The 63,741-nt window shown below is 40.7% G+C and overlaps 6 protein-coding genes across 6 annotated transcripts; all 6 read right to left on the bottom strand.

Moving 5' to 3' along the window:
- Positions 1 to 6,595: 6,595 nt before the first annotated feature.
- HBB (hemoglobin, beta) lies at positions 6,596 to 8,064 on the bottom strand. Its single transcript, NM_001097648.1, has 3 exons — positions 7,979 to 8,064; positions 7,628 to 7,850; positions 6,596 to 6,724 (listed from the first exon to the last, which is right to left on the bottom strand). Exons 1-3 carry the CDS (start codon positions 8,062 to 8,064, stop codon positions 6,596 to 6,598), a joined length of 438 nt encoding a protein of 145 aa, NP_001091117.1.
- A 13,339-nt stretch (positions 8,065 to 21,403) lies between these two features.
- On the bottom strand, positions 21,404 to 21,927 carry LOC114118426 (hemoglobin subunit beta-1/2-like). Its single transcript, XM_027979450.1, is given in 4 exon segments — positions 21,404 to 21,710; positions 21,840 to 21,872; positions 21,874 to 21,893; positions 21,895 to 21,927. Coding segments are annotated over 4 exon segments (330 nt in total). The 3' UTR covers positions 21,404 to 21,466.
- A 4,075-nt stretch (positions 21,928 to 26,002) lies between these two features.
- On the bottom strand, positions 26,003 to 27,349 carry LOC114118425 (hemoglobin subunit epsilon-2-like). Its single transcript, XM_027979449.2, has 3 exons — positions 27,209 to 27,349; positions 26,870 to 27,083; positions 26,003 to 26,080 (listed from the first exon to the last, which is right to left on the bottom strand). The coding sequence occupies exons 1-3, from the start codon at positions 27,298 to 27,300 to the stop codon at positions 26,003 to 26,005; spliced, it is 384 nt and encodes a 127-aa protein (XP_027835250.1). The 5' UTR covers positions 27,301 to 27,349.
- Positions 27,350 to 34,352: 7,003 nt separating this feature from the next.
- LOC101105685 (hemoglobin subunit epsilon-1-like) lies at positions 34,353 to 36,840 on the bottom strand. Its single transcript, XM_027979448.3, has 3 exons — positions 36,694 to 36,840; positions 36,355 to 36,577; positions 34,353 to 35,309 (listed from the first exon to the last, which is right to left on the bottom strand). Exons 1-3 carry the CDS (start codon positions 36,783 to 36,785, stop codon positions 35,181 to 35,183), a joined length of 444 nt encoding a protein of 147 aa, XP_027835249.1. The 5' UTR covers positions 36,786 to 36,840; the 3' UTR covers positions 34,353 to 35,180.
- A 16,012-nt stretch (positions 36,841 to 52,852) lies between these two features.
- LOC100134870 (beta-C globin) lies at positions 52,853 to 54,416 on the bottom strand. Its single transcript, NM_001113425.2, has 3 exons — positions 54,302 to 54,416; positions 53,947 to 54,169; positions 52,853 to 53,103 (listed from the first exon to the last, which is right to left on the bottom strand). Exons 1-3 carry the CDS (start codon positions 54,376 to 54,378, stop codon positions 52,975 to 52,977), a joined length of 429 nt encoding a protein of 142 aa, NP_001106896.1. The 5' UTR covers positions 54,379 to 54,416; the 3' UTR covers positions 52,853 to 52,974.
- Positions 54,417 to 61,708: 7,292 nt separating this feature from the next.
- Positions 61,709 to 63,020, bottom strand: LOC101102928 (hemoglobin subunit beta-like). The gene is given in 4 exon segments (XM_015100854.3): positions 61,709 to 61,964; positions 62,581 to 62,803; positions 62,928 to 62,992; positions 62,994 to 63,020. Coding segments are annotated over 4 exon segments (465 nt in total). The 3' UTR covers positions 61,709 to 61,814.
- Between the last annotated feature and the right edge of the window lie 721 nt (positions 63,021 to 63,741).

The following is a 63,741-nucleotide window of genomic DNA, read 5'->3' as shown; positions in this document are numbered from 1 at the left end:
TACTATTACCTAATGCAGTCTATGGGAGAAGGCAACGGCACCCCACTCCAGCACTCTTGCCTGGAAAATCCCATGGAAGGAGGAGCCTGGTGGGCCGCAATCCATGGGGTCGCTAAGAGTTGGACACGACTGAGTGACTTCACTTTCACTTTTCACTTTCATGCATTGGAGAAGGAAATGGCAACCCACTCCAGTGTTCTTGCCTGGAGAATCCCAGGGATGGGGGAGCCTGGTGGGCTGCCGTCTATGGGGTTGCACAGAGTCGGACACGACTGAGGTGACTTAGCAGCAGCAACAGCAATGTAGTCTATGAACTAAGACATAGCATGCCATTGAAAAAGAAATCTACACATATCTGAAACAGGATAGATTTGAAGTTAAGTAACTAAGCAGGGCTTAAATGGAAGCAGTGTTGCTTATATTTAGATCCTACCCATTAATAAGATCATCTACTATGAGAAATTATGAGAAACTAGGATCCTTTGTATTATATGGTCTAGTGAGAGCAGTTAGGAATTGCTCCTCTCCCAAGCCCCTTTCCATGCCATGCCATGCTATGCCACTTTAGTCATGTCTAACTCTCTGCGACTCTATGTATTGTAGCCTGCCAGGCTCCTCTGTCCATGGGATTCTCCAAGCAAGAATACTGGAGCGAGTGCCATGCCCTCCTCCAGGGGATCTTCCGACCCAGGGATCAAACCTGTACCTCTTAAGTCTCCTGCATTGGCAGGAGGGTTCTTTACCACTAGCACCACAGGGGAAGGCCCAACCCCCTTTCAAACTTTGCTCATTCTAGCCCCAGAAAGACTCTTTCTGAAACCAAATTTCCACAGACCCTATCTTACTGAGTCTGAGGTATCTCTGAGGGAAAGGAAAGCTTCTTAGATCCCTAGACCAACAAGCTACTGTAGTCCTGCTTTCTACTCTAGCCCATTCAGGCATTAGTGCCACCAATTATTTCCTGTACCTGTTTCATTTAGTCCTTTTCCTTTCCCTTTCCTTTATTCTTCTCCTTTTTCCTCCTCTTACCTCTCTCCTTCTCCTTCTTCTCTTCTATCTTATTCTTCTCCTCCCTCTCCTATTTCTTCTGTGTTCACATGCTTTCTGGGGCTTGGAAGGGGGTGGGACATTTATTTTATTTTGGTGTGTTTTTAATTAACAGAGATAGACAGATCCAGTGGTTTTCTTCTTCTGTGTACCCTGGCTGGAGATAGCTCAGTGGATCAGAAAGTGTGAACATAGATAAGGGTTCAGGAGTACACAGAGCTGTGGCAAAGGAGAGTACTAGCTAAAGACAATGAAAGCCAGGGTGCTTCTTCAAAGACTCTGTCCTTAGTCTCCAGGCAAGTAGATAAGTGAAAGAGATTATGAGTTTGTGCTTGGGGGTCTTGCATGGTTAACTGTTCAGAAATGCCTGGTCAATATGCCCTGTGTAAAATGTGTGTGTGTGTGTGTGTGTGTGTGTTTGTGTTTATAAATAAGGTTACAGTGGCTAGATAAAAGGCAAGGCTTTGAAAGCCATATGAATAAATTTCACTCTAATTTTAATTGCAATTAAAAATAAACTTAGTTTAAAAAGTTATGAAAACTAATTTAAATACAAAAACAGACACAACATCACCTGAAAGAAAAAGAATGCTTCTCAGGCCAGAAACTCTGAACTATAATCTTTGGAATTTTCCAATGTGTAAAAAGTGTGTTAATCGTTAGAGAATTGAACAATAAGGGAAGTATAGGAAAAAGAAGGTTGCTCTGTTGGCTTAGAATCTAGAGACATTGAACCTCACATAATATTTATGTTCAGGCCATATCTATCTTTCTCATGAAGAGGACGAATAAGCCATGTCTGAACTTACTGTCAAGATGCTTTCTTGGCATGACTGAATCCAGCTACCTGCCTTGTAAGTTTGCTTCCTCTACTTTTACTTGATTGATATAAGGAAAGCATGTATTACTCACGAAGACATGAAAATTCAAGTTATAAATCCCAATATAAATTAATAAATAAGTACATTGATATATATTTTTCGGCTTGCGTGCCTTTTATTTTGACCAAAATACGTCTTCAAGAGTCAATCTCAACCTACGAACAAATGGGCCACATTCTGAAACTAACTAATTTGATCAAGGCCCTGTTTGCTGAGGTCTAAATAGTGCTGATTGGCATTACCTCTTTTGACATTACTCCACTAATGTTTTTGTATGCGTGTAGTGGTGGGTGCTTAGGTATGTGTTCACACATGCTAAGTTGCTTCAGTCGTGTCTGACTCTTTGCAACCTGGACTGTAACCTGCCAGCTCCTCTGTCCATGAGCTTCTCCAGACAAGAATACTGGAGTGGGTTGCCATGACCCCCTCCAGGGGATCTTCCCAACCCAAGGACCGAACCTGTGTCTCCTGCATTGGCAGATGTGTTCTTTACTACTAGGGCCAACAGGGAAGCCCGTTTAAATGTATAGGTGCCAACAAGCATGCATGCGCACTAAGTCACTTCAGTCTCATCCTACTCTATGGCCCTATGGACTGTAGCTGGCCAGGCTCCTCTGTCCATGGGATTCTCCAGGCAAGAATACTGGAATGAGTTGCCATGCCTTCCTCCAGGGGATCTTCCTGACCCAGGGATTGAACCTCGGTCTCCTGTGACTTCTGCATTGCAGGTGGATCCTTTACTACTGAGCCGCAGAGGAAATCTGTAGGTGCCAATATAAATATTAGCAATTGTTATTGTATGAAATTTGGCTTTATTATGAGTGATGCAGGAAAATAGCAGAGAACTTTGGACAAAGATATTACCATACACAATTTGCGTTTTTACCAGTGTGCTTTGACTACCATATTGGGAAGACACTGTCAGGAGCAGCGGTAGAATGATCAGTTAGGAGTCAACAGTAAGCATTCAGGTGGAGATTACATTGCCTTACACAAGGGAGGTGGTAGCAAGGAGTTAACCTGTAAATAAATGTTTAACACCAAGTGGATTCTCTAACAGGATGTGGAATTTGTGAGCTGTTGGTGTGTGTATGAGCATGCATGAATGCACATGCTCTTGTATGTGCTAATTTCTGAACGTGGGTATCTGTGTGGAAGGATGTGAAAGCCAGACAAAAAGAGTCTTTATGTTGAGTTTGGTCAATTCCCTTATTCATCACACTAACTGCCTCAGAATTCTTGCTTTTAAATGAGGATAGTGGTACTTCCCTGGTGGTCCTGTGATTAGAAAAACACCTGTCAGTGTAGGGGATACAAGTTTAATCCCTGATAAGTCCAGAAAGATTCCATGTCACTGAGCAATTAAACCCGTTGGTCACAACTGCTGAGCCTGAGCACCGCAGCTGCTGAAGTCTGTGTACCCTAGAGTCCATGCTCCACAGCCAGAGAAATCACAGTGAGAGGCCTAAGCACCACAACTGGAAAGTAGCCCTTGCTTGCTGCTACTAGAGAAAGCCTATATGCATCAATGAAGGACTAGGGCAGCCAAAATTAAATAGATAAAATAAAATGTTGATGGTAGATGGGTAGGTAGGAAAATCAGAAAATATCTCTGGAGCATGTTCACACATCCAAATTTTAGCCAAAGTGACATGAACAGTGACAGCACTTCGTGGCTGCTGATCAGAGGCCTAGAAGGTAAGACATTTTCCCCTGAGAGCAGCAGCACCAAGATGGGCCTGAGATGGTTCCTAAAGTCGGGCGTTCCCTGGTGTCATCCCCAGTCAGATCTGCCCAGCATGTCACAGGCCCTTTGTCAGCTGATGTCGGGGGTGCCCTAAAATCATTAATGATGTTTTCCTCTTCCTGTTTCATGCCCCCCTCTTTCATCCTCATATCTCAGTCCATAACCAGAGAACCCTGCAAAGAGGATGTACATTATGTGGAATTTTAAAAACGTAAGACCTAGGATTTGCCTGGTGTACAGTAGATAAGAATTTGTCTGCCAGAGGAAGGGACATGGGTTTGACCCTGGTCTGGGAATATTCCACATGCTGCAAAGCAACTAAACCTGAGCTCCCTGGCTACTGAGGCTGCACCAGACTACTGGGGCCCACACACTGCTACTACTGAAGCCCACGCACCCGCGAGCATGTGCTCCACCAAGACGAGACACTGCAATGAGAAGTCCACACACAATGAAGAGCACAGTTTCATCTCTGATTTGACCCCCTAAAACCTTTGACCTAAAAATGAGAGACTTTTCTTTAACTTGTTGATTCTAGATGTCCATGGCAATTCAACTTTCTTTTAAACATGGATGCTGCTAACATGGTTCCCTTGTTGTTAAGATCCATTAAAGAGAAGGCTCCAAAATTCCCTACTCTTCAATGTTGCCATTTCAGCCTGAGACCTTTTGCATTTAGGAAGAGATGTTAAATGAGTCAACTTACTCTTTACAAATTCTCACCTGACATTAACTTTTGTTAAATGTCAAAGTAGAGAACTGTGTTGAGACCTTTTTTTTCATTACCCTACAACATTTAAAGACGACATTATTTACACATTATATATACAAATTGACAAGGGTAGCTGATTCTTCACAACACAAGGTCAGAGTAGTAATTTTTTTCAGTCTTGGCTGTCTGATTTCAAAATGATGTCCTAAACTGTTAAACCACTCTACTTTACTTTTTGATTAGAAGTGCAAACATCTCGTGAGTAATGTCTAAATGGTATATTCTTGTTTGTGAATTTTTAACTTTAAGAATGCATCCACAGTGTACACCAAAATATATTATCTATTCTATTCTATCTCAGGCAGTTTTTTTTTTCCATTGTCTTTCCTGTTTACCTGAATTTCTCAGAATACACAAACACATTATTCATCAGTGATTTGGCCTATGCTATCCTCCTTTTCTTTTCTGACTTTTGTCTTCTTGTCTTTTGGACAATTGTCTATACTACTTATCTTTACCACCCCTTTCATACCAAGGGCTTCATCATCTGATCTCATAAAAACCTTGAACACACTCATTTACAGTCACTTGTTAGATGTGTTAGTTTCAGAATCTCCCCAGCTAGATTCAGAACTGGGAAAGGAATAAGTCAAAGCTTGCATATTTAACTTATATGCAGAGTACATCATGAGAAATACAGGGCTGGATGAAGCATAAGCTGGAATCAAGATTGCCAGGAGAAATATCAATAACCTCAGATATGCAGATGACATACCCCTTATGGCAGAAAGCAAAGAGGAACTAAAGAGCCTCTTCATGAAAGTGAAAGAAGAGAATGAAAAAGCTGGCTTAAAACTCAACAGTCAAAAGATGAAGACCATGGCATCCGGTCCCGTCACCTGATTGCAAAGAGATGGGGAAGCAATGGAAATAGTGACGGACTTTATTTTCCTGGGCCCCAAAGTCACTGAAGATGGTGACTGCAGCCATGAAGTTAAAAGACGCTTGCTCCTTGGAAGAAAAGCTATGACCAACATAGACAGTTTATTAAAAGGCGGAGACATTGCTTAGCCAACAAAGTTCCATCTAGTCAAAGCTATGATTCTTCCAGTAGCCATGTACATATGTGAGAGTTGTATCATAAAGAAAGCTGACTGCCAAAGAATTGATACTATTGAACTGTGATGTTGGAGAAGACTATCAAGAGTCCCTTGGAGTGCAAGGAGATCAAACCAGTCAAACCTGAAGGATATCAGTCCTGAATAGTCATTGGAAGAACTGATGTTGAAGCTGAAGCTTCAGTACTTTGGCCACCTGATGTGAAGAACTGACTCATTTTAAAAGACCTTGATGCTGGGAAAGATTGAAGGCAGGAGAAGGGGACAACAGAGGATGAAATGGTTGAATGGCATCACCAACTTGATGGACATGAATTTGAGCAAGCTCCAGGAGTTGGTGATGGACAGGGAAGCCTGGCATGCTGCAGTCCATGGGATTGCAAAATATCATACACAACTGAGCCACTGAAGTGAACTGAACTGAGATTCAGAATTAGGATGCAAGAGGGAACAAGGATTACTCAAAATTCATATGTCATTGTCAGACTCCAGCACAGAAGGTTCTGTCCTTCTTGTAGATCTTCATAAGATGATAGAGGAAAGTAGGATAAAAAGAGGTAGGGGAGGAAGAGCAATGGGGACAGTAAAACGCTTAAAGAAAATCTTAAAACAGTGGTGTCTTTAGGCAGAAGAACTTAATGGATCTAAGTGATGTTCTGGATAATTAGAGAGAAGACATTTATAAGAAAGGCTAAATAACATAATTTATTTAAATAAAATATACCAACGATCTAACTACCAAATCAAGCTGCAACTTGAATTCTTTAAGGCAGAGTAAGACTAAGGAGCAGAGCATATTTTCCAATAACATCAGCTGTTTACAACCATCTTGTCATTGGGTCCAAGATACTGATATATTTTCTCAAAGTTCCAACTTAGCCCTTTATTTCTTTATGTCTTCAGTGCTTTGCCCTCCCAAGTGCCCATCTGAGTAAGAGACAGTGAAATAATTTAAATACACCAGTGCAATGAGAATAAGTGTCTTTATTAAGCAGAGGCCAGGTGCTCAAAATGCTTCATAATTTTTCCATATTCAATTTTTGGTCTCTGAGAACGAAAAAACCTTTCCCTGGAAATCAGGAAGGGGAGCTTAGTGATATCTGTGGGCCAGGGCATTGGCAACACCAGCCACCACCTTCTGAAACTCAGCCTGCAGCACCGGGGTGAATTCACTGCCATGGTGGCGAGCCAGCACAACCACCAGCACGTTGCCCAGGAGCTGTGTGGAAAGACATTAAGCAAGGGCAGGGTTAGTGCAGGTTAGTAAAGTGAAAGTTGCTCAGTCATGTCTGACTCTTTGCAACCCTATGGACTATACAGTCCACGGATTTCTCCAGGCCAGAATACTGGAGAGGGTAGCCTTTCCCTTCTCCAGGGGATCTTCCCAACCCATGGATAGAAGAACCCAGGTCTCCCACACTGCAGGCAGATTCTTTACCAGCTGAGCCACAAGGGAAGCACAAGAATACTGGAGTGGGTAGCCTATCCCTTCTCCAGCCATTCTTCCTGACCCAGGAATCGAACTGGGATCTCCTGCATTGCAGGCAGACTCTTTACCAACTGAGCTATGAGAGAATTCCAAGGTTAGATTCAGGGTATTTCAGTCTCATCCCAAGCTGTGACCGTAGGATATAAGCACAAGGATGACTGAAGTGAAGATGTTACTACTGATGTGTATCTACCTATATCTTCCTGAATATATATTTAGAAATGTTTCTCTCTTTCTAACTTAATCCAGAATTTGTTATCATTTTAATTATTTTGAATCATTTTAAAAAGCAATAGAACATTTATTCCTTGAAAGAAACAGATAAGGGGAAAATATTAGATACGATTTTTAAAGTTGATAAAATAATTTTTTTTTCAAATTAAACTCTCAAAATAAAAAGTATAATTAAAAAGAGGACATTGCAGACAACAGAGAACAAGAATGAATCAGAGGAAATGATGGTTGTGAGCAAAGAGGTTAAAAGAGTCTAAACGGTTCTGAGGAGTCCTTAGCACTCTAACCAGAATACCTCTTCTCCATTCTAAACTGTGTCCTGTCATTCAGCCTTCTCCCCATAACATGAGCTTGACCATAAAAAGAACAAGGAAAACACTGAGGACTCCACAAACTCACCCTGAAGTTCTCAGGATCCACGTGCAGCTTATCACAGTGCAGCTCACTCAGCTGAGCAAAGGTGCCCTTGAGGTCGTCAAGATGCTGCACGCCGTTACTAAAGGAGTCTAGCACCTTCTTGCCATGGGCCTTCACCTTAGCGTTGTTCATAACAGCATCAGCAGAGGACAAGTCCCCAAAGTGCTCAAAGAACCTCTGAGTCCAGGGGTAGACAACCAGCAGCCTAAGGGATGAAAACAGCACATGGTCAGAGGAAGTCAGCAGCTTTCAGAATCTCAGGGACGGCTCTGTCCTCACATGCCTAGGTGCCATTCACTCTCCTTAAACCTGTCTTGTAAGTGGGATACCTACCTGCCCAGGGCTTCAGCACCAACTTCATCCACTTTCACCTTGCCCCAGAAGCCGGTGACGGCAGCCTTCTCCTCAGCAGTCAGCATGGTGTCTGTTTGTGTAGCTGCTAGTGAACACAGTTGTGTCAGAAGCAAGTGTAAGCGGCAGCTGGCCCGGCTCTTCCTTTTATGCCCAGCCCTGCCTCCTGCCCTCCCTGCTTCTGTGAGCAGATTGGCTCGTGCCAAGTTGTGGTTCCACAGGGTGAGGCTTGAATGGTGATAGCCATACCTCTACTCTGTCTTCCTGGCACTGACTTGAGACCGTCAGCCCTCTTTCTGGGCATCTCAAGGTCTCAGTCATTCCAGCAATACACATTGCTACTAAAATCATCTTCCTTAGCAAGTTTGCTTGTAGAGATTTTAGAGTCACAACGAGGTAACCTCTTGGAACCCACCTCCTCAATTTTCTTATTACATAAATGAAGAATCCGGGCTCCAGAAAATGGAAAGGATTTTTCTACTATGATTCAACTTAAGACTATGTGGATGGATCATCTCCTGTGCCTTCAGAATATGCAAAAGAATTACAAGTACAGCCCGGATAAAACCTCTGCCCCTGTTCTAAATACGCATCTCTTTTGTTTGCTTGTTTGGGATTAATCGTTCTGGTATGAAAACAAATATTCATTTGCTTATCTACTCATTCAATTTTTTTAAATTTAATTTATGACCAAATAAATAATGATAGAAAAATAGAATAAGTATGGATTAAGAGATCCTGTGAAATACTTACTCCATTAATCTGTATGTGAAAACATAGAGACCTCTCCATGTAGTAAGAAATACAAATAAGTGAAAAATCAATCATAACCCCAAGGTTTCAATAACCCTGAGAGAGGTAATGTGTTCAAAGACTAGTAGAGGCATATAACTTGTTTCCTCATGGACTGACCTGGGAAAGTGTCTGGAAGAACAGAGAAGCTTCTCCATGATTTAAAAGGAGGGATAAAATTGTGGAAAGACATTCCAGCTTGAAGCAGATTATCTGTTTTCTTCCTCTAAGCCTCTAAGAATACTGTGTTCCTAAGAATTACTTCTATTTTATTCATCCATAATTTTGTTTTCTCTATATACTTTATACATTCTTTCACTAAAATTTATTCTTCATTACCTACAGCTTCTCATATATCTTCTCTCTTTGCCTCTCCTCTCACCCATATAATAAATCTTGTTACCTTCTTAGGCAAGAAAAAACTTCTGAGGTATAGAGGTCTGTTTCTTACTACCAGAAGATTCAATGAAAACAGCAAAAGCAACAAGCATTTCTGAGCTCAGCAGAACTTCAGAGTTCCCTGAGGTTCTCCTACTTTCTACCATCTCTACTTTCTGCATCTTCCCTTCTTATTCAATTTCTACTTCCTTTCAGTAAGGATAGGAGCATATATATTTACTTTCCATGATCTCTCTCCTTAGAACCTTCTCCTGATTCCGACAACTTGATGTCTAGAATCACCTCTCTCTCACCTTTGCCATCACTATCGAAATATGTTCAAAAAAATCTCTCTTGCTTTCAGCTCTATGTCTCTGTAACTCCAACTAATATATTTTTAGGGGAACTAGAAGGAAAGGACTTCTGCATTTCTAGTTGTTACAAAGAAATTCATAAACATCCAGCTTTCGTTACTCCATCCTCCAAAATATTTTTTCCGTCATTGCTAGGTAAATGAAGATTCCTCACCCCTTTGACCTGGCCCATTCCCATTCAAGCACTTGTACAAATTCATTCTGATATTTTCAGACATGTAGAAAAGTCTTGGCTCTTGCCTGGCTGTCTGGAAGTTAGGGCAGAATTATATGCCCACAAAAGATTATAGAGGTAAAAAATATAGAATTTAAACATTTTCAATTTATATACACTCTTTTCTGCAACCCTCAAACAAAGAGGCTCTAACTATTGGTCTATATTTAGAAAAAAATTTCCACATGTTGACTTCTGGGAAAAGAAGTCTTTCAAATATTTTCAATGTTAAAAACAAAAAGCTACATTTGGTTTGACCTTTAGGTTTTGCATTTCAATTTATTAAATTGAAATCTCCATTAGCTTTATCATTGTTTTATATTTGTACTATTTTAAACACCCTAATTCACACCTCTGATATCAGAGGTCAGGCATATGTGAGTGAGTGAAAGGACTTCTTCTGGGAAACTTTGGACATCTCTCTTTAGGATGTTTGTGTTATGGAAAACTCACAGAACTTACTAAATAATAATATAATTTATTCCTATATTTCCTTGTAAAGGAGCCAAATTGTCAGGGCTACAATTTTGCTGTCTTGACTGACAGAAATTAGCATGTACTTAAAGACTTCCTGTATCTCTTTTTTTTTTAATCTTCAGAGATAATTTCCCTAATTCATTTGCTCTGAATTAATTATTTTTAAATATTTTATCTATAATATTATATTAGTTTGAGGTGCACAGCATAGGGATTCAGTATTTTTAAGGACTGTGCACCATTTACAGAGAAGGCAGTGGCACCACACTCCAGTACTCTTGCCTGGAAAATCCCATGGATGGAGGAGCCTGGTGGGCTGCAGTCCATGGGGTCACGAAGAGTCCAACATGACTGAAGCGACTGAGCAGCAGCAGCAATACGCATTTAAAGTTGCAATAAATTATTGACTATGTTTTCTGTTCTGTACAATATATCCTTGTTGCTAATCTACTTTATACACAGTAGTTTGTATTTCTTAATCCCCTACCACTATCGTGACCCTCCCCTCTCCCCATGGGTAAATACTAGTTTGTTCTCTATACCTGTGAGTTTGTTTCTGCTTTGTTATATTAATTTGTTTATTTTGCTTTTTGTGTTCCATGTAAAAGTTGCAACATACAAGATTTTGTCTTTCTTTGTCTGATATTTCACCAAGCATAATATCCTACAGGTTCATCCAAGTTGTTGCAACTGGAAAAATTTCATTCTTTTTTATACCTGAGTAATATGTAATACTCCAGTATACATATGTGTGTGTGTATGTATAAATATATACAAATTCTACTGTGTCTTCTTTTTTATGTCTTCCTTTGCCATGCATGGTCTATGAGTCCCACTTTTGTACTGATTGCTGCTGCAGCCACCATCATGCAAGTCTCAGAGCAAGAGTTGTTGCTGTCTTTCACACTTGCTACTTGGTATGATTAAAGAGTGAAATGGGTTTTTCCTTCTAATTCTGCAGGGACAAGTCTGAAAGTTTTTATTAGACATCAAAAGTTCAGGCAAAAATAAGGAAGAGTGAACAGTTATATAAATGGGGTTATGTTCAGAGCCTAAAGTGCAAATCCAGGCCACCACTAAAAAGTTTTGGAATGCTTCTTAGGCCCACTATCATCTTCACCATCGTGAGCTTTCTTGGACTCTGTGAAGGGATCCACAGCATGTCTGCTCTACTTCGATTAAAGCCCTGTTGAGCATACATACACATGCACAAACTCACACAAGTCCACAGAGAGAGAGACATTTTTTCTTTCTTTTCCTTTATTGCAGTCTGGCAAGGTGACCTAATTCCTAATGTTCTATACCAGGATGAGCCTATTCTGAGTATAATTAAGAGGATGAATATTGACTTTCTTCAGGAGAATCATGACATTTCATTCAGAGATGTGTGGTTTCATCATTTGGTTCAAAAATTTCCATTCAGCTAGAATTCTTTTGTACGTGCTCTGCTGTTCAATTTTTAATTACCCAAGTAGAATATTTCAGCGATCTAATCTATATTTTCTGGGTAAAGTAGATATTTTCTTCAGTTATTTTCCATTAGCATTTATTACAAGATAAAGCAGTTATTTACTCTTTTTCCCCAGATGTGCAATATCTTAATTACCTCAGTTTTAGCACTGTTTCAAAAATAAAGTAAAATAAAATAAAACAACAACAAATAATGCTTTGTGAAGAGCAGAACTCATAGATGTCATAAACAGAATAGTTTAGGAATGTTGTAGTCTAATTCATGTTTAAAAAGGTCAAATTTCTTTCTAAAAACAGTAAAATCAATAGAGCCATAATTTTGATAAAATATACCCTAATTATTACAGACCAGTTAGTGTCTGCTTATCAATTCCACATTAATATTTCCCCCACTGGGCTCAGATTTTAATTCTTTCAGAATTAGCTTTTATTTACCTCAAAAGCGGGCTATGGTCTTGATTTATCAAGAACAAAGATGCAGTCTTATCTCAAGTAAAATTTGAAAGTGTATGTCTGGAAAGGCAGAATCATGGCTTCAGACTGGGCACCCTTGACAGATACATAAGTCATTAATTCCCAAAGCCAACTTTCAGAGTACTTCTCTGAGGCTTAAGAGATAGAAAATCTAGAATAGCATCCTAAATTCCCATGACATTTAATTGGCTGATTTTAAAATGATTATGAAAATCTATGTACAAAATTACTTACTTCTCGCTCTCTCCCCTCTCCTCTTCTTCCCTCCCTTTCTCTCTCTCTGACTCTCTGTGTCTCCCTCTCTGCCTCTGTTCTTCTCTCCTTGCCTCTGGTCTCTTTCCATCTTTCTTTCTTCCACACATACCCCATTTGCATTAACACATACTGAACGTGATCAATAAAGCAACATGATAGGGAGGAACTAGAAGTAACTATTGGGTAAATTATCAAATAAAATAAAATATTCAGGAATTAATTTTACTCTTAGACTTTTACAGAAGCTCCACTTTAACAAAGAATGACTTCCCTTGACCTCCTCACTCCCAACGTGGAGACACCAACACCAGCAATACAGCAACTGTTTGAACTTGATCCAAGTCCCACCCCAATGATGTTCTCCTGAATTCTCCAGTATTGAGATTTGCAGTCCCAACTTCTTGTCTAGACTGATTGGCCAGTTCCAAAGGTGAAGGAACAAAAGAGAGTACAGTAAGTTCTTCAGATATTCATAAAACTTTTATGAACATGTAGAAGGAGAAGGGTACTTTGTTTTCTCATTTGAGATTGTGAAACTCACAGTCTCCCCATACACTCTTTCAAATCTTTTGAAAATCTCTTTGTCTCCTAATGTCTAATTTTATGATGACGTTTCTGTGCTCAAGAATGTGAAAGGAAACTTTCCAACATTTTCCTGAGATGTCTCTGTTTCCATGATGTGACCCTGTGGTTTGTAAACCTAGTGTTGGGGTGTAAAGGATTCTCTGTGCCTACTATGTATAATGACATGGGGAAAAAAACAAGTAAATATTTAAAAGCTCATCTGCCTTCAGATAATTCAAAATATATTTGTGAAAAAGTGAACTGTAATGTATTGTCTATAACCTGGTAGTAAGATAAAGTTATTCTAAAAATACATTTTATAGAAGGAAGCAACATGTTCTGTTTCGGGTAGTCAAGCCTAAGTTTAATCAACAGGAGCATGAAATGGATTTAAAGAAATGCATGCAAGTTAGAAGGTTCTAGAAGTCTTCCAATTTTACATATGACAAAAATAATTTCACAAGGGATAGTTAGGGAGTTTGGGATGGACATATACACACTGCTATCTTTAAAATGGATAACCAACAAGGTCTTACTGTATAGCACAGGGAAGTCTGATCAATGATATGTGCCAGCCTGGATGGGAGGGAGTTTGGGGGAGAATGGAAAAAAAAAAAAAAAATATATATATATATATATATACACACACACACACATATATATGGTTTAGTCACTTTGCTGTGCACTTATACTATCACAACAGTTTTAATTGGATATATTCCAATATAAAATTAAAAGTTAAAAATTTTCTAAAGATATTGTACTACCTATAATCAGAAAGCAAACATCTAATCAGTGATTTACTTTCCTGTGTGCTTCTTCATTGTATATTGTAGCACTAACATCAAAGAAACACTGTGTGATAGCCTATTTTTAAGATCATCCTCTACTCCCAAGAGTTTTGACACAAGAAATGATTGTTCATCCATTGATTATTTCATTTAATAAGTGTACACTTACTGTCTATGGTGGATTTGATGTATAAGACATGGTAATCATGTAGGATAGTACAAAAGACAGAAGCCCTTATACAGCACACAGGGTGAGTATGCTAGAAGAAATGTGAAATTTTGGAGTGGGAGGGTTTGGAAGGATTTCTTTAGGCAATACTGGAAATTTCACTGATGCCAGTGTCGAAAGATTCAAGCAAGTGTTATGTGAGCACTGAGCTTTACCTGAAATGGGAGGTTGGGGTTAATTTTGGAGGATTTGGGGGGCAAATGGGAGAGGGAGATTATGCATTAGATTGGGAACAGCTGATGTAATGTATCACCATTGCCTACAATGTGCACGCAAGGGAAGTATGGAAAAAGGAAACGTTAATAAAGGTTTCTTGAGCAATCATTATGTCTCTGATTGAGCACATTATTTCTTGAGTAATTAGTGGATATGGATCAGAATTAGCCTGAAGTTTCTGTCTAGGTTTTCCATGAGCCCCTGTAATGCCATTATCCTGTGTATATTTCAAGCCTTCTTAATAGTTCTTATGCTTTGAGGCAGACGCTTCATCCATTATTGACTATGTGAGGTACCTTCCTTTTCTCATTCCCCTTGTTCTCTCTGTATTAGACACAAAGGCTCCCTATCTATAGACCCTTAGGGACTTCCCCATATCCTTAGAGGGGGAAAAAAAAATTAGTAAACTGAATCAGGAAATTGAGCTGAAACTTCTTTATTAGGCAGAAGCCATACCATTGAAGGTGGATATTATTTCCCCAAGTTCAGAAGATAAATTCTGGGGAAATACTGGGACTTTCCCAACAGTCTAGTGTTTACGGCTTAGTGTAATGCAGGGGGTGAGGGTTCTATTTCTGTTCAGAGAGCTAAGATCCGACATGCCTTGTGGCCTGAAAACAGGAACATAAGAAACAACAGAAGCACTATCGCAACTGAAAAATGACTTAAAAAGTTAAATTGTAAAAAATAGAAGAATCTAGGGAAATAAAGTCTTCCAATTGCAGAGTCAATTCTTAGGCAGACTGATAAGGAATCCAGGGTGCTCAAGGGGTCTGGAGCTCTCAAGGAGGAGAAAAGGACAAATTTTTTTTCTAGATTGCTTTGTCTTAGTCACGTAAGACATTTTTTCTTAAACTCTGAGTTGTTATGACAACAATCTTTAAGACTAACTCTCTTTAAACCCAGAGCTCTTTAAGCCCATGCATAACCTAGGTGGTTAAAGCAAGGGTAAAGGACTTCCTTGGTGGCTCAGACAGTAAAGAATCTATCTGCAATGCAGGAAACCTGGCTTCGATGCCTGGGTTGGGAAGATCCCCTGGAGGAGGGAGTGGCAACCCACTCCAGTATTCTTGCCTGGAGAATCCCATGGACAAAGAAACCTGATGGACTCCATGGGGTTGCCAAGAGTGGGACACTGACTGAGCAACTAACACAGACACAAAGAGGCCTATTTACTAGATGAAGGACAAAGAAGGAAGTGGCATCAAGTCCTGTTTCCGAGCCTATTCTTAATGATGGTGCCACTGCAGGATACATTCATGGTTTAGGTATTCTCCTTTGTGCTGGATGTAGTATCAGTGGCCAAGTCTCTTAGAGAAAGACTGATTGATCTTTACCAAACCTCTTATGTAACTCAAGTGATTAGATCTTACTTTCCAAACAAGAAGAGCATGAGAAGCCAACAGAAACCTAGAAGACTTAAGTCCTTTTAAAACATACTGCTTTCCTACCTCCCATCGTTTGTCTTGTTTAAAAAAGTAGAGGGTCCCTTTCAATAGTCCATTTTCCTCCATTTTAGTTACACCAGAGACAGAGGCCTTACATGGACTTGTTTGCTCCTAAGATTTGCTTGGAGAAATGAGTGGAGCTGCTTTTTTTACAGCTGGAATTTGGGAACCAGACAGTGCAGTGTTCAGGACCTGCAGATCAGTATAGGGTTATCTATGCTGTTTTGCCATAGTAATGCCGTTCATAAACATTTTAATCCTTATTTTTACCTCATCAAAGTGTTAAGAAATTTCTGTTTGGCAACAAACTTCCTAATTTTAAAGTTAGGCTCAAAATATACTTTAATTGCTGAAAAAGTCAGTCCAAGGAATAAGGCTGACCTTCTACCATGGCTTACCTGGTAGCTCAGATGCTAAAGTGTCTGCCTGCAGTGTGGGAGACCCAGGTTTGATCCCTGGGTGGGGAAAATCCCCTGGAGAAGGAAATGGCAACCCACTCCAGTACTCTTGCCTGGAAAATTCCATGGAGAGAAGAGCCTTGTAAACTACAGTCCATGGGGTCACAAAGAGTCGGACATGACTGAGTGACTTCACTTCACAAAACAATTCATCTTTCTCAAGGGTATGTTTTTCCTTAACTTTGTACTAATGATTATATAATAACAAGCATCTTGCTTGAGAACCTCGTTCTCCTTCTTAAGATCCTTCTGATTAATCCTGTTATCTTAAAATGTATGGTGTGAGAGAGGGTTTGATAAGACCTTTCTATTGTTAGTAACCAGTGGAAAAAGTGTATAAGGTCTTGATAAGACTAGCTAGTAGGGCACTCTCCAGTTCCCCTTCTGATGTCTATTTCAAAAGCTCTCTCTGTCCCTTTTTCACTGTAATAAAATTTCTGTCACGCAAAAGCTCTGAGTGATCAAGCCTCTTTTCTGGCCCCAGATTGAAATTGTCTCCTCTGGAGGTCACAAATCTGACACTGTTCACTGTTCACTTCAGTTCAGTCCCTCAGTCATGTCCAACTCTTTGCGACCCCATGAATTGCAGCACACCAGGCCTCCCTGTCCATCACCAACAACCCGGAGTTCACTTAGACTCACGCCCATCGAGTCAGTGATACCATCCAGCCATCTCATCCTCCGTCATCCACTTCTCCTCCTGCCCCCAATCCCTCCCAGCATCAGAGTCTTTTCCAATGAGTCAACTCTTCGCATGAGGTGGCCAAAGTACTGAAGTTTCAGCTTTAGCATCATTCCTTCCAAAGAAATCCCAGGGCTGATCTTCAGAATGGACTGGTTGGATCTCCTTGCAGTCCAAGGGACTCTCAAGAGTCTTCACCAACACCACAGTTCAAAAGCATCAATTCTTTGCCGCTCAGCTTTCTTCACAGTCCAACTCTCACATCCATACATGACTGCTGAAAAAACCATAGCCTTGACTAGACGGACCTTAGTCAGCAAAGTAATGTCTCTGCTTTTGAATATGCTATCTAGGTTGGTCATAACTTTTCTTCCAAGGAGTAAGCATCTTTTAATTTCATGGCTGCAGTCACCATCTGCAGTGATTTTGGAGCCCCCCAAAATAAAGTCTGACACTGTTTCCACTGTTTCCCCATCTATTTCCCATGAAGTAATGGGACCAGATGCCATGATCTTCGTTTTCTGAATGTTGAGCTTTAAGGCAACTTTTTCACTCTCCTCTTTCACTTTCATCAAGAGGTTTTTAGTTCCTCTTCACTTTCTGCCATAAGGGTGGCATCGTCTGCATATCTGAGGTTATTGATATTTCTCCCAGCAATCTTGATTCCAGCTTGTGTTTCTTCCAGTCCAGCGTTTCTCATGATGTACTCTGCATAGAAGCTAAATAAGCAGGGTCACAATATATAGCCTTGACGTACTCCTTTCCCTATTTGGAACCATTCTGTTGTTCCATGTCCAGTTCTAACGGTTGCTTCCTGACCTGCATACAGATTTCTCAAGAGGCAGGTCAGGTGGTCTGTATTCCCATCTCTTTCAGAATTTTCCACAGTTTATTGTGAACCACACAGTCAAAGGCTTTGGCATAGTCAATAAAGCAGAAATAGATGTTTTTTCTGGAACTCTCTTGCTTTTTCCATGATCCAGCAGATGTTGGCGATTTGATCTCTGGTTCCTCTGCCTTTTCTAAAACCAGCTTGAATATCAGGGAGTTCACGGCTCATGTATTGCTGAAGCCTGGTTTGGAGAATTTTGAGCATTACTTTACTAGCATGTGAGATGAGTGCAATTGTGCGGCAGTTTGAGCATTCTTTGACATTGCCTTTCTTTGGGATTGGAATGAAAACTGACCTTTTCCAGTCTTGTGGTCACTGCTGAGTTTTCCAAATTTGCTGGCATATTGAGTGCAGCACTTTCACAGCATCATCTTTCAGGATTTGAAATAGCTCAACTGGAATTCCATCACTTCCACTAGCTTTATTCATAGTGATGCTTTCTAAGGCCCACTTGACTTCATATTCCAGGATGTCTGGCTCTAGATGAATAATCACACCATCATGATTATCCAGGTCATGAAGATCTTTTGTGTACCGTTCTTCTGTGTATTCTTGCCACCTTTTCTTAATATTTTCTGCTTCTGTTAGGTCCATACAATTTCTGTCCTTTATCGAGCCCATCTTTGCATGAAATGTTCCCTTGGTATCTCTAATTTTCTTGAAGAGATCTCTAGTCTTTCCCATTCTGTTCTTTTCCTCTATTTCTTTGCATTGATCACTGAAGAAGGCTTTCTTATCTCTCCTTGCTATTCTTTGGAACTCTGCATTCAGATGCTTATGTCTTTCCTTTTCTCCTTTGCTTTTTACTTCTCTTCTTTTCACAGCTATTTGTAAGGCCTCCCCAGACAGCCATTTTGCTTTTTTGCATTTCTTTTCCATGGGGATGGTCTTGATCCCTGTCTCCTGTACAATGTCACGAACCTCATTCCATAGTTCATCAGGCACTCTATCTATCTGATCTAGGCCCTTAAATCTATTTCTCACTTCCACTGTATAATCATAAGGGATTTAATTGAGGTCATACCTGAATGGTCTAGCAGTTGTCCCGACTTTCTTCAATTTCAGTCTGAATTTGGCAATAAGGAGGTCATGATCTGAGCCACAGTCAGCTCCTGGTCTTGTTTTTGTTGACTGTATAGAGCTTCTCCATCTTTGGATGCAAAGAATATAATCAATCTGATTTTGGTGTTGACCATCTGGTGATGTCCATGTGTAGAGTCTTCTCTTGTGTTGTTGGAAAAGGGTGTTTGCTATGATGAGTGCATTTTCTTGGCAAAACTCTATTAGTCTTTGCCCTGCTTCATTCCACATTCCAAGGCCAAATTTGCCTGTTACTCCAGGTGTTTCTTGACTTCCTACTTTTGCATTCCAGTCCCCTTTAATGAAAAGGACATCTTTTTGGGTGTTAGTTCTAAAAGGTCTTGTTGGTCTTCATAGAACCATTCAACTTCAGCTTCTTCAGTGTTACTGGTTCAGGCATAGATTTGGATTACTGTGATGTTGAATGATTTGGCTTGGAAATGAACAGAGATCATTCTGTTATTTTTGAGATTGCATCCAAGTACTGCATTTCAGACTCTTGTTGACCGTGATGGCTACTCCATTTCCTCTGAGGAATTCCTGCCCACAGTAGTAGATATAATGGTCATCTGAGTTAAATTCACCCATTCCAGTCCATTTTAGTTCGCTGATTCCTAGAATGTTGACGTTCATTCTTGGATCTCTTGTTTGACCACTTCCAATTTGCCTTGATACATGGACCTGACATTCCAGGTTCCTATGCAATACTGCTCTTTATAGCATCGGACCATTCTTCTATCACCAGTCACATCCACAGCTGGGTATTGTTTTTGCTTTGGCTCCATCCCTTCATTCTTTCTGGAGTTATTTCTCCACTGATCTCCAGTAGCATATTGGGCACCTACTGACCTGGGGAGTTCCTCTTTCAGCATCCTATCATTTTGCCTTTTCCTACTGTTCATGGGTTCTCAAGGCAAGAATACTGAAGTGGTTTGCCATTCCCTTCTCCAGTGGACCGCATTCTGTCAGACCTCTCCACCATGACCCGCCCATCTTGAGTTGCCCCACGGGCATGGCTTAGTTTCATTGAGTTAGACAAGGCTGTGGTCCTAGTGTGATTAGATTGACTAGTTTTCTGTGAGTATGGTTTCAGTGTGTCTGCCCTCTGATGCCCTCTTGCAACACTTACCATCTTACTTGGGTTTCTCTTACCTTGGGTGTGAGGTATCTCTTCATTGCTGCTCCAGCAAAGCGCAGCCACTGCTCCTTACCTTGGATGAGGGGTATCTCCACACCACCGCCCTTCCTGACCTTCAACCTGTGATAGCTCCTCTAGGCCCTCCTGCACCTGTGCAGCCACAGCTCCTTGGACATTGGGTTGCTCCTTCCTGCCGCTGCCTCTGGCCTTGGGCGCAGGGTTGCTCCTTCCAGCCGCCACCCAGGCCTTGGACGCAGAGTGGCTCCTCTCGGCCGTCGCCCCTGACCTCGGACATGGGGTAGCTCCTCTCCGCTGTGCTTAGTGCGGCAGTTGCGGTTTCCGCCTGTGCTTAGCGCGTTGGTCGTGGCAGCCTCACTGTAAGCTATCACAGTGTTCATCCACTCAAGGAATTCAAATAGGGCTCTGTAATAACCTCAGTTCAGTTCGGTTCAGTTCAGTCGCTCAGTAGCGTCCGACTCTTTGCGACCCCATGAATCACAGCACACTAGGCCTCCCTGTCCATCACCAACTCCCAGAGGTCACTCAAATTCCCGTCCATTGAGTCAGTGATGCTATCCAGCCATCTCATTCTCTGTAGTCCCCTTCTCCTCCTGCCTCCAATCCCTCTCAGCATCAGAGTCTTTTCCATAGAGTCAACGCTTTGAATGAGGTGGCCAAGTACTGGAGTTTCAGCTTTAGCATCATTCCTTCCAAAGAAACCCTAGGGCTGATCTCCTTCAGAATGGACTGGTTGAATCTCCTTGCAGTCCAAGGGACTCTCAAGAGTCTTCTCCAACACCACAGTTCAAACACATCAATTCTTCGGCACTCAGCCTTCTTCACAGTCCAACTCACACATCCATACATGACTACTGGAAAAACCATAGCCTTGACTAGACGGACCTTAGTTGGCAAAGTAATATCTGTGCTTTTGACTCTACCAGTATTTTGCCAAGGAGCTGTGTGGAAGGAATAAAAAAAAACAAGGACATAGTTAGCAGAGGCACCCAATTTGGACTAAAGAGTATTTCAGTCTCATCCCAAGTTGTGCCGCTAGAATATAAGTAGAAAGATGGCTGAAGTGTAGGTGTTACTACTGATATGAAGCCACCTATATCAGCCTGAACTTGTTCTTAGAAATGTTTCTGCCTTTCTGCCTTAGTCTGTTATCATTTATTATTCTTTTGAACCATTTCAAGAAGCAATGCATCATTTTGTCTTCCTTGCTTTGAAAGGAAGAGGTAAGGGGAAAGAATGAGATAATATTTTAAGTGACTTAAAATATAAAAGTGTTTTTAAACACTCAAAATGTTTAAATAAAAAGAAGATATTGTAAAGAACAAACAGAAAAAAAACAAGATTGGGTAAGAGGAAATGATGGCTGGGAACAAAGAAGGTAAAGGAAATGAAATGGTCCTGAGGAATCCATAGTGATGTAACCAGAATACCTCTTCTGCATTCTGAACTGTATCCTGCTGCTTAACTCTCTCCCCATGATAGAAACTTGACCACAAAAAAAAGAAAAAAGATGGAGAATATTAAGGGTCCCGTAGACTCACTCTCATGTTTTCAGGACTGACATGCAGCTTCTTATAGTGCAACTCACTCAGCAAAGCAAAAACTCCCTTGAGATGGTCAACATGCTTCAGGCCTTCAGTAAGGAAGACTAGCACCTTCTTATCATAGGCCTTCACCTTAGCATTGCTCATAACAGCATCAGCAGAGGGCAAGTTCCCAAAGGACTCAAAGAACCTCTGAGTACAGGGGTAGACAACCAGCAGCCTAGGGGGTGAAAACAGCATAAGGAAGGAGGGAATCAGTGCCTGCCAGAGTCTCAGGCAATGGCTCTGTCACCACACACCCAGCTGACATTCACTGTCTGTCAGCCTGCCTTGTAAACTGAATACCTGCCTGCCTAAGATTTCAATACCAACTTCAGCCACTCTTGTTCCACAGGGCAGTGACAAGTATCTTTCTCCTCAAGAGTCAGATACACCATGATGTGTGTTGCAAGTTGTGTCAAAAACAGGTGTAAGCAGCAGGGGCCCTGGTCTTCCTTGTGAGTCCCACCCAGCACCTTGCCCTCTCTGCTTCTGAGAGTAGATTAGTCCAGGGCATAACACAAGTTCATTGGCTTGGGGGATGTAAGATGCACTCCTCTTCCTCAGTGCCCTTCATCTGTGATTGGCAGATCCAGTGTGTCTAGACTCAGAAACTCTGCTCTCCCTGTTCTTGTTTCTTAGCTTCATTTCCTTCATCCTTCCATTGCCTCTACAAATATATTCCCAGTTTCATTTATGCATAAATATTTTAGTCTAATTTTGAGTAATGCATCTTACAGTTTAAGCCTATGAATCACAGTTTATCTATGAATTTAAAAAGTTGAATTAATAGGTCAGAAAATGAAGACCTAGAAAGGATATATTTTATCAAGTTCACTTTGCATGGAGCTTCACCTTGTTTCTGGAAATATTTGTAAGAAGTTGAAATGGATAAATATTTTGTCATAGATTTAACTTGCTTTTTTTCTCCTTGTATAAATACTTTGGGCCACAAAAATCTTTTTTCACTTATCCCTTCATCGAACTAAGTCTCCATAAAGTTAATGAAAAATAATAAACATTGCCTTTCTAGCAGCTATTGAGCTAGGTTTATGGAACATGGATGATAATGTAAACAATTTAATTAGAAATAAAGAAAAATATCTGATACTTTGATATAACTGTAGAGAAAATGCAGAGGAATTGTAAACAAGATTCATCTTATTCAGCTTTATAGAGTCTGACAGGATTTCTGGGAAAACACCAAGTGCAGAAATTTCCACCTCTGCATCCCCAGGAAAAAAGTGAAAATGGACCCAGCAATGAAGATTCAAGTCAAATTTCATTATTTTCAATTCAAAATAATACTACAATGATTTACAAATATACACCCACCAACATACCTGGAAAGAAGGAAGGAAGGAAGAAAAGAAGAAGAAAGAGAGGAAAGAAGAAGGATGGATGGAAGAAGAGTCTAGGAGAAGGGAAAATAATGTAACAAAAGGGAAGGAAGAGGGAAAAGAATATAAAGAAGAGGAGAGCTTGACAATTCCAACATTTTGCAAACCTGTAGTTAAAGAAAATGTTCATACTTTGGTAATGATAATATAAAACAGTATAATTGATTTGAAAATATTTGTTGGTGTCTACTGAAGCAGAGGGGCTTCCCTGGTAGCTCAGCTAGCTGGTAAAGAATCTGCTTGCAGTGCAGGAGATCTCACTTCATTTCCTGGTTCAGGAAGATCCTCTGGAGGAGGGATAGGCTACCCACTTCAGTATTCTTGGGCGTCCGTGTTGGCTCAACTGGTAAAGAATCTGTCTACATGTGGGAGACCTGCATTCAATCCCTGGGTTGGTAAGATCCCCTGAAGAAGGGAAAGGCTACCCACTCCAGTATTCTGGCCTGGAGAATTCCATGGACTGTGTAGTTCATGGGGTCGCAAAGAGTAGGACATGACTGAGTGAGTTTCACTTTCACTTACTGAAGCAGAAGATGTGCAACACCTATGACCTGGCAATTGAGAAGCATGTTTGTGTGCATCCAAAGATGTGTATAGGAATGCTTATAGCATCCATATGCACCAGAATCTCAATTCAGTAGCAATTTTAATGTTCCTAATTTAGTGGAGCAGATAAATTTTGGTACAGTAAAATGATGAAATATTTACAGCAATGGTAAGAGTCTGCATCACATGCTGTAATACAAATTCATTGTATAACATAATGCTGTTTAAAAATTGCCAGGGACAATAATTCAAATTACGTGATTTATATATAGAAAGATATGCAGTGTGACTGTGATTCAGATGACAGGGAAATGTTATGTGATAGGAAGATGCTATGAATGGTTTTTATGCTATGTTACAGATTTTTTTTCCCTTAACCTGAAAGTCAAGTAGAACTATTGAGAAATCCAAGGAATGGAGTAACATGACTGATTTGTAGTTTTCAAAAATTATTGTGCCTTATATGAATATAGGAATAGAATAAGTGAGAGACATATAGAATGATACTGCAGTAGGAAGGAAAATATAATTGTCATCTCTGTTTCCAGTCTTGAGCAACTGATGATGTCATAATCTTTAAGATGTTATGGGGCTTCCCTGGTGGCTCAGATACGAAAGAATCTTCCTACAATATGAGAGACAGAGGTTCGATCCCTGGGCCAGGAAGAACTGGAGAAGGGAATAGCAACTCACTCCAATATTCCTGCTTGGGGAACTCCAACAGAAGAAACACCATCTCTGTTTTCAGACTTCAGCGATTAATGATGTCATAGTCATTAAGATGGGGAACATGAAAAGAAGGCTCAGTTAGCCGAAATACATTAGAAAATGATCAGGAGTTCAGTTAGGGACATACTATATTTGAGTCACCTTTGAGCAATCCAACATGGGATATTAAATAGTTAGATACCTAGATATGAAGCTCAGAAACAATGGAATCAATTCAAGAATATACAATGAAACAGGGCACAGAAAACTAGATCATAGAATATCATATAAACTACTACCACTACCTTGGCAAAATGACAGACAACACACTTTATAAACATCTCTTCGGAACCTCAGAAGTGAGGGTGGTAGGGATCATTTGTGAGGCAGAGATAGAGATAATTATCCCAATTCACAAACGAGGAAATTAATTCTAAAAAAATATTAACTAAATGTTTCAAGGCAATGGAGCAATACTTTGACCTTGTCTGTTAATTCCAAGGCTTTGGCTTTTCACTTTATGCCTGTGGCTTGAGTACAGAAATTTGAAAAGATTTTTACAAGGGTGGCTATGCCCATTACCAGCTCCAAGCAAGAGACATCTAGGTTTTTTTCCCTCTTCTGTCAAGAAATTTCCTCTGCTCATTCACCAGATAGGGAACATGGCTGTCATCCATGACTTCCCCACTCTCATTTCACTGTGTTTCAAGTCTTCAGGTATCATTGCCACAATAGTCCGATATTTGATTTTTCAGTCTTCCTTCCCTTGCTTCTATCAAGTTGGGTCCTTTACCTATAGCTTTATTATAATCATAGCCAATTCCTAAGCCCAGACTCTGCCTTGCCTGGTCTATACACACACATGGATCAATTTCCCTACAATATCCTATTCATTATGTCACTCTCCTGTTCAAGAAACTTCACTGGTTCTTTTTGCATGCAACAATAGCTTTATTTCCTGATTTCTCTGGTCTCTCTAGCAAATTTTCTAATCTTATACTACCACTGCTTTTAAAGGGCCAGTTCATCTTCTGTCAATTAGACCTGACAGGATGAATTGTGAATTCATCATTTTTCCTAATAAATGGCCTTTATCTCTTGCAAAGGTTTAATAGAACTAGCAATGTGTTCCAGGACACTGAGCTCCCAAGTAATACAGCATTAGTACCATTGAGGATGCAAGGAAACAACTGAGAGCACAGTCCTTGACTGGGTGCCTAAAAAGTACCATCTTCATTGCACTTACAACTACAACATATATGACTTTTGCATTAAATAAAAGTAGTCCAGAAAAAGCTCCATCTGCATTTATACAAATAACAGGCTATACAGGTCCCCTACTTTGTGTCCTAACAGCTCACTATTAACAATCATTTTGCATCTCTCTAGAGTAACTCCATGTCTTTCCTCTTTCTAATGACCTTGTTCATCTCAGGAGTTTACATTCCCCTCCTAAGATTAACTACCCACTGAAGTCACTCTTATAGAATCATATTAGGGTTCTTGCTATAACCTCCCCAAACTCTCAATCTCCAATATTACCAGTTCAAATAGGAATCCTTTTTTTTTTTTTTTTTTGCTGAATCAACTTATAAAATATAAAAACAAAGAGAAAATACAAGGACATTCATTATAGACCATGACTTTTATTTCATTTGTATTATATTGGAGTTTTATGTCTGCAGAAATCTCTCTCCCTCTGTCTTCAGGAGATGAACTTCTGGGACACTGGGCCCTCGGATAGGCACCAGCATGGTAGGCCAGGCAGCTAGTGGTACTTGTGGGCCAGAGCACTAGCCACAGCATTTGTCAGGTTTTGCTAGGCAGCCTGCATCTGCGGGGTAAATTCCTTGCTGAAGTGGGTTGCCAAGACAATCAATATCATGTTGCCTAGGAGCTGGGAATGAAAAGAAGACAGTACTTAATGAAGAGAAGGTCTCAGGCTGCCCTTCCAAGCAAATAGATGCCACCTCCGGTTCCTTTTTCGTAAGAGGGTGAGCAGCTTTCATGGCCATGTTCCCACAAAAGTGCACCATTAGAGACCTGGCATTGGCTTCAGTGACTCCCAGCCTGAACCCCCACTCTGTTACATCCTTCTCCCATTTTCTCTGTCAACGTCCAAGCCCGAGCATTGCTATGGATTGCTTCTCTCCATTACTTTAAAAGTAAAATTATAGTGCTGAAAGTGGACTAGATATGTATATTGTTCTTCTGATATTACATACATTCAGATTGTTTGGACATCCATTTGACAAAGAATCCAGCACCTTGTACACAAAAACATTTCATCATTGCTAGAGATGAGAGAAGAAGGCACAAATTGTGAAAAGTTGCTCTTATTTTGCCCTGTTTAGTCCTCATTCAAAACTCAAAAATCATAAAGAAATATATTCATCGATTTCCATAGAAAATTTCAGTTATCAAAGACAAGATATTCTTCTGCATGGCTCAGTTTGTATTCTCCAGGCCAAAACACATAGCTCAAGTTTGGTTAGTGTTCTTCACAACAGTTTTTCTTTTCATCAGAATTATCAGATGACCAGTGACCTCCACTAGTCATAGAGTAATTACTTGGTCTTACCTTTGACCTCTGGAACAACCTATTAAGATCAAGCCTTTCTCTGAAATATTACCTCCAAAAAATACTTCAATAGCATAAGACTTGAGTCAGTGTTCTCATAGCCACAGCACAGAAACCTGGATGAAAGAACAAAGCACAGAGATGCCCAGAACTCACCCTGAGGTTCTCGGGATCCATGTGCTTAATGGCATTTCCAAAGGAGTTCAGCACCTTCCTGCTATGGGCCTTGACCTTGGGGTTGCCCATTATGGCAGACTCGGTGCATAAGTTACCAAAACTGTCACAGAACCTCTGGATCCATGGGCAGAAGATCGGGAGCCTATGGGATGATTATAGTCACAGAACAGATGAGAAGTCAGAGTATGTAAGAAACCTAACCAGTCCCTCTTTTCTGGAACACTTTCTGCATTTCTACACCTTGTCTTACCTGTGTCCAGTGCTCGCCTTGCCAGGCTCTCACCGCCGACCACCTCCACATTCACTTTGGCCCACAGACTAGCAACAGCAGCCTTCTCCTCGGTAGTAAAATGCACCATGGTGTCTGGAAGCTTACTGGTGATCCTAATGGGCCAGAAGCAAGTCTGTGCCGCTGCTTCACTGCATGGCCTTTTATTCCTCATCTGCTGTCCTAAGGCCCTTCCTTCCCCCAATAAAACGAGACTATTGGTCAAAGGTAGGTGGTCACTGCCAGGGGTGGGACTTGGGCAAGGGAGGGTCAGCAAGATGGACATTTGTGTCTCTGATAGTGTTGGTGGCTCTATCAGGGATACTCTGCTGTCGTCCCCCCTACCCTCCACTGTGCAATTCATATCTCAAGGTCCCCGCCTCCCTTCCTGAAGTGCCCCGTTGGCTGACCATGAAGCATAGCTGGACTTAGGAAGAGCAACATCTGGGACTCTGTTGGGCATTGTGTCAGGTGTTCACAAGACACTGTCCTGCTGTTTGGCCAGCGTATATTAATAGGAGAAGCCGCAGCTCTTCCTGGGCCACCAGTGCTTCTAAAGCGTATATGGGGCTCATGCTTTTATAGTTCTCATAACCAAGTAAAAATGGTCCTAATCCAGCATCAACTTAGAAACAAGATAGGCAAGAACTCTGTAAAATGTAGAGAAGATTTGAACATCACCCTTTGTTACTGAGTTCTGTCAGTAATATGTGTACTTGCCTGAATAATTATTTTCACTCTGATTATATGGAAAGTGTCTCTGGCCAAGACATGCATCTATGCATTCATATCAGAGGATACACTATTGAATGTTGGGGAATAGGTGCTTCTCTGTTTAATGAAAAGAGTATAAGAATTTCTCCTGGCAATGGCTCTGGATGAACTGAGTTGTCTCATGTACTTGGTCCACACTCCTGACTGTGACTTTTCTTCATATCTAATCAGTCAGAGGCAACCTTCAATGAGTACTCCACATACCACTGCCACTGTGATCTGTGATACTTTGTTTTCATGCATCCAAATAAGCATTTATAAGACTGGAAAAGACACATTTCTAGTGGGAGAGGGAATGATTCATTTTATCTCAGAATTTGTTGCTCCCACATTTGACCTCCAGAAAGTTGGTTTGTTTCTCCCTGAGATCACTCTTACAAATATATGTACATATAATAAAAATAATTTTCATGTGTATTTACAGAGGGACTCTAAAATTTAGAGTTCAACCAAATGTGTTTATATTAATAGCCTAATTTCTACTATTAGAAAATAAATCCTTTCTGTCTATTTGATATATGAGACACTTTTATCGATTCAACCTGAAAAGACTTAAATGTAAAATGTGGATAAAAATTTCTGTTTCGGGAAGCTGGTTTACCATGACAGAGTGAATAATCTGTGAGCACTGATTTATGTGAGCACTTCGGTACAGAGATATAAAGAAAATAGTTTGGATTGCTGTCAAAAGGATTTGCTTCAAGAAAAGAGGCCAGAGAAATAAAAGAAAGGAGAGGAAACTATGACCACGTCAGGAATCTCTCTCACACTCAGCTGGGGTCTGTCTGGCCTGCAGGGTTGGCTCTGGGTACTTTTTATCTCTAGCCCTGATGTCCATCTTCAGCGGAGTATGTGCCCTCTGCAAGGCCCCAGACTCAGGGGCATCTGCAGCTCTGAATATTGGGGAATAACTGCCCATCTTTTCAGCAAAGCAGGCAATGATTTGGAAGTTACCTCTCATTCCTGATTTTCTCTCACACTTTTTAGACAGTCCCTCTCTCTGAGTGGTTTACAAAGGTCTCTCTTCCTTGAAATGCTGTAGCCAGCCTGCTCATGTGTGTCTCCATAAGTGCAATGCAACAATCAATTTAACATTCCCTCCCTGGTGGTCTAGTGGCTAAGATTCCCGACAACAAATGCAGGGGCACCAGGTTCCATCCCTGGTCAGGGAACTAGATCCTACATGCCACATATTAAGTTCCTACATGCTGCAAAGTCGAAGATCCTGCCTGCCACAGCTAAGACCTGGCACAGCCAAATAAATAAATACAAATAAACATTAAAAAAAAAAAAAAGCCTTCCTAGGCAGCTCTCTTCACTTTAACCAGACAGTTCTTTAATAAAGCCCGTGTGCAGTTCTTTGAAGTTGACTTTGAAAAGAGGTATCCACTGCTCTGACCTCCAACCCCTCTCATCCGAATCTCTCTTCACAAGGGCTGAGACAAGCCAGCTGCTTTTAGAAACTGTGTTCTTAGAATGGAATGACATCCTTACTTGGACATTGCCATCTTAAGACCTGGGCTAATTTTCCTGTAAAGAATCTCCACTTTGGTACTCTACCTCCATTCAGAACCTTTGTCTTCACTTAAGTCTTTTTCGAGACCCACTTAATCATCTGATCCTGAGGCGTTCTTGTTCCCTGATACCCTTCCCCTCCCACGTGAACGTTCCTATATCTTTAACTGGAAAAACTCACGAGTATGTATTTCTCCCAAGTGTATGTCCCAACCACATCCCTTTGGTGTTCTGTTTTTAATTTTCCTGCAGAAATTTCTACTTCATGCAAAAACTGAATGGTGAGGCCCCCCAACCTCCTCCCAAATACAGTTCAACATAGAATCCCTAAAGTTTTCACATATTTGAAAGCACGTGAGAAAACCTTCCCTAGGACAATTATCCTGAAAAGACCTCTTAGCAGAGTGTTACTGCTACTGCTACTCTTCTTGTTGTTGCTGTTATTATTATTATTAATTCAATAAAGCTTTTCCTTGGTGACACTCTACTACTGGGCAGGGCCCTCAGTGATACTTGTGGGCCAGCGTGTTCACCAGTCCAGTCACTATTATCTTCCAGGCAGCTTGCACTAGGGGGGTTAATTCTGTATCTGAATGGTTTGCTAGACAATCACTAGCACAATTTCCAGGATCTGTGGAGGTGAGAGAGATCAAATATGTGCACAGTAAGCAGAGAGCTCCAGACTGACCTCTCTGCTCCCATTTTGAACTGAGTGGTATCAACTTCCCACAAAGCCTGGGGCCTTGCCTTGTCTCTGAGCACAGCTAGTTTGTTCCCCTTGCTAGACTAGGACTTAACCATGATTTCCACCCTTCTATCTTCCTAGCACCATCAACGTCATATTTTGTGGTTTTAAAAATAAACACTCAGTTTTATTATTGTACTCACTCCAGCCCACATGTTCCAGCTGTTTTCCTCCCTCAGAGACACTTCACCCCACTTCTGGATTTATAGGGTGTAAACTTGAAATAGCTGTCTGGAAACAATTTTGTATAAATGCTCAGCCAATGTATGAATGCGCTGTATACTTAGTCAGTCATGTCTGATTGCATGGACTGCAGTCTGCCAGGCTCCTCCCTCCATGGGGATTCTCCAGGCAAGAATACTGAAGTGGGTTGCCAGGCCGTCCTTCAGGAGAGCTTCCCAACCCAGGGATGGAACCCAGGTCTCCCACATTAAGGGCGGATTTTTTACCATCCTAGCCACCAGGGAAGCCATAATGTATGAATAGCCTTAGCAATATATTCGGAGAAGGCAATGGCAACCCACTCCAGTACTCGTGCTACTCTTGCCTGGAAAATCCCGTGGATGGAGAAGCCTGGTAGGCTGCAGTCCATGGGGTCGCTAAGAGTCGGACACGACTGAGTAACTTCACTTTCACTTTTCACTTTCATGCATTGGAGAAGGAAATGGCAACCCACTCCAGCGTTCTTGCCTGGAGAATCCCAGGGATGGGGGAGCCTGGTGGGCTGTCGTCTATGGGGTCACACAGAGTTGGGCACGACTGAATCAACTTAGCAGCAGCAGCAGCAGCAATATACTTGTGAACTCTAGATACTTTCCTTATACAGAGCCAGCATATGCTGCATAGACATTTCTCCTTGGCAATGTTTTTTTCTGCCTCCAGGAGAGGAAAAGCGAAAAATAACAAAGGCACAGTTCCTTTCATACAATTATACTTTCCAGTAGACACTTTCCCCATCCCTATATAGGCTTCTTCTAAAAGTAAACTAAGTCCAAACAAACGCCTCTAGCCTTCTGAAAGCAGTCTTTAACCCTAATGCATTACCTCTTTGTCTTAGTTCAGTCTTCTGGAATTTCTTTCCTTTCAACCTAAATACTTCCAAATGTTTCACCTCCCACAGCTGTCCTTGCTTCCTTACCATCCCTCTGTTTTTGGACTCATCTCTTCTCTTTCCTCTAGACCTGTCTTGCTGATTTCTCAAATTCAGGCTTTGAATTTTCCATTTCCTCACCAAATAATATTTTATTTCCACCAAAGCTCATTCAGTTTCAATAACGATAACTATCCTTATAGCTAAATTTTTAAAAAAGCATTATTATTAGGAACAAAAGATCACATATATTTATGAATACATATATATATATAATGCAGATAGATAAAGTTTATAGTAACATAATACTACTGCTAAAAGATAGACGTTATAGATAGTCAATTATTTTTAGAGAAAGAGATAAAGAGAGCTTATGTTACAAGTAGTGAACTAAAGATGTGGGATATATTAATATATTTAATTCTTTAAAAAATAAACTTAGATAAACACGATCAGTAAATGAGGGATTAAGGTATTAAGTGACGCATCTCAAATTGTAGAGCTAGCAGGATGCTCAAATTCAAACCGACGCAGCAGATTCTAAGGTCTTAGAGCTGGCTCCCATTAGTACAAATGACAACACCGGGGAAAGGCCAGGCAAGGGTCCTTGACTGTACTCTGAGAAACACATTCCATCTCAGGACAGCTGATCAACCATTATGTTTCTTACATCAAATAAAATTAACTATAATGTTTTTTCAAGCTTTCATTCCCATGGGTCCTCAAATGTACATTCAATAACTACTTTGTATTATAATTGTTCTATGTGGTAGAGATTTAAGATAGCAAAGAAGAATCTAATTTTGGGGTAGAAGATACAGAAAATGAAGAAGTAAACCCATCAACAAATAATTTCAGCTATTATAATTTGTTATGAAGGAAATTAATATCTGGACATAATGAGAGAGGGACACAATTCCATCAGGAATAAGTCACTCTAAGAAGATCATAGTTGAGGCAGCCCAGGATGAAAAGAAGGAATCTGTCAGTGGAGAGTATTGGTATAGAGGTCCTGAAAGTTGGGATAGTGGATCCAAATCTCTAAGGAAGGTAAAACAAACATCTGGTATGCTAGAGATATGAGTGATGGGCTGTTTGATATGAAAATAGTAAAAGTGAGAAAGGCAGAAAATACCATTGTAGAGAAAGCATAAACCTAATAATTTAGAACTTCTCCTCAGTGATGAGGAATAAGAAGTCATTATAGGATTTTAAACCTGGTAATGACAATATCTAAACCCTCTGACTCTTACTTAGATTAATAATCCCAGATAATTGTGTTATCACATTATTTTTCTCAGCTGACTTTTATGGTCTATCAACAATTAGACATATTTTCATCTATTAAAGATTTGAGCCCTCTAGACCTGAATATATGCATATACATGTGTGTGTAAATTATGTTTTTGTTTTCAGTTCAATTGTCCTGAACTGGCAAAATCTAGATCTAAACCTAGATCACTAAGGGTTGAAGAATGTATCTTCTGTTTGATCCTTCACCGTCACCATCCCTGACCCCTTGATATTCAGAGTAAGAATAATAGTTGAGAGGCAAGAAGGATGAAAAAGAGATCGATTGATTTTAAAAAGTACATTGCTCTCAATCGTTGACTGACTGTATGAGAAGATTTCATGTCACAGAGAGCCTTTCTTTACTTTATTTAGGGGCATATTAAGAGGCAATGGGTAACTTTCTTGGTGGTCCCCTGGATAGGAATTCATCTTACAATGAAGGGAACATTAATTCAATCTCTAGTTGGGCAACTAGGATGCCAAATGCTGTGGGGCAAATAAACTCGGAGATGTAACTATTGAGCTCAAATGATGCAACAAAGATCTCCCATCCATTACTAAGATCCAATGCAGTCAAATAAATAAATAGGCAAGGGAGCACAGACAGACCAGTGTGTTGACAGTCTGCAACAATAGAATCACTGGTCTTTTACCACCATTGTGAACACAAAGGGTCATATTAGAAGGTAATTCACAAGACATATTGACTCATTTGAAAAGACCCTGATGCTGGGAAAGATTGAAGGTAGGAGGAGAAGATACTGCCAGAGGATGATATGGATGGATGGCATCACTGATTCAACGGACATGAGTTTGAGTAAACTCTGAGAGTTGGTGATGGACAGGGAGGCCTGACCTGCTGCAGTCCATGGGGCCACAAAGAGTTGGACATGACTGAGCGAATGAACTGAACTGAACTGATTGTAATTAATATATGGAAGTAATGAAATGAATGCCTCATAGAGTTAAATTTGCCAATCCTCAAGAGTACAGTTTGACTCAAAGCCTGGAGCTCATGATTCTGTGAGCAATGTGGCAGTGACATATTCAAGAATAATTAAGTTAGAGCTTCTCTTCTTGTTAGAGCCAGGCTGTGAGTTTTCTCATCACTCTTCTTTCTCATCCACCCCAGTCAATCAGAAAATATGTCCTCTTCACTCTCCCTTTCCTCATCCTTCACTTTTTGCAGACCTCCTTGATCTTCTTCCAGGGCTTCTCCAGAAGTCAGCGGTAAAGAATCTGCCTGCCAAGCAGGACATGCAAGTTCCATCACTGGGTCAGGAAGATCCCCTGGAGAGGAAATGGCAACGAGTTCCAGCATTCTTGCCAGGAAAATCCCACAGATAGAAGAGCCTGGTGAGCTATAGTCCATACAGTCACAAAAAGTCAGACACAAATAAGCATACTGCTCTTCTTGGATTGAGTCCATTATGTCTATTCTCCTCAATTAGCATTCACGTCTAATCTCTGCAATTTTCTATTCATTTTGTGAATTAAGCAGATTACTTGCTCCCTCCAAATCCTACTCCTTGAGTCATTTAAAGTTCTAAGAATACTTATCATTTACTCTTATTACTATCAAAGTAATAACTTTTATTTTTATGTTCAAAGACTTATATTATCTAGTCTTTCCTAATCATCTATCTATGTCTTACTCTCTCTTCCACTTTCAGAGAGCCATTTTCACGCATGTTGCCAAGCTCTGGCTGGCTAATTTTAGACTATGAGACCTAGTTAGTATCTTATCTCCTACATGAAGTCTTGGTCATCCCCCTGTTCATCCGAATTCATATTCTGTTCTAACTCTAATTTTACTTTACTACACATTACATTCAATCAGAATATGATGCAGAATGATTTCAAGTGTCTTAGCCTTGGCTTTGTAAGGAGACAGTGAAATCCTTTAGAAAAGGGTAAGCTATTTTTAGTTCATGGAGATTTTTTGAAAATTCTCAGCCACCCTTCAACTGATCTTATCTCCAATTCAGTCTCATAAGATATATGATAACTTAGTTGACTCAAAATGTACATTAGAGCAAATTGAAAGAATAACCCAAGTCTAGATAATGAATCCTTACAAAGCTTTTATTTTTTTCTGAAAACTCTCTGGCATGTACCATAAATCTATCTTGTTTTCTCTCAGACACCACTTACTACATCTGCCTTCCTGCTACAGTAAGTTTTTGCCACACTGCCCTGTGGCAGTCAGTCCCCAACCACAGAATAAACATTTCCAACCACAGAAAACTTCTTTCTCCACCTTGACTTTCTCTCAAGCATCCTGAACCCTACCAGAATGTTGTCTTCCACTAATGAATTTCCCAATGCTTCTCAAAGGACTGTTACTTCTTCCTATGTTTCTCCCCATCTTTCAGCTAATGAACCATTTCTCCTTTAGCATAAGATGAAGTGAAGGAGAAGATACAATGTTCATTTTTGATCCCTGAATAGAATGTATTTTATTAAACAGAAGCTGGGCTCTCAAGGCCAAACCCCAGTCCCTGTGGGCAGAAGGAAAGCACTGGGGTCACAAATGGTGAATTGAAAAGAGGATTCAGTGGCATTTGTGGGCCAGAGCAGTGGCAACACCAGACACCAGCTTCTGCCAGGCAGCGTGCACGTCAGGGGTGCATTCTCTGCCAGAGTGAGTAGCCAGAACAATGACAATCACATTGCCCAGGAGCTATTGGATGAGAGACAGAATGACAATTAAGTATGCCAAGTAGAAGTTTCCTAAAAGAGTTACAGAAAATAATGACTTAGCACCTATACCCACTCCCAAGGCCACATCTTAAACTGTTCCATGTGTTGTACCTATACAATAAACTCAGATGAGCTTGTCCTTCCATTTAATTTAAATTCTAAGAGCCCTCCATTCAACATTTGTCTATCTATATCCTCTGCCTCTATCCTATTGCACTATTTTTATTTGCCTCTCTCCCTCTCTCTAATTTTTATATTCATAGGTTTCAGGGTTGCATGGGTTCCTAGAATGAGTTTAGTAAAGCTTCCAACAAATGCAGCAATAAGCCTCCACTTAGTCATTATATGGATGGGTAATTTAGTAGAGAATTAATCTATTTTTCTTTGGGATGAATGGTCTAAAAATTATTCTCCCAAATGTCTTCCTAAACTTCAGTCATCAGGAATCACATAGATATTTCTCCTTCCTTGAGATTGGACTTCATCTATCAAAAGTCAGATTTTATTTCTCCTTGAACAAATGTGCTATTCTTTGATATTCTCTGGGGTAAATACATCCAGTTCTGACAGAAGTTCCAGAAAATTTTTAAGAAAACTTAAGCCTCTTCACTGCGACATTAATGATAAAGAACCTGCCTGCCAATGCAGAAGATGTAAGAGATACAGAGTTGATCCCTGAGTCAGGAAGATCCCCTAGAAAAAGAAATGGCAACACATTCCTGTATTCTTGCCTGGAGAATTCCATGAACAGAGGAGCCTGGTGGGTTACAGCCATGGGGTCACAAAGAATCTGACACCTGAAGCGACTTAGCATGCATGCACAGTAAGGCTGCCCATAGCTCTTTATGTCACTAGCCCTGAATCAAGGTGGGCTCGGTATGCCCACTGGAAGTCTGTCCTTTTAACACCTAGTTTGATCTACAATTTCTGAGATCTTTACTAGTCTTTCCAATAAAACACTCAACTTCCATTATTATTCCAAGGTACAAAGCAAAAGGGAATGCATGAACACTTCCTGAACTCACCCTGAAGTTCTCAGGATCCATGTGCAACTTGTCACAGTGCAGCTCACTCAGCTTAGGGAAGGCATCTTTCAGGTTGTTCAAGTTTTTAATAGCTTCTCTGGATGAGGTCAGCACCTCCTTGCCATGAGCCTTGGCCTTGGGGTTTCCCATTATGGCAGAGGCAGAGGACAGGTTGCCAAAGCTGTCAAAGAACCTCTGGGTCCAGGGGTAGACGACCAGGAGCCTATGAGATGGAAACACAGTAGATGGAAAATCAGGGACTTGAAATTTTTGAAGAATTTGCTGGTCAATTTGCCAGGCTCATATTCACCATCCTCCCTCATGAAGTCCACTTCCTACCTGCCCAGAGCCTCGCCTCCAGCCTCTTCTACATTGACTTTGCCCCACAGGCCAGTGATAGCAGCCTTCTCCTCGGCAGTAAAATGCACCATGATGTCAAGTCGTGGAGCTTACAGCTGATCACAGAAGCATCAGAAGCAAGTCTGTGCTGCTGCTGGATGCTGTGGCCTTTTATTCTTTACTGCTGAACTTCTGCTCCCTGCTCGCCCTTGTTCTTTGAAGTCATTGGTCAAGGTTAGGCTGTGTCCCTCAGGGGTGGAGTCAGGTCAGCTGACGGTCAGCAAGAAAGATGTATATTGAGTGTATGATAACGTGCTGGTTCCTGAGACATCCTTCCTTTGTTAGATCCTCCTCTATCCTAAATACTGTTTTCCACTCATTCCCCATTTTTCCCCTCAGCTCTTCCCATGTCATCCTCCACAATGGCATCCATCTCTCCCATTCTCCTCCCAGAATGATCCATGGAGTGTAGCTAAGCATCAGACTAGGAAGGAGTTCTATTCAAACCATTTTAGTATTGGTTAAGGATGGTGAGATGGTGACAAGGACAAAAATATGCTCAAGATAAAAAATACTATTGTAGACAAGAAACTCAATCAGTTCTAGCTCTCTTGAGGAGTGAATTATAGCCAAGCTCTGGATTTTAGTTTTCCAAGGAAGAAAAACAAACAAACAAACAAAATACACATTTATGGTTACTTCATGAAGCTGAATGGAAATGCAAGGGATCTACAATAGAACTAAGAGCTCAATCCCAAATTAAAATACCCATAGGTTGTTTCATAGAAAGAACAGGCAGAATAAGCTCGCATCCTGTGCTTCCAGGGAACTCTGTCCATTTCTCTGTGACAATAAGGGAAACTGTCTACTCTGGAGACATTGTCCTGAGTGTTCTTGATTTTCTCTTCTTATTTATACCAGGGAGGCAGCTAAGTAGTCTGAAATTATTTAAAACCAGGACTTGTGATCACACTGAGGAATAAATGAATTGATATGAGAGGCTAGGAGTTGGAGTATGTTTAATGTTTGTTGAATCCATCAGTGATGGAGACTTCAAATTTCTCTAGTGCCCTTGTTTTGTTTTGTATTTTGATGCCCCTGTTGTCTGTAGGCTCCCTAAGAACACATCGTCATCATGAATTAGAGGCTGTACCTTACAACATTTTCATCTGCAACCCACTGTTATTTTACTGGAGTCCTGTTGATATGATGGTAAGGAATGGTGGAGGAAAAGCAGCCTATAACTGTATAATTAAAAATCAGTCTTTAGTGGATCAGTTTTGCTGGGCTGTGACCTTTATAAGTATTTCTAAACTTACCCCTTCCTTAAGAAAAATAAAAAAGACACCCTGGGATAGACTACCTAACCTCAGTCAGTTAGCTCAGTTTCTCAGGCATGTTCGACTGTTTGCAACCCCATGGACTGCAGGATGCCAGGCTTCCCTATCCGTCACCAACTCCTGGAACGTACTCAAACTCATGTCCATCGTGTCAGGGATGCCATCCAACCATCTCATCCTCTGTTGTACCCTTCTCTTCCTGCCTTCAATCTTTCCCAGCATCAGGGTCTTTTCCAAGGAGTTGACTCTTCGCATAAGGTGGTCAAAGTATTGGAGTTTCAGCTTCAGCATCAGTCCTTCCAATAAATATTCAAGACTGATTTTCTTTATGATGGACTGGTTGGATCTCCTCAAAGCCCAAGGGACTTTCAAGAGTCTTCTTCATAGTTCAAAACATCAATTATTCAGCACTCAGCTTTCCTTAAGTCCAGCTCTCACATCCATACATTACTACTGGAAAAATCATAGCTTTAACTAGATGGATCCTTGTTCATAAAGTAATATCTCTACTTTTTAATATGCTATCTAGGTTCGTCATAGCTTTTCTTCCAAGGAGCAAGGGTCTTTTAATTTCACGGCTGCTGTCAGCATTGGCAGTAATTTTGTAGTTCAAAAACACAAAGTCTCACACTGTTTCCGTTGTTTCCCCATTTATTTGCCATGAAATGATGTAACCAGAGGCCATGATCTTAGTTTTCTGAAAATTGAGGTTTAAGCCAACTTTTTCACTGTCCTCTTTCACTTTCATCAAGAGATTCTTTAGCTCCTTTTTGCTTTCTGCCATAAGGGTAGTGTCATCTGCATATCTAAGGTTACTGATATTTTTTCCAGCATCCTTGATTCCAGCTTGTGGTTCATCCAGCCTGGCATTGCACATGATGTACTCTGCATAAGTTAAATAAGCAGGGAGAGTACACTGCTTTATGTACTGTTTTATGTACTGCTTTCCTGATTTGGGACCAGTCAGCTGTTCCATGTCTAGTTCTAATTGCTGCTTCCTGACCTGCATACAGATTTCTCAGGAGGCAGGCAGGTGGCCTGGTATTCCCATCTCTTGAATAATATTCCACAGTTTGTTGTGATCCACACAGTCAAAGGCTTTGGTGTAGTCAATAAAGCAAAACCAGATTTTTTTTGGAACTTTCTTGCTTTTTCGATGATCCAACAGATGTTGGCAATTTGGTCTCTGGTTCCTCTGCCTTTTCTAAATCCAACTTAAATATCTGGAAACTCACAGTTCATGTACTGCTGAAGCCTGGCTTGGAGAATTTTGGTTTGCTAGCATGTGAGATGAGTGCAATTGTGCGGTAGTTTGAACATTGTTTGGCCTTGTCTTTCCTTGGGATTGGAATGAAAACTGACCTTTTCCAGTCCTGTAGCCACTGCTGAGTTTTCCACATTTCCCGGCATATTGAGCGCAGCTCTGTCACAACATCATCTTTAAGGATTTGAAATAGCTCAAACCTAGGATGACACAATTCTAGGTCAAGAGAGCAGATATTTTATCACTGAAATAGAAGACCAATGAAAGGACAAGAAATGTCTGTCTACACTGTGAAGAATAGCCCTTGTGTGAATAAGAGTATTTTTTTCCTGGATTTGGTTTGCAATGTTATGCTAGTTTCAGGTGTTCAACGAAGTGATTCAGTTACACAGTAAGCCCCTGTATATGAACCTTCAAGTTGCAAACTTTCAAAGATGTGGCCGTGTGTTCCATCAGCTTCAGTTGTGAGTGAGATTGCAGCTTGCTCTCCATCTCCTATTGCTGATGATCCTCCAGCTCTACCATCTCGCATCTCTTCTCCTTCTAGCCAGTAACTCTTCTTGCCTGTTCACTCAATGCAAGCCCTTGCTTGCCAGCTGCTGTGCTATACTACTGTAGTTTTTGAGAGAGTATACCTTAAGATCAAAAATGTTTTCTTTATTTTTTGTATTTGTTTTTTATGTTATTTGTCTAAACACATTACACATTGTGCTATATGTTGCTTATATTAGCTGATTATGTCTTTGACTGAGTGCATGCTCAGTCATGTCCAACTCCTTGCGACCCTGTGAACTGTAACCTCAGGCAAGAATAGTGGAGTGGGTTGCCATTTCCTTTTCCAGGGGATCTTTCTAACCCAGGGATTGAACCTGTGTCTCTTGCATCTCCTGGATTGTGTGTGGATTCTTTATAGCTTGAGCCACCAGGAAAGCCTTGTTAGTTCGGTACCTAGGCTAACTTTGTTGGACCTAGGATTGGACCCACAGAATTGAACTCATTCATACAGAGGGGACTTAATGTTTATATATATATATACACATATATATGTATATATTCAATATTTATTTATATTTAATATTTATATTCAATATGTATATTTCAGATTATTTTCCCTTATAGTCTATTACAAAATATTGCATGTAGTTCCCTGTCCTATGCAGTAAGTTCATCTATTTAATATATAGTAGGGTGTTTATGGAGAAGGCAATGGCACCCCACTCCAGTACTCCTGCCTGGAAAGTCTCATGGATGGAGGAGCCTGGTGCGTTGCAGTCCACGGGGTTGCTAAGAGTTGGACACGGCTGAGTGACTTCACTTTTACTTTTCACTTTCATGTATTGGAGAAAGAAATGGCAACCCACTCCAGTGTTCTTGCCTGAGAATCCCAGGGACGGCAGAGCCTGGTGGGCTGCATAGTCCGGTCTATGGGGTCGCATAGAGCCAGACACGACTGAAGCGACGCAGCAGCAGCAGCAGCAGTGTGTTTATGTTAATCCCAACCTTCTAATTTATCCCTTGCTCACCTTTCCCCTTTGGTAACCATAAGTTTATTGTCTGCAGGACTATTACTCTTTTGTATATAAGTGCATTTGTATCATCTTTTGGGGGACTTTTCTGGTGGCTCAGTAGTAAAGAATCCACCTGCCAGTCCAGGAGATATAAGTTTGATCCCTGAGTCAGGAAGATTTCCTGGAGAAGGAAGTGACAACCCATGCCTGCCTGGGGAATCCCAAGGACAGAAGAGTCTGGCTGGCTACAGTCCATAGGGTTGCTAAAGAATCAGACACAACTTAGTGAGTAAAGAACAACAATAGTACACACACACACACACACACACACACACACACACACACACACACACATATATATATATATATATACAGGGCTTCCCTGGTGACTTAGATGGTAAAGAATCCACCTGCAATGTGTGAGACCTGGGTTTGATCCCTGTGTTGGGAGGATCCCTGGAGAAGGGTATGGCAATCCAATCCAGTATTCTTCCCTGGAGAATCCCCATGAACAAAGGAGCCTGGTGGGCTACAGTCCATGGGGTTGCAAGAGATGGACGCAACCAAGCAGCTAAGCACAGCACACAACACACATATACATACACACACACATTCTTTATCTATTCATGTGTTGAGAGACATTTAGATTGCTTACTTGTCTATTGTAAATAATGCTACTTCAAACATAGCAGTGCATGTATCTCTTTGAATTACATTTGATATATTAATTAGTCGACTCAGGATTCCAAGGCAAATTTCTATAGATCCACAGTATGAGGACAGTGACTCCTTAGACCTTTGATATGAGGATCAGACATTGTCAAAGCCCAGGGAATAAGAAACAGATTATATTAGACCAAGAGTTGGGGAAAGAAACCCCACCTGAAGCAGACAGTTTGAGTACATCCCATTCTCTTTTCAGAGTGTGGACACCAGTCTTCTCTTAAATTCAGGATGTGAGGCTGGTCCCTCTCCTTCTCCCTCATACCCACTTCAGGTTTCTATATCCCTCTCCAGAAACTGCCTTTGGGAACAGAACTCACTTGCCTCTAAGGATCTGATCCATCTCTTGCTTTCTTATTACTAAAAGTTGTGGAAAAGGGCTTTAAGAAAGGCTATAGGCTTAAAAGGCAGCATGCCTATAGCTTGGTAAAGGCTTATGAATTCTGATTCTGAAGTCACATAGCCTGAATAGAGTTTCATTTTTACTTAGGTGCTTGCTGATTCAAGCTATTATCTCAGTTGCCCATTTTTAAATATTTTACTAATTTCTTCTATGAAGTACCATGATTATTGTCTTTTTTTCCCAGATGAAAAATCCAAAGTTTAGAGAGATAAGTGATATGATTATGCATGATATCTATCTTTATGATAGAAAAATTAAGTGGTCAGAAAAAACTAAGGTTATTAACTTATTGCCTATAAATTAAAATTCAGTTCAGTCATCAGTCATGTCTGACTCTGCGACCCCATGAATTGCAGCACGCCAGGTCTCCCTGTCCATCACCAACTCCTGGAGTTCACTCAGACTCATGTCCATCGAGTCAGTGATGCCATCCAGCCATCTCATCCTCTGTCATCCCCTTCTCCTCCTGCCCCCAATCTCTCCCAGCATCAGGCTCTTTTCCAATGAGTCAACTCTTCGCATGAGGTGGCCAAAGTACTGGAGCTTCAGCTTTAGCATCGTTCCTTCCAATGAACACCCAGGTCTGATCTTCTTTAGGATGGACTGGTTGGATCTCCTTGCAGTCCAAGGAACTCTCAAGAGTCTTCTCCAACACCACAGTTTAAATGCATCAGTTCTTCGGCACTCAGCTTTTTTCACAGGCCAACTCTCACATCCATACATGACTACTGGAAAAACCATAGCCTTGACTAGATGGACCTTTGTTGGCAAAGTAATGTCTCTGCTTTTGAATATGCTATCTAGGTTGGTCATAACTTTTCTTCCAAGGAGTGAGTGTCTTTTAATTTCATGGCTGCAGTCACCATCTGCAGTGATTTTGGAGGCCCCAAAAATAAAGTCTGACACTGTTTCCCCATCTATTTCCCATGAAGTGATGGGACCAGATGCCATGATCTTCATTTCCTGAATGTTGAGCTTTAAGCCAACTTTTTTGCTCTCTTTCAGTGTCATCAAGAGGCTCTTTAGTTCCTCTTCACTTTCTGCCATAAGGGTGGTGTCATCTGCATATCTGAGGTTATTGATATTTCTCCCAGCAATCTTGATTCCAGCTTGTGCTTCTTTCAGCCCAGCATTTCTCATGATGTACTCTGCATAGTAGTTAAATAAGCAGGGTGACAATATGCAGCCTTGACGTACTCCTTTTCCTATTTGGAACCAGTCTGTTGTTCCATGACCAAATTAAAATTAATAAAAAAAAATATTATACCTAAAGGTGTTTAAATTAAAAAGACTTTTTAAGAGACATTTTAAAATTTGACAAAGATTGTTCTTGCCTCTTTTGTATTTTTTATCATTTGTACATTGGTAAATGCTCTTCAGGATTCCAAGAAATATAAGATGCCTCTTTTTAGCATGGAAAAGTAAAAATATTTTATTAAACCTTGCTAGCTAAATATGTGGAGAAGGCAATGGCACCCCACTCCAGTACTCTTGCCTGGAAAATCTCATGGATGGAGGGGACTGGAAGGCTGCAGTTCATGGGGTCTCTGAGGGTCGGACATGACTGAGCGACTTCACTTTCACTTTTCACTTTCATGCATTGGAGAAGGAAATGGCAACCCACTCCAGTATTCTTGCCTGGAGAATCCCAGGGATGGGGGAGCTTGGTGGGCTGCCGTCTATGGGGTGGCACAGAGTCGGACACAACTGAAGCGACTTAGCCACAGCAGCAGCAGCAGCAGCTAAATATGACATATATACTAATCCTTTAAGTCAAATAATGTATTATCCTTAGGTGCTATTAGCATGGAGAATTATATAAATTATAAATTTTTAAGAGATAAAAATAGATCTTTGATTCCACTACATTTTTTTTCATACTATTAGCTGAACAAAAAAGTACTTCACAAATTACTCTTCATCACAAATGCGGTTTTCTATTTTCACCTTTAAAATTGGAAAATTGAAGATACAAAAAAGGCTGCTTAGTATTCTTGATTAGAGAGGCTATAAATTAGTCTGCTTTCATTATAATCTGAATTTGTCTTTTTATCATAGAAATAGATAAGATCAAATTTCCTATTAAGTGTTGTATTAGCCTAGAATAAACTGGATACCACTGTTCTTAGTCACTCAGTCCTGTTCAGCTGTTTGCAATCTCATGGACTGCAGCCTGCCAGGATCCTCTGTCCATGGGGATTCTCCAGGCAAGAATATGGGTATGGATTGCCATTTCCTTCTCCAGAGGATCTCCCCAACCCAGGGGTTGAACCCAGGTCTCCTGTATTGCTACTTAAGCCACCAGGGAAGCCCCTGGATACCACTAGTAGCTGGAAATCGTAATGGCTGCCAGGCACTAAGTCAATGAATATCTTTTGTTATATTAATAATAGCAATGAACTAGAGAACAGGCGCAACTACTAGCCAGGCAACGCTCCTGCTTTGTAAACACAGGGCTTCTGCATCAGCTCTCACAAAGACTGAAGGTGACTCTGAACCCCAGCTTGGTCCATTCCAAGAAGGATTTCTTTATGTTGGTGGCTGACAGCGCAGGCATCGATGGTTTGAAAGGGACCTCTGGGACCACTGTGACTTAGGCATAGCCAGAGATGCCTGAGAATGTTAATTAAGCAAGAGGAATCTACTAGGAAGAGGGAACGGAAAATCAAAACCAGTCAGTTATTACACACTTGTCTACATAATGAACTTTGAAGGTTAAATCTGAAATCTGGCAACTTAGAAAAGTCATAAACTTCTCATTTTTCCCATTTTATAACTTTATTTTCTTGGCTTCATTGATTTTTTTTTACCTTAGGCAAAAGTGAAAGAAAGTGAAATTCACTCAGTTGTGTCTGACTCTTTGTGACCCCATGGACTACAGGCCAGAATATTGAATTGGGTAGCCTTTCCCTTCTAAGGGGATCTTCACAACCCAGGGATTGAACCCAGGTCTCCCACACTGCCAGCAAAGTCTTTACCAGCTGAGCCACAAGGGAAACCCAAGAATACTGGAGTGAGTAGCCTATCCCTTCTCCAGCTGATCTTCCCGACCCAGGAATTGAACCTGGGTCTCCTGCATTGCAAGCAGATTCTTTATCAACTGAGCTATGAGGGAAGCCTGTTACTTTCATTTATTTTTATGATTAAATTTTTGAGAAATTCCAGGGGGTTTATGTCCAGTTTAAATACATAATGTAATCTATGAAAGAAGACATAGCATGGCTCTTAAAAAGGAAATCTATTTGAAACAGAATAGATTTGAAGTTTAGTAACTAACCAGGACTGAAATGAAAGCAGTGATGCTTACATTTAGATCCTACCCATTAACAAGATCAACTACTATGAGAAATTATGAGAAACTAGGATCCTTTGTATTATATGGTCTAGTGAGGGCAGTTAGCAATTGCTCCTCTCCCAAGTCCTTTTCCACACAGTGCCATGCTATGTCACTTTAGTCATGCCTGGATCTGTGTGAACCTATAGACTATAGCCTTCCAGGCTCCTCTGTCCATGGGATTCTCCAAGCAAGAACACTGGAGTGAATGCCATGCTCTCCTCCAGGGGACCTTCAGACCCATTGCTCTTAAGTCTCCTGCATTGGCAGGTGAGTTCTTTATCGCTAGCACTGCAGGGGAAGACCCAAACCCCTTTCAACCTTTGCTAATTCTGATCTCAGAAGGACTCTTTCTGAAGCCAAATTTTCACAGCCCCTATCTTACTGAGTCTGAGATATCTCTGAGGGAAAGGAAGCTTCTTAGGTCCCTAGACCTACAAGCTACTGTAACCCTGCTTTCTACTCTAGCCCATTCAGGCATTAGTGCCACCAATTATTTCCTGCACCTGTTTTTTTTTTTTTTTCTTTCCTTTATCCTTCCCCCTTCTTTTTCCTCCTCCTACCTGTCTCCTTCTTCTTCTCTTCTGTCTTATTCTTCTCCTCCATCTCTTATTTCTTGTTCTAAGTGTTCACATGCTTTCTGGGGCTCAGAAGGGGGTGGGGCATTTATTTTACTTTGGTTTGTTTTTAATTAATAGAGATAGACAGATCCAGTGGTTTTCTTCTTCTGTGGACCTGCGCTGGAGATAGCTCAGTGGGTCAGAAACTGTGAACATAGATAAGCGCTCAGGAGGAAACAAAGAGAGGAGTGGCAAAGGACAGGACTAGCTAAAGACAATGAAAGCCAGGGTGTTTCTCTTACTGCTTTCAAAGACTCTGTCTTTAGTTTCCATACAAGTAGATAAGTGAAAGAGATTATGGGTTTGTGCTTGGGGGTCTTGCATGGTTAACTGTTCAAAAATGTCTGGTCAATATGTCCTGTGTAAAATATATGTGTGTGTGTATGTTTATAAATAGGTGCTGCTGCTGCTAAGTCACTTCAGTCTTGTCCGACTCTGTGCAACCCCATAGACAGCAGCCCACTAGGCTCCTCTGTCCCTGGGCTTCTTCAGGCAAGAACACTGAAGAGCGTTGACATTTCCTTCTCCAATGCATGAAAGTGAAAAGTGAAAGTGAAGTCGCTCAGTCATGCCCGACTCTGTGCGACCCCATAGATGGCAGCCCACTAGGCTCCTCCATCCATGGGATTTTCCAGGCAAGAGTACTGGAGTGGGGTGCCATTGCCTTTTCTGATAAATAGGTGACTACTGTCAAAATATAAAGGCTACAATGGCTAGATAACATGCAAGACCTTGAAAGCCAGAGGAACAAATTTCACTCTAATTTTAATTGCAATTAACAATAAACTTGGGTGAACTCTTGGAGTTGGTGATGGACAGGGAGGCCTGGCGTTCTGCGATTCATGGGGTCACAAAGAGTTGGACACGACTGAGCGACTGAACTGGACTGAACAATGAACTTAGTTTAAAAAGTTATGAAAACTAATTTAAATACAAAAAAAAAAAAAAAAAACAGACTCAAAATCATCTGAAAGAAAAAGAATGCTTCCCAAGCCAGAAACTCTTAACTATAATCTTTGGAATGTTCCAATGTGTTAAAAGTGTGTTAATCATTAGAGAACTGAACAACAGGAAAGTATAGGAAAATGAAGGTTGCTCTGTTGACTTAGAATCTAGAGACATTGAACCTCACATAATATTTATGTTCAGGCCATATCTATCTTTCCCATGAAGAGGACGAATAAGCCATGTCTGAACTTACTGTCAAGATGCTTTCTTGGCATGACTGAATCCAGCTACCTGCCTTGTAACAGTTTGCTTCCTCTACTTTTACTTGATTGATATAAGGAAAGCATGTATTATTCACAAAGACATGAAAATTCATGTTATAAATCCCAATGTAAATTAATAAATAATTAAATTGATTTCTATTTTCAGGCTTGTGTGCCTTTTATTTTGACCAAAATAAGTCTTCAAGAGTCAATCTCAACCTACAAACAAATGGGCCACATTCTGAAACTAACTAATTTGATCAAGGCCCTGTTTGCTGAGGTCTAAATAGTGCTGGAGTTATTTCTCCACTGATCTCCAGTAGCATACTGGGCACCTACTGACCTGGGGAGTTCCTCTTTCAGTATCCTTTCATTTTGCCTTTTCATATTGTTCATGGGTTCTCAAGGCAAGGATACTAAAATGGTTTGCCATTCCCTTTTCCAGTGGACCACTTTCTGTCAGACCTCTCCATCATGACCCACGCATCTTGGTGGCCCCACAGGACACGGCTTAGTTTCATTGAGTTACAACAGGCTGTGGTCTGTGTGATAAGACTGGCTAGTTTTCTGTGATTATGGTTTCAGTGTGTCTGCCCTCTGATGCCCTCTCGCAACACTTACCAGCTTACTTGGGTTTTTCTTATCTTGGACGTGGGGTATCTCTTCACTGCTGCCCCAGCAAAGCACAGCCACTGCTCCTTACCTTCAGCGAGGGGTATCTCCTTACCGCCACCCCTCCTGACCTTGAACGTGCCGGCTGCAATGGACCACGTCACATCACTTCATGGGAAATAGATGGGGAAACAGTGCAAACAATGTCAGACTTTGGGGGGGGAGCTCCAAAATCACTGCAGATGGTGACTGCAGCCATGAAATGAAAAGACACTTACTCCTTGGAAGAAAAGTTATGACCAATCTAGATAGCATATTCAAAAGCAGACATTACTTTGCTGACTAAGGTCCGTCTAGTCAAGGCTCTGGTTTTTCCTGTGGTCATGTATGAATGTGAGAGTTGGACTGTGAAGAAAGCTGAGCACCGAAGAATTGATGCTTTTGAACTGCGGTGTTGGAGAAGACTCTTGAGAGTCCCTTGGACTGCAAGGAGATTCAACCAGTCCATTCTGAAGGAGATCAGCCCTGGGATTTCTTTGGAAGGAATGATGCTAAAGCTGAAACTCCAGTACTTTGGCCACCTCATGTGAAGAGTTGACTCATTGGAAAAGACCCTGATGCTGGGAGGGGTTGGGGGCAGGAGGAGAAGGGGATGACAGAGGATGAGATGGCTGGATGGCATCACCGACTCGATGGACGTGAGTCTGAGTGAACTCCAGGAGTTGGTGATGGACAGGGAGGCCTGGCATGCTGCAATTCATGGGGTCGCAGAAAGTCAGACATGACTGAGCGACTGAACTGCACTGAACTGAAATAGTGCTGATTGGCATTACCTCTTTTGGCATTACTCCACTGATGCTTTTGTGTGCATGTAGTGGTGGGTGCTTAGGTATGTGTTCATGCATGCTAAGTTACCTCAATCATGTCCAACTCTTTGCAACCTGGACTATAGCCTGCCAGCTCCTCTGTCCATGAGATACTCCTGACAAGAATACTGGAGTGGGTTGCCGTGCCCTCCTCCAAAGGATCTTCCCAACCCAAGGACTTAACCTGAGTCTCCTTCATTGGCAGGTGTGTTCTTTACTGTTAGCACCATCAGGGAAGCCCTTTTAAATATATAGGTGCCAACAAGCATGCATGCGCACTAAGTCACTTCAGTCTCATCCTATTCTGTGACCCTATGGACTGTAGCCCGCCAGGCTCCTCTATCCATGGGGTTCTCCAGGCAAGAATACTGGAATGAGTTGCCATGCTCTCCTCCAGGGGATCTTCTTGACCCAAATGTCAAACCTGAGTCTCCTGTGACTTCTGCATTGCAGGTGGATTCTTTACCACTGAGCCACAGAGGAAGTCTGTAGGTGCCAATATAAATATTAGCTATTGTTATTGTATGAAATTTGGCTTTATTATGAGTGATGCAGGAAAATCCCAGAGAATTTTGAACAAAGAGATTGCCATACACAATTTGCATTTTTACCAGTGTGCTTTGACTGCCATATTGGGAAGACACTGTCAGGAGCAGCTGTAGAATGATCAGTTAGGAGTCTGCATTAAGCATTCAGGTGGAGATTACATTGCCTTACACCAGGGAGGTGGTAGCAAGGGGTCCACCTGTAAATAAATGTTTAACACCAGGTGGATTCTCTAACAGGATGTGGAATTTGTGAGCTGTTGGTGTGTGTATGAGCGTGCATGCATGCACATGCTCTTGTACGTGCTAATTTCTGAATGTGAGTATCTGTGTGGAAGGATGTGAAAGCCAGACAAGAAGAGTCTTTATGTTGAGTTTGGTCAATTCCTTTTTCCATCACACTAACTGCCTCAGAATTCTTGCTTTAAAATGAGGATAATTGTACCTCCCTGGTGGTCCTATGGTTAAGAAAGCACCTGCCAATGTAAGATACAGGTTTAATCCCTGATAAGTCCAGAAAGATTCCATGCCACTGAGCAATTAAGCCCGTGGGCCACAACTGCTGAGCCTAAGCACCACAGCTGCTGAAGTCTGTGTACCCTGGAGTCCGTGCTCCACAGCCAGAGAAATCACAGTGAGAGGCCTAAGCACCACAGCTGGAAAGTAGCCCTCGCTTGCTGCTACTAGAAAAAGGCTACATGCATCAGTGAAGGACTAGGACAGCCAAAATTAAATAAATGAAATAAAATGAAGATGCTGGATGGGTAGGTAGGAAAATTAGAAAATATCTCTGGAGCATGTTCACACATTCAAGTTTTAGCCAAAGTGACGTGAACAGTGACAGCACTTTGTGGCTGCTGATCAGAGGCCTAGAAGGTAAGACATTTTCCCCTGAGAGCAGCAGCGCCAAGACGGGCCTGCGATGGTTCCTTAAGTCAAGCATTACCTGGTGTCATCCCCAGTCAGATCTGCCCAGCATGTCACAGGCCCTTTGTCAGCAGATGCCGTGGGTACCCTAAAATGGGTAACAATGTTTTCCTGTTCCTGTTTCATGCCCCCCCCCCTTTCATCCTTATATCTCAGTCCATAACCACAGAACCCTGCAAAGAGGATGTGCACTATGTGGAATCTTAAAATCGTGAGACCTAGGACTTGCTTGGTGTATAGTAGATAAGAATTTTCTGCGAAAGCAAGGAACATGGGTTTGACCCTGGTCTGGGAATATTCCACATGCTGCAAAGCAACTAAACCTGAGCACCCTGGCTACTGAGGCTGCACCAGACTACTGAAGCCCACACTCTGTTACTACTTAAGCCCATGCACCCAGGAGCATGTGCTCCACCAGGAGAAGACACTGCAATGAGAAGTCCACACACTACAGTGAAGAGCACAATTTCATCTCTGATTTGATCCCCCCTAAAACCTTTGACTTAAAAACGAGAAACTTTTCTTTAACTTGTTGATTCCAGATGTACATAGCAATTCAATTTTCTTTTAAACATGGATGCTGCTAGCATGGTTTCCTTGTTGTTAAGATCCATTAAAAAAAGGCTCCAAAATTCCTTACTCTTCAATGTTGCCATTTCAGCCTGAGAGCTTTTGCATTTAGGAAGAGATGTTAAATGAGCCAACTTACTCTTATTAAATTCTCACCTGACATTAACTTTTGTTAAAAGTCAAAGTAGGGAATTGTCTTGAGACTTTTTTTTTTTCATTTCCCTGCAACATTTAAAGATGACATTATACACCAAACTGACAAGGGTAGCTGATTTTTCACTAGGTAGGGGCTTATAAGTAGTAATTTTTTTTCAGTCCTGGCTGTCTGCTTTCAAAATGATGTTCTAAACTGTTAAACCACCTTACTTTATTTGTCAATTAGCAGTGCAAAACCTCGTGAGTAATGTCTAAATGGTATATTCTTGTTTGTGAATTTTTAATTTTAAGAGTGCCCTCCACAGTGTACACCAAAATTTATTATCTATTCTATTCTATCCCAGGCAGTTTTGTTTCGTTGTCTTTCCTGTTACCTGAATTTCTCAGAATACACAAACACATTATTCATCAGTGATTTGGCCTATGCTATCCTCCTTTTCTTTTCTGACTTTTGTCTTCTTGTCTTTTGCACAATTGTCTATACTACTTATCTTTACCACCCCTTTCATACCAAGGGCTTCATCATCTGATCTCATAAAAACCTTGAACACACTCATTTACAGTCACTTGCTGGATGTGTTACTTTCAGAATCTCCCCAACTAGATTCAGGTTTGTGAAAAGGATAGGTCAAAGTTGTATATTGTCACCTTTCTTGTTTAACCTCTACACAGAGTACATCATGAGAAATGCAGTGCTGAATGAAGCATAAGCTGGAATCAAAATTCCTGGGAGAAATATCAACAACCTCAGATATGCAGATAACACCACCCTTATGGCAGAAAGCAAAGAGTAACTATATACCTCTTGATGAAAGTGAAAGAAGAGAATGAAAAAGCTGGCTTAAAATTCAGCAGGCAAAAAATGGAGATCATGGCATCCGGTCCCATCACTTGATCGCAAAGAGATGGGGAAACGATGGAAATAGTGACAGACTTTATTTTCCTGGGCTCCAAAGTCACTGAAGATGGAGACTGCAGCCATGAAATTAAAAGACGCTTGCTCCTTGGAAGAAAAGTTATGACAAACCTAGACAGCTTATTAAAAAGCAGAGACATTGCTTGGTTGACAAAGGTCCATCTACTCAAAGCTATGGTTTTTCCAGTAGTCGTGTATGGATGTGAGAGTTGGATCATAAAGAAAGCTGACTGCCAAAGAATTGATGCTATTGAACTGTGATGTTAGAGAAGACTCTCGAGGTTCCCTTGGAATGCAAGGAGATCAAACCAGTCAAACCTGAAGGATATCAATCCTAAATATTCATTGGAAGGACTGATGCTGAAGCTAAAGCTTCAGTACTTTGGCCACCTGATGTGAAGAACTGACTCATTGGAAAAAACCCTGATGCTGGGAAAGATTGAAGGTAAGAAAAGGGGATGGCATAGGATGAAACGGTTGAATGCCATCACCAACTTGATGGACATGAATTTGAGCAAGCTCCAGGAGTTGGTGATGGACAGGGAAGCCTAGCATGCTGCAGTCCATGGATCACAAAGAATCGTACACAACTGAGCCAATGAACTAAACTGAACTGAGATTCAGAATTAGGATGCAAGAGGGAACAAAGATTACTCAAAATTCATATGTCATTTCCAGAATCCAGGACAGAAGGTTGTGTCCTTCTTGTAGATCCTATGATAGAGGGAACTAGGATAACAAGAGGTCAGGGTAGGAAGAGCAATAGGGACAGTAAAATGCCTAAAGAAAATTTTAAACAGAGCTGCCTTTAGGCAGAAGAACTTAATGGATCTAAGTGAGTTTCTGGACAATTAAAAAAAAGAGAAGACATTTACAAGAAAGGTTAAATAACATAATTTATTTTTTTTAAAAAAAAACATACCAATGATCTAACTCCCCAATCAAGCTGCAACTTGAATTCTTTAAGGGAAAGTAAGACTAAGGAGCAGAGCCTGTTTTCCAGTAACATCAGCTGTTTACAACCTCTTCTGTCTGGGGTCCAAGATATTAATATATTTTCTCAAGGTCTCAACTAGCCCTTCATTTCTTTATGTCTTCAGTGCTTTGCCCTCCCATGTGTCCATCTGAGTAAGAGACAGTGAAATAATTCAAATACACCAGTGCAATGAAAGTAAATGTCTTTATTAAGCAGAGGCCAGATGCTCAAAATGCTTCATAATTTTTCCATATTCAATTTTTGGGCTCTGAGGATAGAAACACTTTTCCTGGGAAGCAGGAAAGGGAGCTTAGTGATATCTGTGGGCCAGGGCACTAGCCACACCAGCCACCACCTTCTGAAACTCAGCCTGCAGCTCCGGGGTGAATTCCTTGCCAAAGTGGCGAGCCAGCACAACCACTAGCACATTGCCCAGGAGCTGTGTGGAAAAGACATTAAGCAAGGGCAGAGTTAGTGCTGGTGAGCGAAGTGAAAGCCGCACAGTCGTGTCTGATTCTTTGCAACCCCATAGACTATACATCTTCCCAACCCAGGGATTGAACCCAGGTCTCCTGCACTGCAGGCAGATTCTATACCAGCTGAGCCACAAGGGAAGCCCAAGAATACTGGAGTGGGTAGCCTATCCCTTCTCCAGCCCTTCTCCCCAACCCACAAATCGAACTGGGATCTTGCGCATTGCCGGCAGACTCTTTACCAACTGAGCTACGAGGGAAGCCCAAGGTTACATCCAGGGTATTTCAGGTTCATCCCAAGCTGTGCCCCTAGGATATTAGCACAAAGATGACTGAAGTATAGATGCTGCTGCTGATGTGAAGCTGCCTATATCAGGCTGAATTTATATCTAGAAATGTTTCTCTCTTTCTACCTTAATCCTGAACTCATTATCATTTTTATTATTTTGAATCATTTCAAAAAGCAATGCAACATTTTATCCCTTGGAAGAAACAGACAAGGGGAAAATATTAGATACCATTTTTAAAGTTGATAAAAGAAGAATTTTTTTTCAAATTAAACTCTCAAAATAAAAAGTGTAATTAAAAAGAGAAGACATTGCAGACAACAGAGAACAAGAATGAATCAGAGGAGATGATGGTTGTGAGCAAAGAAGTTAAAAGAGTCTAAACAGTCCTGAGGAGTCCTTAGCTCTCTAACCAGAATACCTCTTCTCCATTCTAAACCGTGTCTTGCCATTCAGCCTTCTCCCCATGACATGAGCTTCACCATAAAAAGAAGGAGAATATTGAGGACTCTGCAAACTCACCCTGAAGTTCTCAGGATCCACATGCAGCTTATCACAGTGCAGCTCACTCAGCTGAGCAAAGGTGCCCTTGAGGTCGTCAAGATGCTGCACGCCGTTACTAAAGGAGTCTAGCACCTTCTTGCCATGGGCCTTCACCTTAGCGTTGCCCAAAACAGCATCAGCAGTGGACAAGTCCCCAAAGTGCTCAAAGAACCTCTGAGTCCAGGGGTAGACAACCAGCAGCCTAAGGGGAGAAAACAGCACAAGGTCAGAGGAACTCGGCAGCTTTCAGAATCTCTCAGGGGGATGGCTCTGTCCTCACACGCCCAGGTGCCATTCACTCTCCTTAAATCTGTGTTGTAAGTGGGATACATACCTGCCCAGGGCCTCAGCACCAACTTCGTCCACTTTCACCTTGCTCCAGAAGCCGGTGATTAGGGCCTTATTCGGCATGGTGTCTGTTTGTGTAGCTGCTAGTGAACACAGTTGTGTCAGAAGCAAGTGTAAGCGGCAGCTGGCCCGGCTCTTCCTTTTATGCCCAGCCCTGCCTCCTGCCCTCCCTGCTTCTGTGAGCAGATTGGCTCATTCCAAGTTGTGGTTCCACAGGGTGAGGCTTGAATGATGATAGTCATACTTCTCCTTGGTCTTCCTGGTACTGACTTGAGACCGTCAGCCCTCTTTCTGGGCATCTCAAGGTCTCAGTCATTCCAGCAATACACATTGCTACTAAAATCATCTTCCTTAGCAAGTTTGCTTGTAGAGATTTTAGAATCTCAACGAGGTAATCTCTTGGAAAACACTTCCTCAATTTTTTTATAACACAAATTAAGAATCTGGGCTCCAGAAAGTGGAAAGGATTTGTACACTATGATTCAACTTAAGACTATGTGGATGGATCACCTCCTGTGCCTTCAGAATATGCAAAAGAATTACAAGGACACCATGGATAAAACTTCTGCCTCTGTTCTAAATATGCATCTCTTTTGTTCGCCTGTTTGGGATTAAGTCATTCTGGTATGAAAACAAATATTCATTTACTTATCTACTCATTCAATTTTTTCTTAATTTAATTTACGACCAAATGAATAATGATAGAAAAATAGAATAAGTGTGGATTGAGAGATCCTGTGAAATACTTACTCCATTAATCCATATGTGAAAACGTAGAGACCTCTCCATGTAGTAAGAAATACAAATAAGTAAAAATTCAATCATAACCCCAAAGTTTCAGTAACCCTGAGAGAGGCAATGTGTTCAAAGACTAAATCAAGGCATATAATTTGTTTCCTCATGGACTGACCTGTGAAAGTGTCTGGAAGAACAGAGAAGCTTCTCTATGATTTAAAAGGGGGGATAAAAGTGTGGAAAGACATTCCAGCTTGAATCAGATTGTTTGTTTTCTTCCTCTAAGCCTCTAACAATACTGTGCTCATAAGAATTACTTCTATTTATTTCATCCATAATTTTGTTTTCTCTATATACTTTATTTATACCTTCTTTTACTAAAATTTATTCTTCATTAACTACAGTTTTTCATATATTTCTTCTCCCTTTGCCCCTCCTGCCACCCAGATAATAAATCCTGTTACCTTCTTAGGCAAGAAAAAACTTCTGAAGTATAGAGGTCTGTTTCTTACTACTAGAAGATTCAATGAATAAGACAAAAGCAACAAGCCTTTCTGAGCTCAGCAGAACTTCAGAGTTCCCTGAGGTTCCCCTACTTTCTACCATATGTACTTCCTGCATCTTTCCTTCTTCAATTTCTACTTCCTTTCAGTAAGGATAGGAGCATATATATTTACTTTCCATGATCGCTCTCTTTAGAACGTTCTCTGGATTCAGACAACTTGATGTCTAGAATCACCTTTCTCCCACCTTTGCCATCACTGGCAAAACATGTTTAAAAAGATCTCTCTTGCTTTCAGCTCTATGTATCTGTAACTCCAACTAATATATTTTTAGGGGAACTAGAAGGAAAGGACTTCTGCATTTCTAATTGTTACAAAAGAATTCATAAATGTCCAGCTTTCGTTACTCCATCCTCCAAAATAAATTTTCCGTCATTGCTAGGTAAATGAAGATTCCTCACCCCTTTGACCTGGCGCATTTGCATTGTGGACAAAGCACTTGTGAACAAATTCATTCTGATATTTTCAGACATGTAGAAAAGTCTTGACTCTTGCCTGGCTGTCTGGAAGTTAGGGCAGAATTATATGCCCACGAAAGATTACAGGGGTAAAAAATATAGAGTTTAAACATTTTCAATTTATATATACTCTTTTCTGCAACCCTCAAACAAAGAGGATCTAAGTATTGGTCTATGCTTAGAAAAAAATTTCCACATGTTGACTTCTGGGAAAAGAAATCTTTCAAATGCTTTCAGTGTTAAAAACAAAAAGCAAACAAAAAGCTACATTTGGTTTGACCTTTAGGTTTTGCATTTCAATTGATTAAATTGAAATGTCTATTAGCTTTATCATTGTTTTATATTTGTACTCTTTTATTTTTTTTAATCTTTTTTTATTTGTACTCTTTTAAACATCCTAATTTCTACTCCTGATATCAGAGGTCAGGCATATGTGAGTGAAAGGACTTCTTCTGGGAAACTTTGAACATGTCTCTTCAAGATGCTTGTGTTATGGAAAACTCACAGAACTTGCTAAATAATAGTACAGTCTATTCCTATATTTCCTTGTAAAGGAGCCAAATTGTCAGGGCTACAATTTTGCTGTCTTGAATGACAGAAATTACTTGTACTTACTTGTACTTAAAGACTTCCCGTATCATTTTTTATTTTCAGAGATGATTTCCCTAATTCATTTGCTTTGAATTAATTATTTTTAAATATTCGATCTATAATATCATATCAGTTTCAGGTACACAGCATAGTGATTCAGTATTTTTAAGGACTATGCACCATTTAAAGTTGCAATAAATTATGGACTATGTTTTCTGTTCTGTACAATATATCCTTGTTGCTAATCTACTTTATACCCAGTAGTTTCTTAATCCCGTACCCCTATCGTGACCCTCCCCTCTCCCAATGGGTAAATACTAGTTTGTTCTCTATACCTGTGAGTTTGTTTCTGCTTTGTTATATTAATTTGTTTATTTTGCTTTTTGTGTTCCATGTAAAGATTTTGTCTTTCTTTGTCTGATATTTCACCAAGCATATCCTACAGGTTCATCCAAGTTGTTGCAACTGGCAAAATTTCATTCTTTTTTATACCTGAGTAATATGTAATATTCCAGTATACATATGTGTGTGTGTATGTATAAATATATACAAATTCTACTGTGTCTTCTTTTTTATGCCTTCCTTTGCCATGCATGGTCTATGAGTCCCACTTTTGTACTGATTGCTGCTGCAGCCACCATCATGCACGTCTCAGAGCAAGAGTTGTTGCTATCTTTCACACTTGCTACTTGGTATGATTAAAGAGTGAAATGGGTTTTTCCTTCTAATTCTGCAGGGACAAGTCTGAAAGTTTTTATCAGACATCAAAAGTTCAGGCAAAAATAAGGAAGAGTGAACAGTTATATAAATGGGGTTGTGTTCAGAGCCTAAAGTGCAAATCCAGGCCACCACTAAAAAGTTTTGGAGTGCTTCTTAGGCCCACTATCATCTTCACCATCGTGAGCTTTCTTGGACTCTGTGAAGGGATCCACAGCATGTCTGCTCTACTTCGATTAAAGCCCTGTTGAGCATACATACACATGCACAAACTCACACAAGTCCACAGAGAGAGAGACATTTTTTCTTTCTTTTCCTTTATTGCAGTCTGGCAAGGTGACTTAATTCCTAATGTTCTATACCAGGATGAGCCTATTCTGAGTATAATTAAGAGGATGAATATTGACTTTCTTCAGGAGAATCATGACATTTCATTCAGAGATGTGTGGTTTCATCATTTGGTTCAAAAATTTCATTCAGCTAGAATTCTTTTGTACGTGCTCTGATATTAAATTTTTAATTACCCAAGTAGAATATTTCAGCGATCTAATCTATATTTTTCTGGGTAAAGTACCTATTTTTTTTCAGTTATTTTCAATTCACATTTATTACAAGATAAAGTGGTTATTATTTACTCTTCTTCCCCAGATGTACAATATCTTAGTTACCTGTTTTAGCACTATTTCAAAAATAAAGTAAAATAAAATAAAACAACTACAACAAAATAAGTAAATTTTTGTGAAGAGCAGAACTCATAGAAATTGATGTCATAAACAGAATAGTTTAGAATGATATAGTCTAATTTATGTTTAAAAAGGTCAGATTTCTTTCTAAAAACAGTAATATCAATATAGCCATAATTTTGATAAAATATATCCTAATTATTACAGGCCAGTTAGTGTCTGTTTATCAATTCCATAATAATATTTCCCCCACTGGGCTAAGATTTTAATTCTTTCAGAATTGGCTTTTATTTACCTCAAAAGTGGGCTATGGTCTTGATTTATCAAGAACAAAGATGCAGTCTTTCTCAAGTAAAATTTGAAAGTGTATGTCTGGAAAGGCAGAATCATGGCTTCAGACTGGGCATCCTTGACAAATACATAAGGCATTAATTCCCAAAGCCAACTTTCATGGCACTTCTCTGAGGCTTAAGAGATAGAAAATTTAGAATAGCATCCTAAATTCCCATGACATTTAATTGGCTGATTTTAAATGATTATGGAAATCAATGCACGACATTACTTCTCTCTCTCTCTCCTCTCCTCCCCTCTCCTCTTCTTCCCGACCTTTCTCTCTCTCTCTCCTCTCCTTTCTTCCCTCTCTTCTTCTCTCCCTTCCTCTCTGTGTCTTCCTCTCTGCCTCTGCCCTTCTCTCCTTGCCTCTGATCTCTTTCCATCTTTCTTTCTTCCAGACATACCCCATCTGCATTAACACATACTGAACGTGATCTAACAAGCAACACGACAGGGAAGAACTAGAAGTAACTATTGGGTAAATTATCAAATAAAATCAAATATTAAAGAATTAATTTTAGTCTTAGACTAAGCTTCACTTTAACAAGGAATGAAAACATGACAAGCTGCCAAGTCTCTTTCCATTCCTTGACCTCCTCACTCCCAATGTGGAGACACCAACACCAGCAATACAGCAACTGTTTGAACCTGATGCAAGCCCTACCCCAGTGATGTTCTCTTTAATTCTCCAGTATTGGGATTTGCAGTCCCAACTTCTTGCCCAGACTGATTGGCCAGTTCCAAAGGTGAAGGAACAAAAGAGAGTACAGTCGTTCTTCAGATATTTTTAAAATTTTTATGAACATTTAGAAGGAAGAAGGGTACTTTGTTTCCTCATCCAAGATTGTGAAACTCACCGTCTCCCCTTACACTCTTTCAAATCTTTTGAAAATCTCTTTGTCTTCTAATGTCTAATTTTATGATGATGTTTCTGTGCTCAAGAATGCAAAAGGAAACTTCCCAAAATTTTCCTGAGATGTCTCTGATTCCATGATGTGACCCTGTAGGTTTTAAACCTAGTGTTGGGGTGTAAAGGATTCTCAGTGCCTACTATGTAAAATGACATGGGAAAAAAATAAATATTTAAAAGCTCATTTGCCTTCAGATAATTCAAAATATAGTTGTGAAAAAGTGAACTGTAATGCATTGTCTATAACCTGGTAGTAAGATAGAATTGATGCTTTTGAACTGTGGTGTTGGAGAAGACTCTTGAGAGTTCCTTGGACTGCAAGGAGATCCAAACTAAAGGAGTCCATTCTTAAGGAGATCAGTCCTGGGTGTTCTTTGGAAGGAATGATGCTAAAGCTGAAACTCCAGTACTTTGGCCACCTCATGCGAAGAGTTGACTCATTGGAAAAGACTCTGATGCTGGGAGGGATTGCGGACAGGAGGAGAAGGGGACAACAGAGGATGAGATGGCTGGATGGCATCACTGACTCAATGGACATGAGTTTGAGTGAACTCTGGGAGTTGGTGATGGACAAGGAGGCCTGGCGTGCTGTGATTCATGGGGTGGCAGAGAGTTGGAGATGACTGAGTGACTGAATTGAACTGAACTGAGTTGATATGACAACAATCTTTAAGACAAACTTTCTTTAAGCCCAGAGCTAATGATTAAACAATAAAGCAATTCATCTTGCTCAAGGGTATGTTTTTCCTTAACTTTATACTCATGATTATATAACAAAAATGCATCTTGCTTAAGGACCTGGTTCTCCTTCTTAAGATCCTTCTGACTAATCCTTGTTATCTTAAAATATATGTTGTGAGAGAGGGTTTGATGAGACCTTTCTATTGTTAGTATGGGATTCCCTGGTGGCTCAGATGGTAAAGCGTTTGCCTCTAATGAGGGAGACCAGGGTTCAATCCCCGGGTTGGGAAGATCCCCTGGAGATGAAAATGGCAACCCACTCCAGTACTCTTGCCTAGAAAATTCCATGGATAGAGGAGCCTTGTGGGCTACAGTCCATGGGGTGGCAAAGAGTTGGACACAACTGAAAGACCTCACTCACTCACTCACTTCTATTGTCAGTAACCAACTGAAAAAGTATATAAGGTCTTGATAAGACTAGCTAGTGGGGCACTCTCCCGTTCCCCTTCTGATGTCTATCTCAGAACCTTTCTCTGTCACTTTTTCACTGTAATAAAACTTCTGCCACACAAAAGCTGAGAGATCAACCCTCGTCTCTGGCTCCTGATCAAAATTGTCTCCTCTGGAGGCCACAAATCTGACACTGTTTACTGTAAGCTATCACAATGTTCATCCCCTCAAAGAATTCAAATAGGGCTCTGTAATAACCTCAGTCAGTTCAGTTCAGTCACTCAGTCATCTCCAACTCTCTGTAACCCCATGAGTCGCGGCACGCCAGGCCTCCCTGTGCATCACCAACTCCCAGAGTTCACTCAAACTAACATCCATTGAGTCGGTGATGCCATCCAGCCATCTCATCCTCCATCAGCCCCTTCTCTTCCTGCCCCCAATCCCTCCCAGCATCAGGGTCTTTTCCAATGAGTCAACTCTTCACATGAGGTGGCCAAAGTACTGGAGTTTCAGCTTTAGCATCATTCCTTCCAAAGAAGTCCCAGGGCTGATCTTTAGAATGGACTGGTTGGATCTCCTTGCTGCAGTCCAAGGGACTCTCAAGAGTCTCCTCCAACACCACAGTTCAAAAGCATCAATTCTTCAGCACTCAGCTTTCTTCACAGTCCAACTCTCACATCCATACATACCACTAGAAAAACCATAGCATTGACTAGACGGACCTTTGTTGGCAAAGTAATGTCTCTGCTTTTGAATATACTATCTAGGTTGGTCATAACTTTTCTTCCAAGGAGTAAGCGTCTTTTAATTTTATGGCTACAGTCACCATCTGCAGTGATTTTGGAGTCCCCAAAAATAAAGTCTGACAATGTTTCCACTGTTTCCCCATCTATTTCCCATGAAGTGATGGGACCAGATGCCATGATCTTCATTTTCTGAATGTTGAGCTTTAAGCCAACTTTTTCACTCTCCTCTTTCACTTTCATCAAGAGGCTTTTTAGTTCCTCTTCACTTTCTGTCATAAGGGTGGTGTCATCTGCATATCTGAGGTTATTGATATTTCTCCCGGCAATCTTGATTCCAGCCTGTGCTTCTTTCAGCCCAGCGTTTCTCATGATGTACTCTGCATAGAAGTTAAATAAGCAGGGTGACAATATACAGCTTTGACGTACTCCTTTTCCTATTTGGAACCAGTCTGTTGTTTCATGTCCAGTTACCTAGAGGGATACAAATTGGTGGGAAATGGGAGGGGGATTCAAATGGAAGGGGATATATGTATACCATGATTAATTCCTGTTAATGTATGATGGTGATCAAACCAGTATTGTAAACCAATCATCAATCAATTAAAAATAAATTTTCTTTCTTTTTTTTTTTTTTAAAGAAAAAGACCAGGATCCCAGTGGTATTTATAGGTGAGGGCATTAGTCACACCAGCCACCACCTTCGGATAGGCAGCCAGGAACTCCAGGGTGAATTCCTTGCCAAAGTTTTGAACCAGTGTAATTACCAGTATTTTGCCAAGGAGCTGTGTGGAAAGGATAAAGAAACAAAGACATAGTTAGCAGAGGCACCCAATTTGGACTAAAGAGTATTTCAGTCTCATCCCAAGCTGTGCCCCTAGAATATAAGTAGAAAGATGGCTGAAGAGTAGGTGTTACTACTGATGTGAAGCCACACATATCAGCCTGAACTTGTTCTTAGAAATGTTTCTGCCTTTCTGCCTTAGTCTGTTATCTTTTATTATTCTTTTGAACCATTTCAAGAAGCAATGCATCATTTTGTCTTCCATGCTTTGAAAGGAAGAGATAAGGGGAAAGAATGAGATAACGTTTTAAGTGACTTAAAATATAAGTGACTTAAAATTTAAATGACTTTAAACATGCAAAATGTTTAAATAAAGAGAAGATATTGCAAGAAACAAACAGAAAAAAATAAGATTGGGTAAGAGGAAATGATGGCTGGTAACAAAGAAGGTAAAGGAAACTAAATGGTCCTGAGGAATCCATAGTGATGTAACCAGAATACCTCTTCTGCATTCTGAACTGTATCCTGCTGCTTAACTCTCTCCCCATGATAGAAACTTGACCACAAAGGAAAAAAAAAAAAAAAGATAGAGAACATTAAGATTCCTGTAGACTCACCCTGATGTTCTCAGGACTGACATGCAGATTCTTACAGTGCAACTCACTCAGCAAAGAAAAGACACCCTGGAGGTGGTCGACATACTTCAGGCCTTCAGTAAAGGAGTCTAGCACCTTATTGTCACGGGCCTTCACCTTAGCGTTGCCCATAATATCATCAGCAGAGGGCAAGTTCCCAAAGGACTCAAAGAACCTCTGAGTCCATGGGTAGACAACCAACAACCTAGGGGGTGAAAACAGCATAAGAACAGAGGGATCAGTGCCTCAGTCTCAGGCAATGGCTCTGTCCCCACACACCCAGCTGACATTCACTCTCCTTCAGCCTGCCTTGTAAGCTGAATACCTGCCTGCCTAGGGTTTCAACACCAACTTCAGCCACCCTCATCTTGCTCCGCAGGGCAGTGACAAGTAGCCTTCTCCTCTAGAGTCAGATGCACCATGATGTGTGTTTACCCAGCTGCAAGTTGTGTCAAAAGCAGGTGTAAGCAGCAGGGGCCCTGGTCTTCCTTGTGAGCCCCATGAGCCTCCTGCCCTCTCTGCCTCTGAGAGTAGATTAACCCAGGGCATAACACAAGTTCATTGGTTTGGGGGGATGTAAGATGCACTGTGCTTCCTCAGTGCCCTTCATCTGTGATTGGCTGATCCAGTGCGTCTGGATGCAGAAACTCTGCTCTCCCTGTTCTTATCTCTTAGCTTCATTTCCTTCATCCATCCATTCCCTCTACAAATATATTTCCAGTCTCATTTATGCATAAGTGTTTTAGTCTAATTTCGAGTAATGCATCTTATAGTTTAAGCCTATGAATTATAGTTTATCTATGAATTTAAAAAGTTGAATTAATAGGTAAGAAAACTAAGACCTAGAAAGGATATATTTTATCAAGTTGACTTTGTATGGAGCTTAGTTTGTTTCTGGAAATATTTGTAAGAGGTTGAAATGGATAAATATTTTGTCTTAGATTTAACTTGCTTTCTTTCTCCTTGTATAAATACTTTGATCCACAAAAATCTTTTTTCACCCATCCCTTTATTGAACTAAATCTCAATCAAGTTAGTGAAAAATAATAAATATTGTCTTTCTAGCAGCTACTGAACTAGGTTTATGGAGCATGAATGATAATGGGAACAATTTCATGAGAAATAAAGAAAAATATTGGATTC

The sequence above is a fragment of the Ovis aries genome, chromosome 15, assembly GCF_016772045.2.
Source record: "Ovis aries strain OAR_USU_Benz2616 breed Rambouillet chromosome 15, ARS-UI_Ramb_v3.0, whole genome shotgun sequence".
Lineage (NCBI taxonomy): Eukaryota > Metazoa > Chordata > Mammalia > Artiodactyla > Bovidae > Ovis > Ovis aries.
The sequence above is the reverse complement of the archived record's forward strand: the minus strand, read 5'-3'. Positions and strand labels throughout refer to the sequence as shown.

Excerpts from the sequence above, each read along its gene's own strand:
- LOC101105685 (XM_027979448.3), bottom strand. The coding sequence starts at position 36,785 with ATGGTGCATTTTACTGCCGAGGAGAAGGCTGCTATCACTGGCCTGTGG. Across the intron at positions 36,578-36,693 it reads GGAGGCGAGGCTCTGGGCAG|GCTCCTGGTCGTCTACCCCT; the intron begins GTAGGAAGTGGA and ends TCCATCTCATAG. Across the intron at positions 35,310-36,354 it reads TGGATCCTGAGAACTTCAGG|CTCCTGGGCAATGTGATTGT; the intron begins GTGAGTTCAGGA and ends CTCATCCAATAG.
- LOC100134870 (NM_001113425.2), bottom strand. The coding sequence starts at position 54,378 with ATGCCGAATAAGGCCCTAATCACCGGCTTCTGGAGCAAGGTGAAAGTG. Across the intron at positions 54,170-54,301 it reads GGTGCTGAGGCCCTGGGCAG|GCTGCTGGTTGTCTACCCCT; the intron begins GTATGTATCCCA and ends TTCTCCCCTTAG. Across the intron at positions 53,104-53,946 it reads TGGATCCTGAGAACTTCAGG|CTCCTGGGCAATGTGCTAGT; the intron begins GTGAGTTTGCAG and ends TTTTCCACACAG.
- HBB (NM_001097648.1), bottom strand. The coding sequence starts at position 8,064 with ATGCTGACTGCTGAGGAGAAGGCTGCCGTCACCGGCTTCTGGGGCAAG. Across the intron at positions 7,851-7,978 it reads GGTGCTGAAGCCCTGGGCAG|GCTGCTGGTTGTCTACCCCT; the intron begins GTAGGTATCCCA and ends TTCATCCCTTAG. Across the intron at positions 6,725-7,627 it reads TGGATCCTGAGAACTTCAGG|CTCCTGGGCAACGTGCTGGT; the intron begins GTGAGTTTGTGG and ends CTTTCCACACAG.
- LOC114118425 (XM_027979449.2), bottom strand. The coding sequence starts at position 27,300 with ATGGTGCATTTTACTACCGAGGAGAAGGCTGCTGTTGCTAGTCTGTGG. Across the intron at positions 27,084-27,208 it reads GGCGGTGAGAGCCTGGCAAG|GCTCCCGATCTTCTGCCCAT; the intron begins GCGAGCACTGGA and ends ATCATCCCATAG. Across the intron at positions 26,081-26,869 it reads TTCATCCAGGTTTCTGTGCT|CTCCTAGGCAACATGATATT; the intron begins GTGGCTATGAGA and ends TTTCATTCCCAG.